This window comes from Bos indicus, chromosome 13, assembly GCF_029378745.1.
Source record: "Bos indicus isolate NIAB-ARS_2022 breed Sahiwal x Tharparkar chromosome 13, NIAB-ARS_B.indTharparkar_mat_pri_1.0, whole genome shotgun sequence".
In the NCBI taxonomy this organism is placed as follows: Eukaryota; Metazoa; Chordata; class Mammalia; order Artiodactyla; family Bovidae; genus Bos; species Bos indicus.
Window position 1 is genome coordinate 38,263,059 of NC_091772.1, and position 61,865 is coordinate 38,324,923.

The 61,865-nt window shown below is 47.0% G+C and overlaps 2 protein-coding genes and 1 non-coding gene across 6 annotated transcripts; 1 reads left to right on the plus strand and 2 right to left on the minus strand.

Moving 5' to 3' along the window:
* Window positions 1–5,942: 5,942 nt before the first annotated feature.
* On the minus strand, window positions 5,943–31,000 carry SNX5 (sorting nexin 5). 4 transcript variants are annotated; one of them, XM_070801029.1, is made up of 14 exons: window positions 30,875–31,000; window positions 30,546–30,627; window positions 20,097–20,201; window positions 18,941–19,051; window positions 17,988–18,109; window positions 16,567–16,690; window positions 15,774–15,869; window positions 14,530–14,635; window positions 14,372–14,447; window positions 13,364–13,421; window positions 13,183–13,269; window positions 11,052–11,211; window positions 7,821–7,906; window positions 5,943–6,670 (listed from the first exon to the last, which is right to left on the minus strand). In XM_070801029.1, exons 2-14 carry the CDS (start codon window positions 30,594–30,596, stop codon window positions 6,620–6,622), a joined length of 1,233 nt encoding a protein of 410 aa, XP_070657130.1. In that variant the 5' UTR covers window positions 30,597–30,627; window positions 30,875–31,000; the 3' UTR covers window positions 5,943–6,619. The 4 variants fall into 4 exon arrangements, with proteins under 4 accessions (XP_070657130.1, XP_019828777.2, XP_070657129.1 ...); XM_019973218.2 differs by lacking the exon at window positions 30,875–31,000 and having other exon boundaries at window positions 13,364–13,403; window positions 30,546–30,868; XM_070801028.1 differs by lacking the exon at window positions 30,875–31,000 and having other exon boundaries at window positions 30,546–30,789.
* LOC139186673 (small nucleolar RNA SNORD17) lies at window positions 24,646–24,881 on the minus strand. Its single transcript, XR_011570348.1, has one exon. It is a non-coding gene; the product is annotated as a small nucleolar RNA SNORD17 (small nucleolar RNA).
* Window positions 30,595–41,583, plus strand: MGME1 (mitochondrial genome maintenance exonuclease 1). Its single transcript, XM_070800657.1, has 5 exons — window positions 30,595–30,970; window positions 33,158–33,739; window positions 37,057–37,276; window positions 39,943–40,075; window positions 40,423–41,583. The coding sequence occupies exons 1-5, from the start codon at window positions 30,595–30,597 to the stop codon at window positions 40,582–40,584; spliced, it is 1,473 nt and encodes a 490-aa protein (XP_070656758.1). The 3' UTR covers window positions 40,585–41,583.
* The last annotated feature ends 20,282 nt before the right edge of the window (window positions 41,584–61,865 follow it).

Here is a 61,865-nt window from a genome sequence, read left to right on the forward strand (position 1 = left end):
CTGCCTCACTCCAGAGACTCACTGCCCTGGTCTTTGCCTTTGAACGCTGATGCCTTTAGAGTGTGAATGGGTCTCCACATCGCCTAGTGGTCCTCTTTCCCTCCATCCACCACTGCAGACGCTTTCACCCCTGGGGACACTTCCACTCTTACTTTTCAGATGGGAAATCAAGGGTGAGTGACTTGTCCAAGGAGATGGGGGTAATTGGAGGCATGTCTTGTCCAGTCCTCGGTAAGACCACTGGATAGAGGCGCCTCCTGCTTCCTGGCCCCGGGCCCCACAGGACCCCCAGCCAGGAGACCCCACCAGAACCCTTTCTCCTGCTCAAGGTTGCGCCTGACCTGCCCTTTCTGCAGTAGAAACTCTGGCATCCCTGGAGCCTCAAGACGCTGACGTCAGCTCAGACTTGTTTAGTGTGAAGCCAACAGCAGGGCTCTTGGACCTTGGCCTCGGGGCCCCTCTGCACTGAGACCTTCAGACACTAAGGGAGAGGGGCAAGGAGGGGGTGCCCTGCCACCTCCGGGCAGCTGCCTCCTGCCCCTCAACCTCCCTCTCGCCCCTGTGGGCCCCTTGAAGTAGATACTGGTCATTCAGGAGTGCTTGCATGCTCGGTCCTGTCTGACTCTTTGTGACCCCACAGGCTGTAGCCCGCCAGACTCCTCTGTAATTGAGGAGGAAAACCACCAAGTGCCAGTCTCTGGAGCTCCTGAGAGCGCTGTTTCCTGGGGTTCAGGCTCTTCACACGATCAGGGCAGAGGGTGTGGCTCTGGAAGCCTGGCAGGGGGTATGGAGGCAAGGGGGCCAGGGTCTGGGCCTGTGGACCCCCACCTCCAGCCCACCCCACCACAGCTGAGGACCCCCAGCTCCTGCCCCTTTCTGGGTGGGTCCCTCCCTGGGGGAGCAGCTGGGCCCCGGGACAGAGGGCCCACTGTGTGTGCAGGGGCAGCAATGGGTGGTCTTGGTGGTTAGTGTTGATCCTAGGGTACCTGCAGTGCCCCGGGGGAAAGAGACCAAAGAGTGGCTCCCAGGGGGTGGGGTGTCCACAGAGCAGGGCAGGGGGAGCGGAAGCCTCATGTGGTTGACTCGCCCCCTTCGGGTGAAGTGCTGGGTTGCCTCCCCCCACCCCCCACCCCACCCCCAGCCAAAGAGCTTCACCCACTAAACGGCCCCTGTGGGTATGCAGCTCCACAGTCCGGGGCTGGGGTCTAGGAGCTGCAGGGGCTGCCTGCCTGGCCAGAGAAAAGTCACAACCTGTCAACCTCTGGCTGCCCTCTGGACGCCTGAGATAGGAACCCAGGCAGAGATGGAATTCCTCAGATGGTATTTTTGTTACTGTTCAGTCGCTAAGTCGTGTTTAACTCTGCAACCCCATGGACTGCAGCACGCCAGGCTTCCCTGTCCTTCACTATCTCACACTCAATGAGGAGATGTAAGACATTCAATCCCTGGGTCAGGAAGATCCCCTGGAGAAGGGAATTGCTTTCCACTCCAGTATCCTTGCCTGGAGAATCCCATGGACAGATGAGCCTGGCGGGCTACAGTCCATGGGGCTGCAGAGAGTTGGGCACAACTGAGTGTCTGAGCACCCTATTAAATGGCTCTAAACCAGTGGAACAAACAGCCCTAACTGGGAGTCTGCTGTGTGCATGGCCCTCAGCCAAGAGCCGGTGGGGACAAATAAGGGGACAACGTCACTTTCAAGAAGCACCTACTATGCACTGAGTACTGTGCTTCCAAAGCCTTTGCCTGGACCACCTCCCTCAGTCCTCACAGCTCCTCCAACTAGTTGGGACTATTACCCAGGACAAGACTGATGTTCCAACGCCCCTTAGGTACACACAGGGGGCCCCAAACCTCCCCATCTTAGCCCTCCTGTTGTGCTCAGAGCAACCCCCCAACCACTAGAGAACACCCCCTCCCCCACCACCGACCCTGCCCTTGTCCCCATGCAAAAGTGCAGAGGTGTGAGCTTTGGGAGTGGCTGGTGGAGGGAGGCAGAAGCAAACCAACTGGGTGATGAGAAAGCATCAGAGTCCTCACCCCCAGGAGACACAGACCAGTCAGAGGAACAAGCCTGGGAAGAAAATGATCAGGAGAATTAAACCCCAACATGAGGCAGGGATACAGGAGAGGGAACCACCCAGAGCCAGATGCTGGGCATCCGACTGCCATGCCCCTGCTCTCTTTGCAGTCCCGTGACGATTCTACAAAGCGTCTGGAAAAGCATCTAGAACAGCACTAGGTGGACCACTGCCTCCCACTCTACTCCAGACCGCTTGCTAACAGGTTCTCCCTCCCCTTGCAGGGCTCTGCACACAGCTGCAGACCACCCCCCCGCCGCCTAGAGAAGTCAGCCAGCTGGAAAAAGCAGCCCCTTCATTAAGGCAAGGAGGGGACTCCCATTGCAGCCCCCAGGTCCTGGGAAACTGCTGAGGAGATACAATAAAATTAGAGGGAAGGGCAGTGAGCAGCTCACAGGGCAGGAGTGGGCGGTTCAGTCTCTCATCAGGCTGATTAGATGCGGTCCCAGCCCAGGCCCTCGGGAGGCGTAACCCACCTCCTAGGGGGTTGAGGGCTTCCTCGCCAAAACCCAGGGGGCCCCAGCCACAGCCTTCTGGACAGAGCCTGGCTTCTCACTCTAGGAGGAGGACCAAGCGTTCCCACAGGCACCCTTTAACCTGTGTGTCCAGCTGAGACTCATGTTCCTCATCTGTAAAATGGGTTTAATGAGCACTTGGCTCATGGTAATAACTGGATTCACCTAAACAAGGGGCTCTGATCCTGCCTCTACATCAGAACCAGGGGTGAGTGCTGTCCACTAACCCCCTACACTGGAATCAGAAACTTGGGGGTCGGCCCAGGCATCAGCAATTCTAACACATTTTGTTGTTTTGTATTTTTTTGGGGGGTGGGGGGTAGGTCGTGTAGGTCTAGGAGTCTAAGCCGCTGGACACCAGGGGAGTCTCCGGGCTTCAGCATTTTAAGTCTCCCACAGTAGCTCTGAGCCAGAGCTACCACCCCTCTGGACCACACTGAACCTTCCCATCCATCATACGTTAAGTCCTATTGGTCACCGGGGGTCTGGAGATACCTTCATTCACCTGCCTGGCTCCCGGGCTGGGAGGGCTTCAAGGCTGGGCTCAGCTGGCCCCTCCTGCACGTGGCTTGGCTTCTCCCAGCATTGCAGCTGGAGAGACAGACACTGGAAGAGACCAGAGGGAGCAGAGAGCAAGGCTTCCTCCTGTCCCTACGGGAAGGTTCCACCCACACCCACCCACAGTGCTGCTCTGTCCCATCCCATGGATTACAAGCATGTCACCAAAGCCAGCCTGGGTACGGGGGGAAGATCAGGCTCCTGGGGTGGGTGGTCCCATTATAGAAGTACACGTGGGGTATGGACGCCTTGGGAGCAAACCACCTCAGGGCAGCATCTGCAAATCAGGTGGGGCTTTGCAGTTGAGGACTGGGCCTTTATGTCGCATCAGAAGGGTCTTTTGTAGACCAAGGTCATGATCAGACGTGGCCAGAGTGAACTCGGGCTGAAACTGCTGGTGACGCACGGCTTCCTGACAACCCTGACCCCCAAGGCCCTCCTCAGCTTGCACACACTGGCCTGTCTGGGGCCCTGACTCTGTCCCAGCCCTGCTCTGTGGGACAAGCGCTCTGCAGGCAGTGCAGACAGGTCCAGAGGACTGAAGACACAAACAAGAAACACTTGTGCAAGCCCCACAGGCTTCACAGCAGTTTCCTTCTGGAAAAATCCACCCAGACTTGCCACTTTCTGGGCCAGGGCAGCTTTCCAGAACAAATGGACTTCATCCATCACCTGCCTGTTCAGTGGCTGCGTCTCCCCTGGTCCTCAGGAGCCTCTTCCTGGGTTCTTCCTCCCACTCTTGCCCTAAAGTCCATGCCTGGCCACTTGCCTGCTAGAGTCTGAAAAGGTTGATGATACAATCAACTGCCCAGAGCAGAGATGAGTGACACCCCCGAGTGACTCACTCAGCTGTCTGCAGGCACCTCCCTTCCCTGGCAGGCCAGGCCAGCGGGGAGCTGAGCATTCCATCACTAGGTCAGGAATTAGCATATTAGGCCTATATCTGGGAAAAACTGGCCCTAGCCTAAACCTAGCAGGGCTTTAACTTGCTGCTCTGGAATCTCGCCTGGTCTTAGGTCTCAGAACAGGGAAGAGTCCCCTCCCGTGACCTTGCAATGTGTTGTTCAGTCGCTGAGTCATATCCAACTCTGCGACCCCAGGGACTGCAGCACACCAAGTTTTAGATACATCGTTCCCACCCCAGTCTTCAAACTCTACCAAAATGACAAGTCTGCAACATGGAGGTTAAAAAAGGCGGCCAGTCTTTCCTGACCCCTCAAAACCTCCACCCCTTTGACTGATGCTAAAAACCCTTGATAGGCTGAGGGTGCACATGAATTAATGCAAGAGCTGAAAGGCAGGTGTAGGATGAAGTGGCTGTAGGCTGGGATTACCGGCTCTCTTTTCCCAAGATTACAGGTCTCACGATTTAACAAGCTTTAAAAAGAGGTTTTGTAAAGCATGAAAGTTAAGACCCAATTAAAATTAAAATCCTCCTAAAATGGCTAGGCTAAATCTTTCTAAGTGAAGCCTTTGCAGAATGGGGAGGAAGGCTGCTGGAATGGGGGTGGGGTGTGTGTGGCCCACCCTCACTGCCTCCACACTTGTCTGCAGGGGGTCCTGCCGTTTCTGGTGGGACTAACAGTCCAGACAAAAAGATGTACAAGTGTTCAGGCTTCAGGACTCCAAGGCTCAAGAGACCAAGCCCTGGATCATTTTCTGTAAAATACCAACAACCACATGCATAGGTAGAGGGGAAATCAGAAACATTCAGTAACTGACTTTCATGGGATGCCGTATGATTGAGGATTTCTTCTAGTAGTCAGAAATAAAGATTATGAACAGAAAGTGAACACCTTTTGAATGGCAACAAGGAATCACCTCGCTCTGCTTGAACAGGCAGGGGTGCCTTCTGTCTGTGCTGAGGGGTGTAGGGACAGGGGAGCCTGTCCTCGGCACCAGTTCATCTGGCCCCTGGGGAAGAGCCCAGGTTTGCAGAAAGGCAGTAATGGCTCCACTGACAGACACGGGGTGAGAGGTGATAGGACTAGAAATGCCCCCACCTACCCAGAACCCCATGGAGTTTCATGACCAGCAAGATGTTAGTGCAGAAGGTAACAAGCCCATTACCGTGAGGGGCACCTAGTTTAAAGCTCTGCTGCACTACAGACCTGGCTGGCTCAGAAGAGGAGCCCCTTAAGCCACTAAGCATGACCAGAACCTAGTCCCCAGCATCCTGGCCACCTTTACCACACCCAGCAATGGCTGTCCAAACCAAGTTCCCCCTATTAAGCCCTGAGGCAAGGTGGGCCGGCAGCCACCAACTCCTAGGTCCAGGTGCAACCCCAGACACACCCGAGTGTTGGTTACCGGGCCGCCAGGTGAGCAGGACGGAGACACGGTTAGGAACCCAGACTGTTTAAATCAACAAGAGAGCAGGAACGACTTGTGTCCAGGCCTGTTTTTAGCTGCTTAACTGGCTGGGAAGACAAGACTTCAACATCAGTTTAACATTTGTTCAAAACCAATGTTTTACAACCCCCACACCAGTTACAACTGATTAAGACTGCTAAAAGCAGTGCGGTGGGTGAACTTTTTTACAGTCTCCAAGTGTATCTTTCAAATAATTATGAAAGATGTAATAAAACTTCAGAGGTGGAAATCTGGCGGACACCACCTCAAGGCTCAGTGACGGACAATGGGGCAGATGGACCCTTATGAACAGGCCTGTCCTGTGAATGAGGATGAGAAGAGAGGCCAGGACAGCGCCAGGCAACTACCCCACCACCCCAAAGCTGGGCTGCAGCCCGGCGCATTGGGCCTGTTTCCCCCAGAATCACTCCACAGACAGGAGAGCATGGATTATTTTATTGGATGCTTTATAAAACGTCCAAGCACACACATACTGTGCCCCCACCAGGAAGGGAGGGGTTCACATTAGTTGTTCTTATACCTTCAGGATAAGCCTCTCCCCACAAATATTTGTATCCCAGCTACAAAAATGGAGTTGCAAAGGGTATATATAAAGATATGATATTTTTCTTGCTCTTGTTATAGTACAAACAACTGAAGGTGACTACCGATCTGTGAGAGTAAGAAAGGGGAAAATCACTTGACAAAGGGATGGAATGTCTGTCACCTGCAACAAGTAGCTGACTCATCTGCTATTAACAGGCACCTACCCTAAATTACAGGGACCCGAGCACATGAAACTGGAGATGACATGTGCAGGGCCCCTGCTGATTACACTCGCTCCAGAACCCCTTCTTCATTACTACAAATTAGAGGAGAACCCAGTACTTAAGATTCTACCCACTGAGGTATTAACTGCATCAAGATTAGTTATGTCCAAGGAGCATGCAATAGAAATATTTTTAAACCAACATGGTTAAGTGTTAAGATCTTTAGAAATCAAAATATGTATTCACATAATTTTAAACTGAAGTCAAGATAAATCAAATCAATCTTCTGTGGTAATGATTTAAGTGCAAGTGATGCGGGCTTTCTTCACATTCAGTCCTTCACTCAGTTGTTCTTGAACAGGTCGATGCAGCTTTGCAGGAGGGACACATTGTTCTGGAAGAAAGGAATCCAGTGAATGCTCCAGACCTCGCACCTCAAGTCAGCTGAGCTCAGGCCTCAGACCCACGGACGTCTGGGCTGGTGCTTGTTTTTCACGCAGTGACACCTGAACCACAAGTCCCCTTGCCTGGTCACTGCTCTCAGCACCCTCAGCCCACGCCCACCCTAGGTCTGCTCCCACTGTAGCCACGCCAATCCCGCTGATGTGGCTGAACCTACACATGATATAAATGAGAGGTCAAAGGCCTTGGAAAGACTGGATAAAAAGTTGCTAAAAATCAGTTGTGGGTGAGATTACAAATAATATTCACATAGGACTTGGCGGGATATGTTTTACAAAGTTCTCACTTTAAAGGAATTCAAATAACTTAGAATACTCAGGACATTATGTATAAATGACACATAGACGATACTTTAAAACTCCAATTTAGAAGGTCAGATACAGTAGGACTTAAAGAACCAAGTGAGGAAACATCTCTGCTGTGATCAAAATAAAGGAATTCAACACACACACAAATGTCCAGTCTCCCTGCTTTAACCAGTGCAGATGAGCAGTGACACTGACCCAACCGCCCTGGACCAGACAGCACCCTAGGGGGTCAGGATCAGCTGCACCCAGGAACCACCCAAAGAGCTTTGGGCGTGGGCACAAAAACCCTGAAGAGCTCGAGTAGGACTCTAACGTGCTCCAGCACTGAGAACCACTGCTCTCCATCTCTTCTGGGCTAAATTATCCTACACACATTACATACATGAGGACGTTTTTCTTCCTTTTTAAACCAAAAAGGAATTAGTATCAGAAGTCTAAGGTTAGTAAATTGGCAAACTTAAGCTTGCAATTGCTATGATGGCTGCTTACAAATTACTAGGACAAGCCCTCCACAGCATGGCCCACAGGGCGTCAGGAGGGAAGCAGGGTAACTGCCACCAAGAATGCTCTTCTCACAAAGCAGCTTTTCATCAAGACTACACTTCAGATTTTTGGTTTGCAGTGGAAAAAAATACTCCATCAAGTGGCTCTCACCCACCCACGGGATTAAGCCACAAAGCCAGCCCCCACTGCATGACGATACTGGAATAGTGAATTGGGAAGTTAATTTGAAAAACACCCTCCAAAGCTGACTCGTGTGAAGATAAGACTTACCCTGGCATGCTTTATTTCCAGTTCAGACATTTCAATTAGATTCTTCCTGAACGCTGCCACTCTCTTCCGTTTGAAATTGATCAGCTCTACAAAAGAAAGATTACCAAGAAAAACTGAGCAATTTCCATCTTTAACTTCCATACCTCATTTTCACAAACAAAATGATCTCCAGAGCTCTGGTTCCCACCACACCTCACCTTTCACTTCTCTGCCATCGGTACACACACCTGACATGGAAACTGTCCCTGAACACCTGGGGTTTCCTGAGCTGAGCTGCTTGGCCTTTTCCCTCCAGGATGCAGTGTGTGTGGGGAGTGGGCGGGGAGAGGGTGGGCCGCACAGACTTGCAGCAAGGGTCTTTTTATGGATTATTTTAAACTTCCTTTGATCAAATCCCCCTCAGCCTCAGGGGATGCTGAAGGTCCGAGAAGCAAACTCACCCTTTCGGACCTTATCTACACAGCACTAAGTAGAAAAGAAATGTCATGTTAAGAGCCACGTAAAAACTCAGAAACATACTGACGTTGACAGTAGTTCAGATATTAATCAGGCTGGTCATGCAGAGTGTCATAATAAGCTCTCCTCCTTCCCTCCAGGACCAGACAGAACTCAATAGACACCCATCCATCTCCCAAGACGCCTGCCCACTGTGCTGTGCTTGTCCAACAGCTCCCATCTAGTCAGCCACAACTTGAGAGCCTCAACCTAGGGCCATGAGGCTAAGAGCCACTCATCTTGGTATCCTAGAGGACACTGCACTTTTACAGGCAGTACATCCAGGCTTATCAAATGCCATCAGCACAAACCTTCCGCAATAGAGTTCGGCCTAAATTGGCACCATTTAAAGAAAAACACAAAAATTATCAAAGCCACTAACTCTGGTCTATATAATTACCTGAGATTTCAATGTGGTAGCTTTGAAGTCTCCTTTTTCCTTATACATTTAAATTAGCTATTTTTTTTAAGCTAGAATTTTACTTTAAGTAGACTGCAAGGAGATCCAACCAGTCCATTCTGAAGGGGATCAGCCCTGGGATTTCTTTGGAAGGAATGATGCTAAAGCTGAAACTCCAGTACTTTGGCCACCTCATGCGAAGAGTTGACTCACTGGAAAAGACTCTGATGCTGAGAGGGATTGGGGGCAGGAGGAGAAGGGGACGACAGAGGATGAGATGGCTGGATGGCATCACCAACTCGATGGACGTTGAGTCTGAGTGAACTCCGGGAGGTGGTGATGGACAGGGAGGCCTGGCGTGCTGTGATTCATGGGGTCGCAGAGTCGGACACGACTGAGTGACTGAATTGAACTGAACTGAACTGAGAGAGGAGGAGGTGACTCTCCAAAAGAAATCCCAAGGGCAGCCACATGGGCGTGTCCACAGGCCATGAGCAGAGATTCTGCACAGAGGAGCCCAGTTCCTCCCAGGGAGGGCCCCATGGTCCTGGCCAGACTCAGCCAAAACAAAGGAGCAGAACCCTCCAGATCCACAGAGGAGGGGAACATTCTGAGAGAACAGTCTTATGATGAGATATGGGTTTCACATGGAAACCTAGAGTTTTGAAGGGAGAGGGTGTCTTGAGGATGAATCAAGTACACAATCCACCATAACGTACATTCACATTCTGTAAGACCACAGTCCTCAACTTTTGCTCTGCTACGTTCCATGGCCCCTAAGAGTTTCACGGTACTGAGATCCCCTATGGAAAAGGCCACCTATTACACTCATATTTAATGGAAATGGTATGCCATCTCCCAATAAAGTTATAAAACTATATTTTATCTTCTTATTTTTGACATGTGGAATCTAAGTTTCCTGACCAGGGATTAAACCTGTTCCCCCCGTATTATAAGTGTGGCGTCTTAACCACTGGATCACCAGGGAAGTCCTAAATTATTTTAAAAAGCCCATTATCCAGGAATGGTAGAGGGCAAGAAAGAACCGTGGAGATGGGACCAGAATTGAGTCACTATCATGGACTCATGATCCCTGGGGAGTAGGTGCGTATGCACACACCCTGACACTTCCTCACCGTCAGTGGAAGGGTCTAGAAGCACCGCCCCAGAAGCAATGTACACAGAGAGTACTCAATATGGGCTCCTGGAAGAGATGGTGATTTTCAGGGCTGGAGTAGAAGTCTAAGACTAAAACAGAGTATCTAAACGCTCAAAAATATGGGGGTGTCATAGGACACGCCAGCTTAAAGGCATGCCCATAGGCTCACTCTGGACAGTAGAAACACCAAAATAGCTTAATACACTGAAAAACTTTAAAACTTCTGGAAAATAGGAATCCAGACATTCTAGTAAAAATGATTTTAAAAAGTAAGGGAGAGAAAGGAAAGCTGGAGTGCAGGAGAGACAACTGCCTCGGCTACATCCGGGAGGAAGGGCGATGCCTGGTCTCATCAGCGGCTCGCAGGAAAAAAAAGTCAAGTACACAGTGGACAAACCCCTGACTGTGTCATCAAAACACACAGATATGAGGGGATGATGGATTCAACATATCCTCAAATGTGATGCCCTCGAAAGGACACAATTACACAGCATCCAGAACCCAATCGTGAGGAGATAGACCAAACAAAAGTAAGGGACATCTATTAATATTTGTAAAAAGAAATTGGTCTTCCAAAAGACAACGTGATTTAAAAACAAACAAACAAACAAACAAACAAAAAAACCAAACTAAACCTGAAATGTGTTCCTTCTAGATTAAGGGAGATTTTAGAGTGAAAACTAAATGCAACCCACATTGGTAACTGTATTGCAGAAACATAGCCAAGTTTTTACAGATAAAACGACTAAGGATATAACTTAATCTCAAACAGTTAAAAAACAAACAAACCACCCAGATATGTTTATAAAATCACACAAGTAGGAACTCATGAACGTGTGCAGGTGACATAGAGGACATGTGCGCATCTTCTGCACCATTTGGACAACTTCTCTCTGTAAACTTTTTAAATTGTTTCCCAATAAAAAGTGAAAGTAGGGACTTTCCTGGAGGTCCAGTGGGTTAAGAATCGGCACTGCAATGGTGGGGCTATGAGTTGGATCCCTGGTCAGGGAACAAGGATCCCATGTGCCAAGGAGCAACGAAGCCAGCCAGCGTGCCACAACTAGAGTCCACGCACAGCAACGAAATTATCTCACATCCTGCAAAGATGATCTGACAAAGCTAATAAAAATATTTTTAAAAAATATAGCAAAAAGAAAGAAGAGGCCTCACTCACCATCTTTTGCAGATTCAGAGAGTTGTTCAAACTTCTGGCAGCATTCCTGCTGGTGTGCCTCGGCCAGCTTGACATCTTTGCTCTTTAACCGGGCCTTATCCAACGCTTTATTTGAATTCTCATAGTCGATGAGGGCTTTGGTGCGTCGGTATAAGAGATCCTAGAAGGCAAATCGACAGACATGATATACGGTAGTTAAACCTATACTGAAAAATCTCTAGAACAGAACAGGAAGACCAGCTAAAGTCTCTAAGAACCAGACAAGTACCTTGGTTTACTGCCTGAAAGGTCAGACTGCAGCCACCTCATGTACTTCCACCCCTTAAGATCTCAACATGAGGCAGGGAAGGGCAATTAATTAATGCAATGTTGAGTCTTCCCAGACTTCTCTACATGCATCAAGAGAAGGAACCAAACAGTGATGACCACAGGGTTACTTCCCAAAAGAAAACATGTCAAAAGACTAATCGCTTAAAATAAAACTAAACTATGGGGAAAAGAATTTCAACTTCCTGATGACCTTTCCCCATTAGCTTAAAATTTTATGCTGCCTAATTTAGTACATTTCATATAAAAATCGTATCAACAACCTCAGATATGCAGATAATAATACCACTCTAATGGCAGAAAGTGAAGAGTAACTAAAGAGTCTCTTGATAAGGGTGAAAGAAAGGGAAAAAGTTAGCTTAAAACTCATTCAAAAAAAAAAAAAGATCCTGGCATCCAGTTCCCAGCACTTCATGGCAAATAGATGGGGAAAAAGTGGAAACACTGACAAATTTTGTTTTCTTGGGCTCCAAAATCACTAGACATGAGTGCAGCCACAAAATTAAAACATACTTGCTCTATGGAAGAAAAGCTATGATGAACTTAGCATATTAAAAAACAGAGACACCACTTTGCCATGGTTTTTCATCTATAGTCATATATAGATTTGAGAGTTGGACCATAAAGAAAGCTGAGAGCCAAAGAATTGATACTAACTGTGGTGCTGGACAAGACTCTTGAGTGTCCCATGGACAGCAAGGAGATCAAACCAGTCAATTCTAAAGGAAGTCAACCCTGAACATTCACTGGAAGGACTGATGCTGAAGCTCCAATACTTTGGCCACCTGAGGTGAACAGCCAACTCAATGGAAAAGACCCCGATGCTGGGAAAGACTGGGGACAGAAGTGGGCCACAGAGGATAGATGGTTGGATGGCATCACAGATTCAATGGACATGAGTTTGAGCAACAGACAAATTTGAGATAGTGAAGGACAGGAAAACCTGGTGTGCAGTTCATGGGGTCGGTCGCAAAGAGTTGGACATGACTTAGTGACTGAAAGATGACATAAATAAAAATAATTTAAACATGTAGTCAGGACAGTGTAGACAGTGGAGATTACGTGTTCCATTCCCAAATGTCACTCTGCTTACATCTTGCTTTTGGTTAAGCAATGCTTCATGACTCAAAGGATGCAGTGACAACTACAATTCAATAAAAGATAACAAACCCCAAAGCCCTTCCTGCCTCACAAAGAGCCCCTTAGGTGTATGTCCACTTATGTCCCCATCCAGCAGCATATTAACTTCCCAAACTCTTATCTGTCTGTATTAACTCCCCAAACACTTATTGGCACCAGCCCTCCTCCTCCAGGGCCCTGAAGAACACACATTAAGGACTTGGTATCACACCTAAGAAGGCACGTCACTGAGAAGATCTGAACCTGGGGGACCCACGCACCCTCAGAGTAGGACGAAGGAACTGAGAGACTAACTTCCACAAACACCTGATGCACAGAAGACCCAGCCTGAGCTCCCCTCCCGAGCAGTGAGCGCCTAGCCAGTGAGCTCCTGCTCAGGACCAGTGCCCTCAGGCCAATGACATGCCTTCCCAAACTCTTTGTCTTTGCACTCCTTGCCCCAAAATACAGCCCACTCCAGACCTTCAATGCAATCTCCTGTGGCTTCCCATGCGGCATGCAATTTCTCTGCTCTTCCTGAATAAACTGGCACTTGCCTCAGTTTACTTCTTTATTTAGGGTGACATCACTTACATGAATGATCCTAACAAATTCCCATCTCCCTTCATTTCTAACCCAGAGAATACACTTGCATCACCAGGCCTTGTTTGGGAGGAGCCCGCACCTTGGCAGCCTCTATGTTGAGCATGTAGTATCGCAGGAGCTCCGTCAGCTTTAAGTCTTCATCTGAGGAGACTCGACTCTCCACTTTCTGTTAAAAAACAAAACAAAAGGCCACCATCATCTAAGAAGAAATCTACAGATTATGAAATGTCTACTATGAAGACCAATGTAAAAATCCTTACCCTAAGTTTTTCAAACAGCTCAGCCACCTTCAACAGGTACCTGCAAATATACACGATTCTGACTTAAGGTCTTAAATATACTACCACCCACTAGACCAGGCCTAGTAGAACAGGCATTCCATGGTAACAGCTGAGCAGTGGCTCTAGGACCCAGCCCCACCCTGAATGGACCCTAGAATCCAGATGCTCAAGCTCCTGATATATATAATACATGTACACCCTCTTATTATATATGTTAAATCATCTTTAGATTACTTCCTGTGCCTGATAAAATGTAAATGGATACAAACAGTTTTAAGTACAATGTAAATGCTATGCAAATAGTGGCTGATGTGCAGCAAATTCAAGTTTCACTTTTTGGAACTTTCTAAAAAATGTTTTTCTATCTGCAGTTTCTTCTAGCTTGCAGATGCAGAACCCATGGATATGGAGGGGGCCAACTGTACCATCTCATACCAGAAATAACCTGAATAGAGACGCTGAAAAACCTCACTCAGTGACAACTCCAAATCAAATTAATCAAACCACCTGGTGGTTCAGGCGATAGAAATCTGCCTGCCCACACAGGAGACAATCCCTGGTCTGGGAGGACTCCACATGCTGTGAAAGGGAAACCAAGCCTGTGTGCCCAACTACTGAGGCTGCATGCCTAGAGCCCTGAGCTCCGCAACAAAAAGTCCACGCACCATAATGAGAACAGCCCCAGAGCAGTCAAAAATTAACTTAAAAAAAAAAACCCCACAAAACAGACACATTTATGTCTGACAGCAATCAAGTCCTTGACAACAGTTGCCACACTTGGTACAGAAGTGCCCTGCATTCCCTATAGACGGCTTAGGAGTAGTCCTGTTTGGAGGGTGTATAAAATGCATGCTGGAGACCATCCACCTTTGATGGGCTTGTACTCAGGACAGAACTGAACTATGCAGCCCTTATCCATTATACTCTTAATTGCACAACAGTTTTCAATTAGGGGATGAAAGAAAATGTCTCCCAACAAAAACTTACTTCTTGATGACTGTAGGCTCCTCTAAAGCCAGGCTATGCAAGCAGGCTGCGGTGTGGATATAATCATCTGCGACATCTGTGGAACAAGGGCAGTCCTTTCATGTGAACAGAGCTGGCACTTAAGCAGAGGTAGGGAGCTAGTGGGTGAGTGCACTCACTTTTATGAGATCTGGTCATCCTGTCAGCCTTTGCACAGGAATCCTTGATCCTGTTGTAATAGTTGATGAGGAAAGTCTTCTCTTGCTCAAAAAAGTCATCTACCTCCTAAAAGGGAAGGCAAAAAAGTTTCAAAAAAGCAAAACTTCTACGTACGAGTATATATTTTATATTTTAAAAATAAGCTTGGGCATAAGAAGCTTAACCTCTAAGGACCAGTGAAATTTAAATTATTTTTTAAATTAACATTTCACACCAGGGATTTAGCCAAAGTGAAAGGCTGGCAAGAAACATCGAGAGAACCATTTTGAAGAGCCATTTAGCACAGCCCAGTAAAGCTTGCTGACCTCCTGAGGCAATTCCACTAAAGTGGTGGTCCAGCTAGATGGGTTGCTACCTTGTCTCAGATACCTGCATTTCTGAAACATGGCCTAGGATGCAATACTGGCATCTGGGGGGCACTGACCAGGGATGCCGAACACCCCTACTATAGACAGGTATCAGCACACCTTCACCGCCACCCGGAGACAGCCCCAGAGCTTCCAAACTTCTGACCAGGCCTGCGTTACCCACATCCTAGTCTCCTTACTCAAGACCACAAGTGGCAAAGTCAGACACCAGACAGTAACTGAGGAGCAAAGAAATAAACCACACCTAGGCTGCTACTGAGAAACCTGGACATCTATTTATGTTCCAGAACAGCACTGTCCAGCAGAAGTAACGTGAGCCAAATGTGCCACTTAGAACTTTCTACTTAGCAGCCACAGTATAAAAAGAAACAGGTAAAATTATTTCTCATGTTTTATGTTTTCTTCATTACTAAAGGCCTACAAATCCAGTGTTGTAAACAAAACAGAAACCTCAGTCCCTTAACTACACCAGGGCACAGCACCAGTCAGGCGCTCAACTCCACACAAGGCTGGGGCTACAGGGACAGTGCAGCTGTGGAGACAGCCAAGACTGGTCACGTAACTTATTTTCTTAAGGATAACTGAGTGTCATTTCCTTACAGAAAAGGAGACAACAAAAACCAAAGAGTGAGGCTCTTATCCCTTCTCCTGGGAAAGAACAGGTATTTTGGGAAAATGAGCCAAAGTTCAGTAAGTTGATAAAAATAACCAAAACTTGAAAATATTTCCATTTTGAGAAGCTAATACCATTTGTTTCACAAATACCTATTCTGAAGAAAGAAAAGGTCACCTATTCACACAAAGAAAATTTTCTTAAACAGCTAAAGGCCACTTACCTTAACTCCTGAAAAAAGAACTTCATCAGCACTTTTCACCACACTTTTAAAAAAGCCACCAAACATCTCTTTAGTATTTTTCCGCCTGACACTTAGCTGAAAAGAAATTCAAAATAATTAATGGTACATATATTTTCTATCAAGTTCTGAACACATCCCAAGTAACGTAAGCACACCCAAGCCACCTTTAACCCCACTGTAACCACATCTAAAAAATCAAACAAAACTAAACCTAAGGACAGGTGATAATTCTGACTCAGGAGGTATTCTGAAAAACTATCTATGTACCAAGTCTTGTGTGTGCGTGCTTAGTCATGTCTGACTCTTTTCGACCCCATGGACTATAGCCCACCAGGTTCCCCTGTCCATGGAATTTTCCAAGCAAGATACTTAAGTGGGCTAGCATCTTCTACTCCAGGGGATCTTCCTGGCCCAGAGTCTCTCGCATATTCTATGACTCTGGAGATACTTTGAAAAACTACCTAGGCATCAAGTCTTAGTGCCCTTAAATTCTGGGTAGAATTGTTGTTATGCTATTATTCACTGGTTAAAGACTATGAGGAAATTTGTAAGTCAGTGCTTGTCTCATATATAATAAAGAAAAAGAATGTATTCTTTTAAGGCAACCATATGTCCCCTTTCGATGAAAAAAACTAGGATCAACTTTCAAATAACCCCAAAATTAACTGAAGGGGAAAAGGGAAATCCAACTTTGAAAGTCAACTTTTCAGAAAATATGTATTTTTTTGTACATTGCAATTAAGATTGTGGAAATGGAATTAAAATGACTTACATCTTGATCATATTCCAAAAACACGTGGAAGTTGCGGTCTTTACTGAGAACAGGGTGGGAGGAGAGCCGCTGGAGAAAGACTTCGTGCGAAGACACCGTCTTCTTGAAGACAGCAAGGTACTCCCTGCAACACAGGGCACACGCGCCGCTCAGCCCCCCGCCCAGCACCACTCCCGGGACGCCAGCGCTGCCCCACAGCTACACACACCACCTGAACCGGCCCCGAGCAGCCTGGCGTAATGCAGTATCCAGTTAGGTGATGAGGCAGCTCTCATTTGGGAATCTGTGGAATAGCCATGGAAGGGGAAGGAGCCGGCAATGGCACCCCACTGCAGGGCTCTTGCCCGGAGAATCCCAGGGACGGGGGAGCCTGGTGGGCTGCAGTCCATGGGGTCGCAGAGTCGGACACGACTGAAGCGACTTAGCAGCAGCAGCATGGAAGGGGAAGTGACATAACCAGAGTTGATGGACACACCTGTCAAACCCAAACCCACGTGCAATTACAGCACACAACAATGGCTTCTTTAAAACCATGGCAGTCCTTTAATTTTGCAGCCATGTACACAGCCATGTGTCTAACAAAGCTGGGAACTACCAGAAATTACAAAGTGGCTTTATCTCAACCTACACACTCTACGCTCAACAGCAGAAGACCAAGTCTGCAAGTTTGGTGCTCTATCCTCAGAGCTGCCCATGCGGGCCTGGCAGGAGTATGAGCCCGGGCCTAGCTCACCTGGGCCTGTGGCAGCATATTGGCAAAAACTGCTGAAATGGACCCCAATGAATAGGAGGAGGGCAAGAGGAAGGAGCAAGAGGATAGTTCGTGCAAGCCTCCAACTATGGCATAAAGAATCCATGTTTGTTGCAAAGAATTACAATCAGATTAAAATAAGCTTCTTGCAGACCTGGACTTCTTTCAAGCCATCAATGTAGCCATTGTGAGAATGCTTCCTTGTTAACAGCATTTGCTACAATCTAATTTCAACTGTATTTCCAGTAAACAAACGTCAGGGAAGAAAGCTTTTGTACATTACAGTCAAAGGTTTAGTTCTTCACTTTGCCAGACCAACATTCCATGACTAGCATTGTTTGCAAAGAGAAAAATTAGTCTATCCAGTATCACCAGGTGGTTCAGTTGCTAAGTCGTCTCCAACTCATGGACTGTACGTAGCCTGTCAGGCCTCCTCTGTCCCTGGGATTCTCCAGGCAAGAATACTGGCATCAGTTGCCATTTCCTTCTCCAAGTATCATCAGGGAATCGTCTACAGACCAGGCCCCCACACCCCCATGCAACTTACTGACAGTAGCCATGCAAGTCATTAACTGCTACACTTGAAAACCTTAGCTGGCAGATTCTCTTTGCTGTACAACAGTCATTTTTCTCCTCAGAAGACAGGGCCCCATCAAGGAAAGTCACTTACGCTTCTAGCTCTTGCTTCATCTTGGCAAATTCTTCTTTTGTCATTGACCCTTCACCCTCTCCCAGCTTCTGCATCTTCTCTCGAGGGCCATCAAAGTCGGGCTTGGTCGGCGCTGGCGGGATCTGCAGGCAAGGCACTGACTTCCTGAGCACCCTCACCCCACAGGAGGCGGGGGAAGGGGGGCTCTCTGAAAGTCAACTATGCTTCTTCTTACCCTCGTTCCTTTTGGCCATTTAAAAAAGAAGGGTCCTTCCTACAACTGGGCACTCACTTTGACATCTGTTCAGTTAACAACTTAATTTATAAGGCAAACTGTATATCCTGCTGCAACTATCTAATTGATATATTACAACCAAGGCTAAAATAAAACCAATGAAGACGCAGCATCCAGGTAATAACCTCTGGACTTACAAGGAATTTTTTTATTCCAGGACAAAAGATTCTAATTTTGCATGAAGATTCTTAAAACATAAGCTTCAGTACTGATTTTGTTCAGTACTGATTCAGTACTATCTGGCCAGATTCTTGGCCTGGCAGGTCAAGCCACATTTCTCTGTCCTTTAAAATCAGCTAAGTCTCTTTCTGTAGCCAGGCATCAACTCTCCACAGCTGAGCACAAAGACAACTGCCTTCTCAGCAGACTACACACACCAACCACCACCACCACCACCAGGAATCAATTCAACCTGACGGCTGAAAGGAAATGCCACACCCAAAAGTAGACAAGACGGTACACCATGGAACTGCTTACCCTCTTAGACTGTAGACTATAAAACTGTGCTTCTAACAGTGTTTTCACTTACTTTAGACTTTACCAGTAACAGCTAACATATACTCTAGTTGACAGATGAACTCAGACTATTTTCACAACCCATGGGTAAATCTCTCAAAATGAATAGCAAAGTATTAGATACTTGCTTCGATAATTATCTGATTATTCAAAATGTACTTACAATAAGCCCAGCATAGTCTGTAGTTTCAATAAGAGTGTCATGTAGCCACACAAAGTCTTCATGTTGCCTTGTAACAGAAAACTCTGGGCTCTGAAACGTGGGCAGTGTGGTCTGTCAAGAAAAAACAAAGTGACAGTTAACTACCATTTTCTGAAAAAGTGGTTTGGGTTTCATGCAGTGCACAATGGGAAAAATGCACAATAAATCATCTGGTTTTTAAGAGATCTAATAAAGAACAAAGTGGCAACACACGACCTCCCTACCACCAGCAAAGTCAGAGCTAAGATTCAATGTGTTCTTCAAGGAATTCTAGTCACACAGCTCCACCTTTCAGGTCAACTCAGACAGATACACGCACACTGCCTCCTGAGGAACAGGTATGCTAATCATGCACCAGGGCAGCAGAGAAACCCACGAGGGAGAGGACCTCAGGGACACACATGTGCTGGGGAGGCACCCGCCAAGGGCTCTCGCTCAAATGTCCTGCCTCACACTGTGCCTACGCCACTTTATCTAGACCTGTACCTCAGACCCTCACCTGTAAGATGGCCATCAGAAAAAATCATAATGGAAATCACGTCCAGAAAATCAGGTCCATGTAACCCCTTTAAAACAGTGCCTGGCGTAAGACAAGCACGGAGTACACTTAACTAGCATGGAAGGAGAAAGGCTAAAAATGTTCCTGAAAGGGCTCTGAGAAGTTAAACTTTCTGTAGTTTTCAGACTGGCATAGTGCTTTTGTCAAATGAGAAACCTGGAGAAGAATTAACACAACATGGTAAATCATTTACACTTGAAAATAAAATTTTTAAAATTTGGAGAAAAAGTCTTGAATCATAATAGGTTGGGTGATGGCCAAGAACTGAGCAAAGATGGGAAAAGCAAGCATTTGCCATGCATGCAAATTAGAAACAAAGGTGGAGCTGTGCAGGACTGGTGTGCTTCCCAGGCGGAGCACAAGCCACACTCACACCAGCAGAGTGGGCCCCAGGCTCCCCCACAGTGCACAGGGCTGTAACAGGAGCCGGTATCTGATGGAGAGGGAGGAGGGGCCTAACCCAGGAGCGCTACCTTCAGCAGCACTTCGGCTCACACCCACTGCAGCACAGATGTGACCTGGCGCTGCTTTCACTGCTGAGGTCATTCTGTCACTTACCTTGGTGTGCACTGTAAATTTGACTTTATCTCTCTCACTGAGTGCGTCAGGTATGTCAATCTGAAGCGAGGGGTCAACATTCAGGTCCACTGACACAGATCTCAGCTGAAATACATTTTTTAGCTATTAGTCTCAAGTCCACTTTAGTCCTAAAAAAGCATCCATCCAAAAATGGGGAGCTAGTAATAACTTGTAGCAATCTATCCATGACCATTTAGAACAAAGTCAGTTGAGGTATCTATTTGCAACTGTGGGGACAACTGCTCTTAAGTGCATGGGTGGGTCCAGTGAATTCCTATAATCTGAAAACAGCAACTATATGATTCTGATATCATGTACATTACATACTTTGTGTGAAAAATACATTTAACCAGATACTTAAAGAACTGTACTAAGAAGGCTTAAAATAGATAAAAATGAAGTTGTGAACTTCCTACATACATGCCCAAATTACAAAAACATTCAAGAGGTGTTAAAAGTTAGAGGCTGGGATAACAGAGACAGAAGGTACAAAGAACAGTTATGTGGTGTGAGGTCTTGGATGGAGAGAAAAATCCACTCCAGCGTGGACCTATGTATATTCAAGGACTGTCTCAAGGATACAAGAGATCTAGAACAGGAGATGAACTGTAAAAACCAACAAAGACATAAACTATCAGAATTCCACTGTGATTACATATAAATAAAGCAGAAGGGTGAGCACTACTATGGAAACAAAAATACCTGATTTTTGAGAGCTGGAAATTCAGGAGGAAAATAATACTCAACTCCAATTTTGCCAGTTTAAAAAGAATTCTTTAAAGAAGTGTATTTTTGGGGGGAAAGTGGCTAAATGGTTTCCCTTAAAAAAAAAATTCCTACTGAATCTAAAATATGGTAAAGTCTTTCATTCTTATGACAGATAGGCTAACAGTGGATCTGAAGGCCTGTCAGATGAGAAATTGCATGGATTAAGCATCTCATCCCTCCCCAGGCCCACAACTGTAAGCTAGAGCTGAAGGGAGGCTGCCAGGACACTCTGGGTTACTGAACACAGGAAGATGGAGTGCCAAGTGGAGACTGGACCTAAGAACTAAGATGAGGGAACAGGGAATCCCAAGTATTTCCCTCTGAATTCTTTTCTTCAAAATAAAACCACCAAAGACAGAAAAATTGGTTCCATCAGGTATAAAAAGATTAAATATATTTTCTAAAAATGTATGGGATTACTTCTTACTTCTTTGTAGTATCTCAGGAAGAGTCAATACGTCCCATTTTCCTTCAGCACTGTAACTAAGAAAAAATTTTGATTGCAATAGCCAGAGTTAGCCTTATAACAACAGCCTTCCTAGCTAGAAGAACTAAGCCTCATGTTCTTGCCACCAGAATTGATTTTAACATCAGGTATTTGTGAGACCACAACATACTTAACAGTTCCTGCCATGTCAACTTAAACATGTATTTCAAATAAATTCTTGATGACACCTATGAAATATTTGCTTGTTTGGCTTAATTTTCACATGTCTATTTATGAAATCTCTGCAAACAAAGATAAAGCTTCAAGGTCAGGGATACTTCATTTCATCAGAGCTGCGACTCTGGCTCTTGACACATTTCTGATAAAGCCTCCCTCCTGATAATTCATGACTGGGCAAATACAGTATTCAGAAAGACCTCAGAACACATACACACCTCACAACAGTCTGACTGCAGAGAGTACTGGCCACCCGCCTGATCTTATGTTTCTATGTATCAGAATTGGTACATGAATAAAGCTGGTCTGGTTAATGGTGGAAAGAAATGGCAGACCCGGGGCCAGGACTAAGGAGCATTTTCCTGAGCTCAGCAACAAGGGCCACGTTTCCTGAGACTCTGCTGCCTTGAGGTCACAAATCCTGGCTTCCTCTCAATTTCTGAACATGCTGACAATTCTGTCTAAGTGCCAAACCCCATAAGCCAGCAAGCACCACCGGCACTGCCTCTGGAATTAGGGCTGGAGCACCCAGGCGGATGTACATGGGCTCATCACAGCAGGAATCAAAGCTGCAATGGGCTTCAAAGGTGAACGCTGAGGTCGGCCCTGTTCCCATACCTCCAACCTCACAGGTAACCCCAGACTTTTCAGTTTTCCTATCTTCCTTTCTGGTCAGCAAAGCTATTTCATTTTTTACTGTGAGATAGTGTGATAAGGACACAAAATTAACAGAGTCCATTCAAGGTTGGAAAGACTGCACCTTAAGAAGACATCAAGCACCCAGCTTCTTCTCCAGCTGTCATCACCACAAAACAGAGTCCGAACAATCTCACCCCTCAACATGATATAACACCCTTCTCCCACAGACAAAACAATCAACAATTAAAAAAAAACTCACAACAGATAACATGAAAGTCTGCGTTTGGGCCTTAAAGAATTGTCTGAAAAGTTAGGTGCAAAACTCTGAGTATGCAAACCCTCACCAACTCAAAAACCACCCCTATTCACAAGTCAAAGGAACTTCCTTGTACTGTAGCTCTCCAGACAAGGAAGAGATAAATCACAAAGGAGTAAAAAGTTGTGAAATGTTTCAAGCTTCTAAGTCAGCACTGTATCCTCACTCCGGAAGTATCCATGTGATTAAAAGCTCAGCACTCCTTCTGATCCGTCAACAGAGTCCACACCCCATAGTCCTATGCCACAGTACCTGCTAAATACATAAACCAACAGGGTGGAGAGTACAGGAGCAGGTGGCACGCCTCCACACAAAGCCCCTACTCACCACCTGTCCCCTAGTTTCAGCAAGCATCCCCAGGCTGCCTCAGCCCCTGGACACTGTGAAAGGAGACTTCAGAACCAAGTCTAACCTTAAGCATGTTAATTTTGGTTTTCATCCCCTTAGGCCACTTGTGAGAACCAAATTTAAAACTTATTTACTCTATGTGGAAGGCAAGTTTAAAAAAAGACTTTCTTTTGCAGATTTCTACAGAAACCACTGCATCACATACCAAGTTTTAGGTGGAATTTCAGTCCCCAAAATACTTATCACATTAACCCTGATAGTAAGGACTACAGTGATCTTTGTGAGAAAAACAGGGAGTAAACAAGCATTTCATTTGGAGAACAAAATTGTAACTGTTTTAAGAAATCTGGGGGGCCTCCCTAATGGTCCAGTGGTTACCAGTTGGTGCTTCCACTATGGGGTATGCAGATTTGCTCCCTGGTCAGGGAATGAAGATCTCACGTGCCTCGTGACCCCCCAGAAAGGGAATCTAAATGCTTGATAAGAGAACTTGAAAAGGAGAAAAAACTAAAACCAAACCCCCGTGCACTCCCCTCATCTGTTCATCAGAGCTGGGGCACCTGACACTGGCCAAAGGATGGTCTGCAGAGTTCTGAGCTGATACACAGGGTCCGGATCTCGCACTTGACTCACTTTGGTACAAGGCCAAGTTAACACCATCTACAAAAACCCCCTCTTCAAAAGGTGAAGAGGTTCAAAGATGGCAAAGAGTACCTCTGCGGCTGGACAACACACAAAGCTCGATTCAGAAATTCAGAACCTTAGGTGGAAGATAAAGTATAATAAACGTTACCACTGGCTACAGACTCCAGTTTACACTACTGCCATAGGGCCAAATGACAAAAAAAAAGTGAACAAGAAACCATCTCCACGGTGACTCTCATCTGCCAGAATGAGGTCTAGCTGAACATTACTTAAATCTAACCAGTTTTGTATACATGCAAGAAACTGAATATGCCAGCCCCGGAATTTCCAGCTTAACGTGAACGTTACACGGAAATTGCCACAGGCAGAGGAAAGCCTGTCTTTCACATTGAAGTGCCTCTCCCTTCTCCAGTCCCAGAGCAGAAAGCACCCGGCAAGCACGGGCTACACCAGGTTCTTCCCATCAAACTGACGCTCTCTGAAGGATGTTCCTTTGCTATACCTTCACCTGACTGCCTAACATACGGAAGACCCCTACTGGGGACAGGACCAAAACAACAGATAACCCATTGTAAGCAACATGGAGCCATTATTTCAGCTGGAAAGTGAGGGATGCCATGCCCAGTCCAATTCGCTTTAGTAAGGAAATAAATCCAAAAACGCTCTGCTGCAGAAAATCCAAATTACTGGATTTGCAGCAATTTCTGAAAGCAGATTCACATGATGCATACTTATGAAACATACATTGCTCTGTTACTGTTTCAGCTCACAGGAAGGAAGTGTTCTGTAAGAAATTCCAGTATCACATCTATCTTTCTCTGAATTTCTCTTTATGGTTCAAGTTCTCCTGCCCTGAAGCTAACTGAAACCTGTCTGTGTTCTATGCCAGCTTACCCCTGGAGAACCAGTACATGAAAAACTGAACTATGAGCAACACAAGAGCTCTGCCCTTCCAGGTAGCACTGTATCTGTGGTTTATTTCCTCCCTCCACTACTGTCTCTCCCCTCCCTGTAATTCCAACCCTGCCAATATCGTACCTCAGTCTTCAAGGAACACAGAACCAAAGACTTCCAGAAGATCTGTCTACTCACAAACATAACAGCTACGGAAAGTCCCTAATTAAAAACTAGGTAAAGAGCTGCAGCAAGTGATCAGATTTCCACCACTCATCTTGGTGAGATGAGCCCACAGGGACCCATCCCTGCTGACACCAGCCATTCTTACCGGTAGTCCACCAACACACAAGCCGTCCACAGTAGAACACAGCAGACTGCAGGGCATTTGGCAACCACGTAACCCAGAGTTCCCAGAACAGGAACCCAGGCTTGGAAGAAGGTCAGTGCAGCGCACTCAGCGAATGGATAAACTGAATCATCATTTCACAAGGCTGCAAGCCCATGAGCTAGTCAGATGCCAAGATGGAACCAAAGAGATTAAGATGAATCCATTGGCTAAGATGAAATTCATTGAGAAATCCATCTAATTACAAGATACCTGGATTATTTTCAAGAGTTCACACGGTGAAAGGCTGAACTACAAGATCTATAAACATCTCCTAGCACAGAAATTCTATTGAGAATCAACATACCACTGCTACAGAGGATGTAGCTGCCACACACGTGCGTATGCGCACACACAGACTAGTTTCTTCCTTTCACAGCTGCTGCCGCTAAGCAGCTTCAGTTGTGTCCAACTCTGTGCGACCCCACAGACAGCAGCCCACCAGGCTCCCCCATCCCTGGGATTCTCTAGGCAAGAACACTGGAGTGGGTTCCATTTCCTCCTCCAATGCATGAAAGTGAAAAGTGAAAGTGAAGTCGCTCAGTCGTGTCCGACCCTCAGTGACCCCATGAACTGTAGCCTACCAGGCTCCTCTGTCCATGGGATTTTCCAGGCAAGAGTACTTGAGTGGCTAAAACTCTTCATCTACTGCTTCCCTGATAGCTCAACTGGTAAAGTATCCGCCTGCAATGCAGGAGAGCCCGGTTCGATTCCTGAGTTGGGAAGATCCACTGCAGAAGGGACAGACTACCTACTCCACTATTCTTGGGCTTCCCTGGTGGCTCAGCTGGTAAAGAATGTGACTGCAATGTGGGAGACCTGGGTTGGATCCCTGGGTTGGGAAGATCCCCTGGAGAAGGGAAAGGCAGAATACTGCAGTATTCTGGCTTGGAGAACAACATGGACTGTACACTCCATGGGGTCACAAAGAGTCTGACACAACTGAATGACCTTCACCTACTATTTGATCTCATGAAGTCTCCCTACCAAAAGTTCCCACTGTATCAAGTCCACAACTCTTTACAAAGCAGTCTTACTTTGTGTTCAACCCAAGATCAAAGAGAAAAATTTGAGAAAAAAAATTTACCTTTACTACCAACAAAGATTACTCAGCAACATGGACAGAGCTGCCTGAGCTTAGGATTGTGTCATCTGAGTTTGAGACACAAAAAAGGCAACAGAGAGAAGAGAAGGCTGCCTGTTCCTGGTGGAATTCTTGTGTTTAGGTAAAGGTACCACACTTCCCAGATCTTTCAGATGTTAAGTATTTTAACCTCATTTTATCACTCACCAGCTACCCGGCACCCCCCAGCACAACATGCGAGCTTTTTATGTCCTGCTCTTGAGGATAAGGCTGGCAACACTTGCATTTGTGCCCCACAGGCACTATAACTAGACCCAAGGGCTTGTGGAGCTACCCCTCGGAAACAAGTAAACCATAAACTCTTCTGACAGAAAACACGTACCACAGGTTAACATAAGCAACTATTGAGAAAACTACAGTTTTCTCTCCAGACCATGTATCAGTCTGAACAACTTACACCAAATGTGTAAAAAGGAAGAGGGGAAGTCAAGCCAAGGACCCAATGTCTGTACTGAAGGTCAGTTGCTCTTGCACCTTCACTCTTACCTATGTATTTACGTTTTGCCTTTGGGGTACGAGACAGTTGAGAAATTTCACTTTCCCCTTTTAGAGGGGGGGAAATTTCTTCTTAAGAGTTACTCCGTGGGGACTTCCCTGATGGTCCAGTGACTGAGACTGCGCTACCCAGTGCGGGGAGGGGGCAGGTTCGATCTCTGGTCAGGGAGCTGGGCAGCTAAAATACATAATCTTTTTTTTTTTTTTTTAAGGAGTAACTCAATGGCTAATCAGAAAATATACAGGTGTTGGGGGTGAAGTATCCTTTCAGGGTGGGGGTTGAAGGAGCAAGTTTCTCACAGTAATGTAAAGATACTTCTCAATTTAGACCCACAGAAAACAAATCTGCTATTCATGCAAGACAAGATGTCCCACCATCCCTTCTCTCTATAAACCTGGGTTCACTGAAAGGTTGTTTCCGTAAATACTACCTAACTTCACTGCATGTGCCTGTCACCACTGGTCAATGGTACTATATCCTAATTTCCTCAAGCAATCAGGACAACAGAGAGCAACATATTTAAAAAGCAGGCTTTTAAACCATGTTCTACCCTGCAGCACAGTCTCAGTCAACTTCAATTCTACCCCACACCACTTTGGCATCAGAGCCTCAGGTTTCCACTGTCCAAAGTGGCCGGTGAACTCCAACACGGTGTTACAAAGCGCAGCAGCCTTTGTAACCCTCCGCTACCCAGAACCCTTCACCATCTTTTGATCAGGTTCCTCAACACTGGGTGAAGGCTAATTCTATTAATGTCAAAGACAGTCAACAATGCTTATGTTTTATGCTATTTCTTTAGAATTTATCAAACATCTGAAAAAAAATAGAAACAAATTGGCACATTAAAGATTAGCCTCTAACATAAGCTGACCTTCCCCACCATACCATCTTAGAAAGTCTAAACTGGTGATTCTCAACCAAGACATTTGACAATATCTGCATTTATTTTTGACGGCCACTAAGGAAGCCCAAAATGTCTGTCAGTAGTGCTCAGATTAAGAAACCCTGGTTCAAGCTAAAGTTCTACATTATTAGATCTTAGTCTCTTACTAGGTCTCAAACCAAAGTAGCACTTAGATCTCAGAATCCAAAAAATTCTCGTATAATCTCCCTGGGCCATTTCTTCCCACAGCACATCAAGTGGGCAGATCGTGATCTGTCACGGTAGCATTCACAAAGGGAGATCTTAAGACACTCTGTGCAAGCTGCTGATCCAGAACTAAGGCGTGGGCAACTCTGAGAAGTCATACTTCTCGAATTTAAAGTCATGCCATAAACACAGTCGGAGAAGGCAATGGCACTCCACTCCAGTACTCTTGCCTGGAAAATCCCATGGACGGAGGGGCCTGGTAGGCTGCAGTCCATGGGGTCGCTAAGACTCGGACACGACTGAGCAACTTCACTTTCACTTTTCACTTTCATGCATTAGAGAAGGAAATGGCAACCCACTCCAGTGTTCTTGCCTGGAGAATCCCAGGGATGGGGGAGTCTGGTGGGCTGCTGTCTATGGGGTCGCAGAGTCGGACACGACTGAAGCGACTTGGCAGCATAAACACAGTGGAAAATTCCAGCCCACAAGAATCAGTTACTCTGGACTTTGCAGTATTGGTGAAAATTCAGGTTGTCCCTGTAATATAAGTTATAGGACACCCCATCTAGGCCGGTAGAGTGGTGTCCCTACAGACAACTTCCACACGTGTCAACTGCCTGCAAACCAGAGCAGTAGCAGGTGAAACACTGATGACTGGCTCTGAAAAGGAAAACACCATCCAAAGCCTAGGTAACCAACTAGTGACAAGTTAAGGGGAAAGTAACAAGGCCAGGCTGCGGTGGGGAGCAGGCTTACAAAGCTTCTGTGTACACTGGCACATTGACTTCAGCTCACTAACGAGAGTCAAAAAATACCCCAGGAGACAATCAGGACCCACACTCCATTTGCCACAGGTTGGCGAGACTCACAGGATCACAACAGACACACACCGAGTCTGTAGGTGGGAATATAAGTGTGATGTTTAAAGGACCTTGAGGTGAACAGGAGACCTGGAGAACATGCAAATGACTGGAGGCCTGAATAAATATCTTAGGGGAACAAGGTTCTGCATAACCCAATTTCCCCCCCTAACCATTAAAAACTACAGATACCTTAGGATGTTGATCCAGCCAGTGTTTGTTGGGCGGGGGGACGGCGCCTCAGTACTGCACTAATTTATCTTGGAGATGAACCTAATGGTATCAAAGTTTTAGTTAACTGTTTCAGGGGCTAGACTTGGCAAAACCTTACTTTTCTAAACTTAAAAACATAACACAATCTTTCCCATCAGTACAGAATTAGTTAAAAACTAAATTAATCATGCAACTGCTTTCTGGGCAAGGGGACAAATCTACACCATCAGCTCAAATGGAAACCACTAAATGGAAGCACCAGGCTACTGGATACAGGCCAATTCTCGTTTTGTGAGCCAAAAGTTCTGTAGACAGATTAAAAATCCTCGAGATCAACTATGCTCCCTGACTTATTTGTGGGGCCAACCTTGAAAAACCCCTATCCTCATGGAAATCCCTAAGCAGACAATCGGAAAATTTGAACTTCTAATATTTTCAGCAAAAAAGCAAAACTTTTCAGTTAACTAACAAAGCTATATTACAGCAATATAACTGCCCAAGATCTGTCCGCCTGTTATTTCACTCTTGTCCCATTTGGAACTCCCTTTTTTGGTGAACATTAAAAACCATTTTAATGTTGGGTTTCTTAAAAACCTCAGAGCTCAGTTGGTAAAGAATCTGCCTGCAATACGGGAGACCTGGGTTCGATCCCTGGGTTGGGAAGAGCCCCTGGAGAATTCCATGAACTATACAGTCCATGGGGTCGAAGAGTCGAACAAGCATGAACTTTCACTTCAAAAACCATCTTAATCCACATCACAGGACCAATATCAGAGATGAGAAAGAAAAACGAAGCTGTGTTAAGAGTAACATTTAAATTTCCTATCTCCTTACTTCTGCAATTAAAAAAAAATCGGGGCAATAATTCTATATAGTCCTTTCCTGCAGTCACTAAAACCAGAAAGAAGTAGCCTTCACAATTCTGTCCTGCTGGAGGGTCAGAGGGTGGTGAAGGTACTTAAAACCAAGCAGGGCTATACAATACTAACAAACAGAAAGGTCCACTTTAGTTTTAAACAGCAGTGTAAAACTAATTATGGGTCGCAAAAGGAGATGCAAGATGGGGGATATCAAAATTTCTATTCGGTCATCTAAACTTCTAGAGAAAACTACCTTTGGAGTCTCAAGTTCCCACTTCCGGCTTTAGGGAGGGAAAACTTTCTTTCAGCTTTCAAAGAAATAAAAACACCCCCAACGAAAACGCTCTCCTTACACCTTCAGTAACTAACCCAGCAGCCGTACAACCGCCACTTACTAGATGAAAAGGTCTGTCCAAAGACCTGTGGACCAAAAAACGTGCTTTGGTTTCTAAAGCGATGCCTTCCAGACTAAATCTGAGAGCACCTCGAGTTCCTAGATTACCATTTTTCAATTTTTTTTTAGAAACTTTTTTGTTGACGGTTCTGCACAAACCGCTGTGGCTCACACCAACCCCTGTATTCTCCAAAGTAACTTGTCAAGACAGGACCAATAAAAGCGGAGACCTAATTCGATCTTTACGGTGACACGCATTTATTGCCCTGGTTACCTCCAGATTCGAGTGGCAGGGAAGGATAATTTAACATCCACACACGTCTAAAGGGCGAAAAGTTCAGCTATTTGAGAACCTCATAAAATGACACAAGTACCGCAGCGGCGCACTGAGCGCTTTAGTGAAGTTGCAGGGAACACGGGTCCAACTTCGGCCTGGGCGGAATTTCCCCAAAATTTCTGGAGGGGGTGGGGGCGGTTCGGAGCTTCGTTGCACCGCGCAAAGTGGTTCTCACGTGCACCGCCGGGCTCCCCGGGGGAGAGCTGTGTACCGCATAGGCACAGCGTGCGCCCTCTGCCCGGGTCCCGGGAGCGCCCCGGACCACGCGGAGGGAGGGCGGCGGGGTCCCCTGGGGGCCCGCGAAAGGAGCGTGGGGCCCAGAGGCCCGGTGGGGCCTCCCGGCCCGGAGCCCGAGAGCGACCAGGGCCTCACCTTACTGCGGTCCTCCTCCTGCTGCTGCAACACCTCGGGAACCGCGGCCATGGCGACGCGGATCTCGAGCGGGGCCGCCTGGCTGTGCGAGGAGAGAAGAGGCTGGGCCGCCGCCACCGCCAGGGCGCCTCTCAGGGGAAGGGGCGGCCGCGGCCCCGCCTCCGCCAGCCTCCCTGCCCGACGGCGGCGGGAGGCCTCGAGATTCCGCCACCGTCCCAGCAGCCCCGGGAAAGGCGAGCGGCGCCCCCACGTGCTCCCCCAGGGCGGCCTCCCCCGTCCCCGCTGCCGTCCATCTTGGAGCCGGGCAAAGAAGCGACGCGGGGGCCTACCCTCGCTCCGGGCCACCCGGAAGCCGCCAACCGCAGGGCCGCCCTGGGGACGCGGAAACCCAGAGACTCTAGCAGCGAGGCACGTCTCAAGAAAGGGTGCGCGCGCCTGTGCCGGGGGAATTTATTACTCAGCCAGAGCCCAAGATGGCGACGAGCTCTGACGTCACGAGATCTCGCGAGAGAGAAATGGCGCGATTTGGAGGCGCCCGGGCTCCCGCCGGAGGGAGGGTTTCCCCACAGAATGCTGGAAAATGCACGGAGCTGGGGGGCGACCAGGGATAGGGGCGGGGCATGAACGCCGCAGTGCTTGCTGGGGCCGCCGTGCCTGGGCGGGGCGTAGCCTGAGGGCAAAGCGCGGGACGGACGAAAGAACCGGTCCGCGGAGACGTTCGCGCGCTGAAGCTAGCGGAGGGGCACCGGCTTCTGAGGTACCTCCCTGCCGGCTGTTCCCTACCGTGATTCTCGCGCGAGGAGTCGCCGCCGGCCTGGTCCTGTGGGGCTCCGCCGAAGCGCGTACATGGCGGCGGGGCCCTACTGACCGCCCCTGGCGATTCAGACCGGTCGGGAGCGCGAGTGCCCAGTCTTGAATGGATCCTAGCGGCGCCCACTGTAGGGGGTGTGAGGGGTTAGATGAGAGCTCTCCCTCCATGCTGCTTTTCAGAAAGTCTGGTTTTCAATCTTATGGTTACCTGGGGAGAAGGGGGGAGGAATAAATGGCAGATTTGGGAGTGACATATTGTTGCTCTTGTTCAGTCGTGCCCGACTCTTTGCGACCCATGGACTGCAGCAGCCGGTGGACTGCAGCACGCCAGACTTCTGTCCTCCACCGTCTTCTGGCGTTTGATCAAATCCATGCCCATCAAGTTGGTGACGTGAGCTTCCCTGGTGGCTCAGACGGTGAAGATAGTGATGCTCTCTCACCGTCTTATCTTCTCTTGCCCCCTTCTTCCTTTGCCTTCAATCTGTCCCAGCATCAGGGTCTTATTGGAAAGACCCAATCTTTCCTTATTGGAAAGACCGCTCTTCACATCAGGTGGCCAAACTATTGGAACTTCAGCAGCAGCCCTTCCAGTGACTATTCAAGGTTGATTTCCTTTAGGATTGACTGGGTTTGATCTCTTGGCTGTCCAAGGGACTCTCAAGAGTCTTCTTCAGCACCACAATTTGAAAGGGTTGTGACACATACCCCACTACTTCTGAAGAAGGAAATGGTAACCCACTCCAGTATTCTTGCCTAGAGAGTCCATGGAGTAGCAAAGAGTCGGACACCACAGCACATATGCAAACAAGGACCTGCTGTAAAGCACAGAAAACTCTACTCGATACTCTGCAGTGGCCCATATGGGATAAGAATCTTAAAAGAGAGGGGATATATGTGTATGTATAACTGACTCACTTTGCTCTACACCTGAAACTAATAAAACACTGTAAATCAGCTATACTCCAATAAAAAAAATTTTTTTTCCCCCAGAAATCTGATGTTTAGGCATTAGTGGTTAAACTGCGAAGTGTGACCACCAGGCCTCTCTAGCGTCCTGTCCTGTGTTTCTTTGTATCACACAGAGTTCCCTTCATAGGCGGCAGTTGGCACCATAGTGAGTGTTAGGGACACGTTGTCCCAAGCTGTCTGCTATTTCACATTTAACAAATGCTGGTCCTTCAAAAGTAGTTTTGTACAAATGGTACCAATTCCAAGCTCACCTGCAGTACAAGACAAGAAATTGACTGATAAGCTGTTGGGAGAAGGAATAGCAACTTTATCTGGAAAGCCAGCAGACCCAGAGGATGGTGGACTAGTGCCCCAAAGAGCCATTTTTCCAGAGTTAGAATTTAGACTCCTTTTATCCTAAAAGAGGAGTGGCATGTCACTGGTTGTTGCACACTTCTTGGTGCAGGAATCCTTTGTTCTTGTAGCTGCCCAGGGAGGTCTGGTCACAATGCTCCTAAAAACCTCAAACAAGACAATTATTTTCTGTTCTGTAACTTTTTATGCTTGGAAATGTGTTAATACCTTTAAAGATCAGAACTCTGAGAATGGGCCCTCCTGTATATTCCAGGCTATAGGCATAACATTCTCCTACAAAAGGTGCAAAGCCCACATTAAGCCCCGGCAGGGAACTAAGGTTAGAATTAATAGATCCGATATGGAGTCATTTGTTCTCTGTTTAAAACATGTTGAAAAACTTATTGAATGCAATTTTAAAGAGCAATATCATACCGTTGCAGCTTTCACTTTGATAGTTCAAACATTTAACACATCTAACACCACTTTTTCTTTGATAGGAAAGCAAAAATTAAAAAGGCCTTCAACGTTACAAGTATACCAGAGGGAAGTGAAAAAAAGTCTAAAGATGGAGGTATTTCAGACCATCTGCAGACAGCTTCAGAGTTCAAAGAGGTTTTTTGTAGAAGCAGCCCCCCGTGTTGTTTTCTCCACTTCCTCTTATTTGTGTGGCCGGAAAAAAAGAGTGAACCCTTATGAACAAGTGGACCAGGAAAAATACTCTGATTTGGTCAGGTCTGTCTTGTCGTTCAGAGGCCATGCTCGGACTCCACAGTCTCTGTTCGAGGAAGATGCTTTACTCTACGGACCGGTGAGTAAGAGTAAGGCCCCAAAGCAAGAAGAAGAAGCAGGAGTTCCACAAAACTGGTTTCCTCTGTTCAATCCAGAGAAAAGCATAAAACCAGACCCAGCAAGGGATCCTCCAGTTCCTCTGAAAATCCCTTTGCAAAGGAATGCGATACCAAGCGTGACCCGAGTCCTGCAGCAGACCATGACGTCAGAACAGACTTTCTACCTGGAGAAGTGGAGGCAGCGCATGATTCTGGAACTAGGAGAGGATGGCTTTGCCGAATATACTTCAAGTAATCTTCTCAATCCTGATTCTTAACAGTTATTATGTTTCCCAGAGTAGAAGGCACCCCTATAGCTAAGGAGGAGCTGCTTTCAGATGATAGTATTAACAGCGTTTTTTTATAACTCACTTCATTATCATGACAACCCTATGAAGCACAGATACCATTATCCCCATTTTACAGATAAAGCAGAGATAAATACTTTGACTAAAAGATGTATAAAATTCATTTGTTTTATAAGCTATAGACTTTATTAGAATTTCCTGTTTTATTTTTTTTTTAATGGAATAGTCGATCATCACATAATGGAGTTCTAGTTGTTGCTAGGCTTTCTGTTCAGAATCTAGTAAATGCCCCTTTGGTCTGCTTATCAGCAGTGACTGACTCATAAATTTAAAGACGCAATAAGTCAGAATGTGTGATCTGTATTTAGATCTTAGTAAACTGAGGTAGATGTTCAGAGCCTGCAACTCCTGTCCTAACTCACTAACTTGAACAACCAAGGAGAATAGCTTTTGTAAAACAGATTCCACCCAAAAGCAAGATGAAAGAAGAGAACGTTAGTACAGGTGAATTCGTTGCTCCCCAGCAGGATCACCGTTGTTAAAGCTAAGTTTGCACTGAGCATCCTTTAGTCCGCACTTCCCAGAGTGCAGGACATGCACCCATACTGGTCCAGAAGCACTTTAATTTTTAATACAGGAGTAATACTTATTTTGAGGCATCTTAGAACAAAGATATGTGTATGCATAACACATTAAACTTGTGGTCATATGTGTTTTAAAGGAAAAATGTTAAGTATTTAGGTGGCGTTTGGATATGGCGAAAATGGTCAAGTGCTATATAAATTCCTCAGCTGCCTCAGCCAAGGACTGCATGCTGGGGCTGACTACCTTCTTAACGTGGTTAATTAGTAACAACAACCAAATTTCTCAGCCTGTTAAACAAGCAGCATTTTTAAAAAATATTTTAATGGCATTTTAAGTTTTTTATCTGAAACACTAGAATTTAAAATGGACATTGTTTCCTATGGAAAGTTTTGTTTTGTTTTATTCTCTTTAAACCAGAAACAGCTTGTGGGAATCTAAGAAATCTGCTGGGATGTTTCGTACCTAGGTCTGTAGCTCTTGGCACAAAGGAAGGAAGTACTTTGCTGGCTCTTTGATAAAGGAGACAAGTTGTTTGGTTTGAGCCACCCCGATATCCCAGGCAGAAAGAAAACTGGTTGACTCCATGAAGTCAACTTTATAGATCTAGATTACTATGATATGATTTCTCCATCAATTTAGGATCAACCTTAAACAGGCAGAATTAATTTTTTTTTTTAATAATGGGGCAGTCACATACAGATTCATGTCATGGCCCAAAATAAAGAAGAAAGAAAAAGAGCAGGAAGGGACGTCCCTGGCAGTCTAGTGGCTCCACTGCAGCAGCGCTAGTTCATCCCTGGTCAGGGAACTAAGATGCCACATGCTGTACAGTGTGACCAAAAAAAGACCCAGAACATAGGGCCATTTTCCCAAGCACCAATTTACCTTTTGAAGATTGCAGAGGATAAGAAAGTCTGACTTTGATTTATACTTGTGTTGATCCTAGTGGGAAAGCTGGGGTTTATTTTTTCCGTTTTTTTTGTTTTGTTTTGTTTTGCTACATTGAATATTTGTTAATTCTAAAATACCCATGCTTGTCAGTTAGAATATAGGAGATTCATGATTTTTTTGTTGTTAATATAAGACTTGAAAACACTGCACTTTTATTCCTTCAATTTATTCAAGGAACACTCCAACTTAATTGCTATCTGCAATAATGCTTAAATCTTTTAAAATTTATTTTCACAAGTTGAATCATGTTTAATGTTCTTAGCTTTACCATCCTAAGGGATCCTGTAACCCAGATCCTCATGTTTGTTGCCTTGCACCTTACATGTGAAGAGCTCGCCAGGGGTGAAGACTGCACTGGAGAGTGGGTTGTCTCTTAGCTTGGCTCTTGATAAAGCCGTTTTTCTCCTTCCTGTTTTTAACATGTTTGTGTTCTGCTTCATTAAAGCTAATCTGTAGATGAAAACTACACTTCTTTTCCCTGGGTTTTAATTCCATAAGTCTTAAACATGTGTAGGCCTTTTATGTAATGATAAGTCCAATTAAGCCAGGTAAATTTGGAGTGGAATAACTTAGGTCCTCAGTTGAATTTCACTTCACTTTCTAAGTTGTGTCCCCAGAGCAATTCCATTTTTTGCCAGTAATAGAACTGACCTTTCAAAATCTTTGTAAAAACAACTTGGCAAAGGTACTATGGTTCGACATTGCCTCATTAGCTGAGATGACTCCCCATTTTCTGTGGGTGTGTCTCCAAGCACGTCTGTTTCCTCCTCTGTTTCTGTGTGTCACGCTACCTGATGGCCCCTGAGTTTTCTTCTTGCTCTACTGGGTGATGGGCTGGAGTGAGCATGGACTCTGAGGCCAGGCCCATGCAGCTTTTTGCTTTGGGAAGTTTAATAGCCACTGCCTGGGCCTCATTAAAATGGGGGTGAAGAGCCTTACCTTGCCAGGTTGCTGTGTTTGAAAGTTAAGTTTGAAAGTGCCAAACTTAGTGCTTAGCGTAGCAACACCCTTAATCAAGAGTCTTTCCTCCCTTAATCAAGAGTCAAGTGAATATATATCTCGCACTTGTTGAATATGTTTGTGTCCTCTTTTCTTAACTTAAAAGTGTATGAGGAAAAAAAAACGAGGACAGAGCCACTATCTCAGGCTGCTCTCGTCCTAAAAGCAAGCGCAGGTGCAGAATGTCATGTTTTCCTCCCCTCCCCCAAGCCCCACAACGTTAATCCCTGCATGCCTTGATTTTCATGCCTTTCCTGTCACTAAGCCTATTGGTAAAGGACGCTTCCACCAGTGTTCATAAGTCAGATTTGGTTGTAAAAAGAACCATAAACAAGTGCAGTTCTCTAAATGTCTAACAACTGTCACAGCTGGTTAACTTACTGGTTACCTACATTAAATGAATTCTAAAATTCACAGTGCTTTGTGAATTCACTAGGTATGGTCCTGCAGCCCCCAAATCTTCAATTCTAGCTTTGGCCTAATTCTACTAGAAATGCTTCATTTTAATCCATTGTATTATCTAAGCTCTTCTAGTCCCTTTTGTTCTCAAAGTGCGTTCTTAGGTTTCACAGGAGGCCGAAATACGGTTTCTTAGAGGTTATCACTTAAAGGAAATTCATGTGATTTTTAATTTCACTCTTCAGAGTCTTATAGAGTATTTGTTCTTTAGTACTAGCTTTGTTTGGGGTATTTTTTGTTGTCCCTTTCTTCTGATTTTCTTTTCAGACATGTTTTTACAAGGGAAGCAGTTTCATGAAGCCTTGGAAAGCATACTTTCACCCCAGGGGAACTTAAAAGAAAGAGATGAAAGTCTCCTTGAATCTGGCTACATCCAAAGTGTGCAGCATGTTTTGAAAGACATCAGTGGAGTGCGGGCCCTGGAAAGTGCGGTTAAACATGAGACCTTACAGTATGTGGGTCTGCTGGACTGTGTGGCTGATTATCAGTAAGTATATTTGATTTTTCACGTCAAGTGTGGAGGTGAGTTAATTCTGGGTGGACGCATGGTTCCCATCCAGCACTAGTTTTTCCTCTCAACTCCTGCTTCAAGGTAGAGCCTGTGCTAAGTCACATCAGGTGAGAGCCACATCATCCTTGTCAATCTAAGTGCCCAAGTCAGGGTGTTTGGCAGAGGAAAGATGTAACTGTCCAGTATGGCTAGGATGGCCTGTTTTCCAGCATGTCCGCCCGCCCCCCACCCTCAGGCAAGGTACCAGCCATAAGATCCAATCTGATTCCTGCATTGTTTTTCCTGTTTCTCTAAAAATGACACCTTGGTCTATTGGCCCTGAAAATCAACTTTCTTCAAGGCTTCCATGCAGTGTTTGACATGCATAGGAACACTGAGCTCACTAAAACTTCCTGTGATCTTTAAATTGCTGCTGTTACTGTTTTCCCCACTTACTCCAGATTTCAAGGGTAGATATAATCTGCAGATATCCATATTCCCCAAAAAAGCATGTGAGCAATAAAGACGGTGGGGGCAAAATCTGTTAGTGTAACCTTTGGAACTCTGGTTAAAAGATACTGGGCTCTGGAGACATGCTGCCTGAGTTTGGTTTCTGGGTTTTCTTCTTAACTTTGGGCTACTTACTTAGCTTCTCTGTACCTCCATTTGTTCATCTGTAAAATAGGACAAATAATAGTACCTACCTCACAGGTTTGTTACAGAGGTTAAATGAGACATTCCTGGTACAGTACTTAAAATGTATACTATCTGTTCAGAAAGTGTTAGCCTTGTTATTTTGACCCTCTTCTGTATTTTTAACTGCTGTTTAGTATGAATGAACTGTATCCACTTCCATATTGGGAGCTCTCAGGTTATTTCTAGAGTTTCACAGTTACAAACTGTAGCAGTAACCAGGTCTCCTTGTGTTCTGTCTGGACAGTTTTTTTCAGCAGGTGCACAGGTTCATTGGTTTGTTTTGGTGAGCAACCTATGAGATATGAGTAAATCCAGTCGATCTGAAGTAGGCCTGGGCACGAATAGTTCTTAAATTCTCCAGGCACTTGTCACTTGCACCCGGGATATCAAACCATTGCTCTGTGGTACAGACCTGAAAGGGAAATTGCGGGGTCACAGGGAACGGGTGTTTTAACACTGTGTCTCATCATTCCAGTCTGCGTTTCAAAATAAATTAGGCTAAGCACCTTTTCATTTGTTAAAGAGCTATTTGTGGACTGTCCTACTGCAATTTTAATTTGGGTTTATACTATTAAGATTTTTTTTCCATAATATTAAGTTCTATAAGTTATAGTACATTTCTGGAAACTGGTACATGGCAGAAGTCGATACTGTAGGATATTTTGATTTTATCGAGAGAACTGGGAATGGCGGCCCCCTGGGGATGCTAGGGCCTCTCTTCGTTTGCAGAGATTGTCAAGCTTTACAGAATGGAAAACAGTTCCAAAGATGATGTGTTACCTCTACATCTGCACCATCCAGTAGGGCAGCAGTGGGCCCTATGGGCCACTAAGCACTTGACTGGGGCTGGTCCAAACCGACGTGCGCTGTAAATACACAAACTAGATTTCAGGGAGTTTGCACAAAAAACAATGTAAAATATCTCACTAACAACTTTTTAATGTTAATTATATACTGAAATGATCATATTTTGGATATATTGGGTTAAATAAAATGTTAAGATTTTACCTGTTTCTTTTTGGATGTAACTACTGGAAAATTTTAAATGGTGTGTATAGCTCACATTTTCTTTCTTTTAGATAGCGCTCCTCTAGCCTGGTTTTATAAATACCTTGCATAGGTTCTAACTCCAGGGCTATGTTAACAGGAGGATCTCCCTCTGAACAGCTGGTTTTGAACCTGAAGTCAAGGCAGAGCAGTAAGAGTGCTTGAGGGTCACTGGTTCTCAACCCATCCGCCTTGCAGTCCTTTTGACACGTGCGGTTGGCAAGTGTAAAACCCTACCAGGATAGGGGAGAGGAAGGAATGTACTAGTTATTTTACTAAAAAAAATGTGGCAGGACTTTTTCTTTTCCCTAAGATCCCTAATAGAAAGTAATATATCCCTGCCCTGTGTGTAAACTTCTAGGACAGGAACCAGGTCTTCTCATTTGAATTTCTACATATTACTGGTACCTTTTAAGTGTTGATGGACTTGAGCTCCAGGTTTGCTTTCTGAGGCGCCATGATGCTTGGTCCCTTACAATGGGGACTTTGCTGCTGGTCTGTTGTGGTTCATTCTGATAGACATTTGAAGCAAAATCAACTAAGATAATAGCAGATGTAGTTTCAATTCCCTTGTCAACTATTAAACTGTGGAGGTCCAAAGAGAAGCCTAGAAAGTTTAGAGGCTTTCTCTGGGGAGACTTTCCCAGTCCTGGCCCTGGGCCCTCACTGCAGCCCTGTGGTCAACCCCTTCACACCTCGTCACTGACCTGAATGAGGGGCTCAATACCTCTTCAGTTCCAAGGAAAGCTCAAGAGGGCTGTCTGCTTGGAACTGGGGGCAATGGAAGCCATAGTCATTGCGTGACAAGCAGCAAACTATAGTAAGAACAGGGTTAACCTAACAGAGTCTCAGTTTGAGCTGTCACCTTCAAGGGCAGTTTGAGCTGTCACCTTCAAGGGCTTCCTTTGGTTTCTCTCTAGGGGCAAGCTTTGTGTGATTGATTGGAAGACATCAGAGAAGCCAAAGCCTTTCATCCGAAACACATTTGACAACCCACTACAAGTCGTGGCGTATGTCGGTGCCGTGAACCATGACGCCAACTACAGCTTTCAGGTCAGGATGCAGAGCCTGGCTTGCTTCAGGCTTTGCCCATGCCAGGCCATAGCGCCTTCAAGTTCTGTCCTGTGTGTATCTGACCTCTTCCTCTGTTCTGTCCTTCTGCACTTCACAGAGCACTTTCCCCACTTCCTGGGCTTTTTGTTGTTAATAGTTCTTCAATGATCACAGTGGGTTCTTTATGTTCATCTTTCTGTTCTTGTGTATCATCAGCCCATCTTAGAAACTGAGGCGGGAGCTCTCACTGCTGATTGTTTTGTTCTGGGCTTGCCCTGGAGTGAGAAGGGAGCGAGCCTCAGTCCTGGTGCCGCTGCAAACTCTGGAATCGCCCTGCTCTTTCCTAGGTTCAGTGTGGCTTGATCGTGGTGGCCTACAAAAACGGGTCCCCTGCCCACCCACATTTCATGGACGCCGAGCTCTGCTCCCAGTACTGGGCAAAGTGGCTTCTTCGACTGGAAGAATATACAAAGAAGGAAAAGAACCAGAATATCCAGAAACTAGATTAGGGGCAGGAAGCCTCATGGGAACAGGAAGCGCTTGTTCACAGTCGGGAAGTTGGGTCGCTGTTTGCTGTGATCTGAGATCAGGTGCCATAGGGTCTGAGAGCTGCATCAACACAGGCGCAACCAGTAACTTGGTGGAATTACTGCAACCAAAAAGGTGAAGCCAGAAAAGTTAAATTCAAAGAATCGGACTCGTGCCCATAAAAGACCAGCTCCGCTACCTCTGGCTGGCATTTCCCTGGATAAGGGGCAGGCAGCACTGGACTGGCACAGTGTTGGTGACTCTCAGACCTTCTGTGTCCAGGGCAGGACGTTCAGTCTTCACACTGAGACATTCAGGGCGGTGAGGTTTAGTGTGCCAAGTGCTTCCCTGGGGCACACCGCGGGGATGGGGCCACACACCCCCGGGGTGTGTATGCAGTGAGAATTCCTATCAGCTAACTGCTTCTGCCAGTGGAGGTTCCTAAATCATGCCTTAGGTTTTGGGGTTCCCTGTATTTCATACGAGGAAGAAAGGATCCATTTACCATTTTTAAAGAATAAACGTGATCTCTTAGCCTCCAGTAAACATTGCTCTCTGGAAAGATGGTGCACACTCCCCATATCGTTGCATTGCCCCTTGGCCTTCCTCCAGGTAATTCTTAGAAGCGGCTGGGCCCTCTCTGACAACCGTACTTCTGGGTATTTTGGTAGCTATCTTCTGGTTTGAGTCAAGGAACTGTGTACATGGACAAAATTGTTTATGGAATTTTCCAGCTACAGGGAATAATAATGACATGTTTTGGTTTTTTTTTTTCCCCCTGTAATCAGTGATAAAATTGATTAGTAGTCACTGGGTTTGGGAAACCTAAATAAACACCCACTACCACCCTGAGGGATGGCTCCCTGTTTCATAGAGTAGGTTAGCACTTAAGTTACAGTTGCTATCTTAAAATAGTAGGTGCTACAGTCATTTTTTGCTTTCATTAGCCATTAATTATAAGAAATAAAAGATGAAGTAAAGGCTTTTGGTTTTGCTTTTTATTTAAATGTGTGCATTTACAGGGTGATTTCACAAACCTGGAATTGTTTAGATTTTGTTTGTAAATTCAGAATCTTAACCCATCTTAATCTTGACCCGGTAGCTTTGGGGTGTGTTACACGCATATGCACACACGGTCACCTCACAGGGAAAGTGAGCTTTGAGTGGGGCGGAGGATTGAGGGAGACTTTGTGATGACTCCCCACACCTCTCATGCTTTTCAAACAGCCTAGTGAGTGAGTGAGTGAAACTCGCTCAGTCGTGTCCAACTCTGCGACCCCATGGACTATAGAATCCATGGAATTCTCCAGGCCAGAATACTGGAGTGGATAGCCTTTCCCTTCACCAGGGGATCTTCCCAACGCAGGGATCAAACCCAGGTCTCCCACATTGCAGACAGATTCTTTACCAGCTGAGCCACAAAGGAAGCCTCTTAAGCAGCCTGTATTCCTGTAATTTCTGAAGTCAGGAATCATGTGAGACTATTTGGAGTGTCCCAGATGGTGTGGCCCCAGCCCCACCAAGCACCACCTTGGAGTTCAGAAGCCCAGACCCAGCAAGTTCTCTCTGGTGAAGATAGTCACACCCTTGACCTGTCATTCTGCACCCTGAGCTAGTTCAGTTCAGTCCCAAGCTAGTTCAGTTCAATCACTCAGCCATGTCTGAATCTTTGTGACCCCATGGACTGTAGCACGCCAGGCCTCCCTGTCCATCACCAACTCCCAGAGTTTACTCAAACTCATGTCCATTGGGACATGATGCCATCCAACCATGTCATCCTCTCTTGTCCCCTTCTCCCGCCTTCAATCTTTCCCAGCATCAGGGTCTTTTCCACTAAATCAGCTCTTCACCTCAGGTGGCCCAAGTACTGGAGTTTCAGTTTCAGCATCAGTCCTTCCAATGAATATTCAGGACTGATTTCCTTTTGGATGGACTGGTTTGATCTCCTTGCTATCTAAGGGACCCTCAAGAGTCTTCTCCAACACCACAGTTCAAAAGCATCAGTTCTGTAGCGCTCAGCTTTCTTTATGGTCCAACTCTCACATCCATACATGACTACTGGAAAAACCATAGATTTGACTATATGGAACTTTGTTGGTAAAGTAATGTCTCTGCTTTTTAATACGCTGTCTAGGTTGACCGTAGCTTTTCTTCCAGGGAGCAAGTGTCTTAATTTCATGGCTGCAGTCACTGTTTGGAGTGATTTTGGAGCCCAAGAAAATAAAAGTCTGTCACCGTTTCCATTGTTTCCCCATCTATTTGCCATGAAGTGATGGAACCAGATGCCATGGTCTTAGTGTTTTGAATGTTGAGTTTTAAGCCAGCTTTTTTACTCTTCTCTTTCATCAGGAGGCTCTTTAGTTCCTCTTTGCTTTCTGCCATAAGAGTGGTGTCATCTGCATATCTGGGGTTACTGATACTCCCCCTGCAATCCTGATTCCAGCTTGTGCTACATCCAGTCCAGCATTTCACATGATGTACTCTGCATATAAGTTAAATAAGCAGGGTGATAACATACAGCCTTGACGTATTCCTTTCTCAATTTGGAACCAGTTCGTTGTTCCATGTCCGGTTCTACCTGTTGCTTCTCGATCTGCATACAGATTTCTCAGGAGGCAGGTAAGGTGGTTTGGTAGCCCCATCTCTTGAAGAATTCTCCACAGTTTGTTGAGATCCATACAGTCAAAGGCTTTAGCATAGTCAATGAAGCAGAAGTAGATGTTTTTCTGGAGCTCTCTTGCTTTTTCTATGATCCAGTGGATGTTGGCAATTTGCTCCCAAGCTAAGGCGGTGCCAATTGTGCCATGAAGGACCCTCAATCTGCCCAGGAAGCCCTGCTGGGAGCGAGGACAATTACAGCCTCCCTGCAGCCCCCACCCCTCAGCCTCCCCAGTGATGGATGCTCAGCCCTGGGGGTGCAGGGGGGTCAAGCGAAAAGCAGTTTCACTGCTGAGGCTCAGAAGAGCACATCTAAAGGAGCCACAGCTTTTCAAGAGTCGCCGTGGCTGTTACCGGTGTCTGGATTCCTCCTGCTCCCGTATGTGATGCGGTGTATTAACCTCCAGTGAAGTGAAACAGGACTTGCAGCAAGGAGAGAGTCTAATTGAGGATAATTCAAACATTTTGAAAAGGAGGTACAGATGCCTCTCCTGAGACTTCCTCACAAAAGTGCGGAACAGCCAAACTGCCCTGAGCTTTGAGAGCATCCGGTAGATGCAAAGCTATCTGCTCAAAAACTATTCCCCTTTTTCATCTGCAATCTTACACTTTTTTTTTTTTTTTGGCGTGTGGCTTGTGGAATCTTAGTTCCCTGACCAGGGATTGAACCCGAGCCCCGGCACTGAAAGTGCAGAATCCTAACCACTGGACTGCTGGGAAACTCCCTACACCTTATTATTATTAATGCATTTAGCAGCTAGCAAAAGCTCCATGGTGGCACTGAAAGCCAAATTTCAATTTTTTCCCCCTCAGACTTGGATTCTTGCTCAGAGCCATTAGCCCCCATTAATCTGGGACCATTAACCTCTATAAACCTCTTCCAGTTCTAGGAAAGCTTGTCAACAAAATCCAACATAACGATTTTCGTAAGCATTCACCCTAGTGAATACAGGAAGCAAGTTAGTCCTAAGTCATTGTGTTTCTAGGTAACCCATTTGCATGGAGAATCCCACGGACAGAGGAGCCTGGCGGGCTATACTCCATGGGGTCACAAAGAGTCGGACACGACTGAGAGCACATAAAGTCATTCTTACTTAATTTGCCTACAGGCTTTAGAAGGAGTTGGAGGGGATAATTTGTTTTAATCACTGATCTTTCCACCTGAGCAATTATACATTTGATTATAACCTACCCTACCCTCCTCCTACACACAAAAACCAAAGCAAGGTAGGTTGGACCTTTTATGTTTAAAGAAACACCTTAGTCGTTTGGAGTTGGTGCCTAGGGAGAAACACTGTCTTAAACCAATCAGTTACTAAGTAAAAGACAGAAGTGACTCTCCTGGGTTCCCACCACCTCCTTCCTTTCCTTCCAGGTTAACAAGATGTCCTGGCTGGCATCTAACCGCTCAACTTGAAAACTATTTACACTAAAGAGAATTTCTAGGGAGACCACCTTATGTGAGCAAAGGCTTCCCTGGTGCCTTGACAATCACAGCTGTCAGGTTTAAGAAATGCATTTGTGAAGATCAATCATAAAACGCTATTCGGAGTTAGAGTGGGATTTGAGATTTTCCTTTTTGCTCAAGAGGTTTAGGGAGGGAGATGGGGAGATGGAGAGAAAAAAATAATAGGCATTACACATAAAAGCTCTTCTCCCTAATCCTGTTTCCCTCTCCCTTGAGGTGTGTGTGTGCCTGTTAAGTCACTTTAGTTGTGTCTGACTCTTTGCAACCCCATGGACTGTAGCCTACCAGGCTCCTCTGTCCAAGGGACTCTTCAGGCAAGAATATCGGAATGGGTAGTCATTCCCTTCTCCAGGGGATCTTCCTGACCCAGGGATAGAACTCGGGTCTCTGGCATTGCAGGTAGATTCTTTAACCATCTGAGCCACCAGGGAAGCCTCCCTTGAAATAAACACCACTATAAATTTGGTGCATTCTCTTTCTAGCATGTCCTTTTACAGTCTTTAAACTTAACACCTGTGCTGGTCTCCATGCATAACAGACAGTTCTGCTTTCTGTGTTGGTTTCTACCTCTGTCTCAACACGAGTCTCAAGACCATCCAGGTTGATGCCCCTAAATCCAGCGCAGGGCCCCCAGCCACTCTGCATGTCCCCTCCTACTTGACAGTCTCACCCGTGAGCTGTTAGACTGTTCTTTCCCACCAACAGCGCTGCAGTGAGCACACCCACGTGTGCCTGTTCACAGGACACGCAAGGCACATGCAGTGCAGTGGAAGCAGATGTGGATCTTGGCCCTGCCACTTACCAGCTCTGTGACCTTGGGCAAGTTACCTGACCTCTCTGTGGCTGACTTCCTCATTTGTAAGTTGACGGGAAATGAGAGCATTTCTTTGAGCTGTGCAGATTAAATGTGGCTGCGTACCTGGCACACGACAGGAACCAGTACCTGTTGGCCATCCTCATCTTCATCAAAATGAGGCCTGCCGTGTCCACCAGGTCCCCATCGTGCCCGGCGTGAGCGTCACTGCCCAGTCCCCCCACCACTGTGACTTCACCTCCTGCTTCCACCATGCTAAGTCTTTTCAGTCGTATCCAACTCATGGCGACCCCATGGACTGTAGCCCTCCAGGCTCCTCTGTCCATGGGATTCTCCAGGCAAGAATACTGGAGTGGGTTGCCATTTCCTGCTCCAGGGATCTGCCCAACCCAAGGATCAAACCCTCGGCTCTTAATGTCTCCTGCATTGGCAGGCAGATTCTTTACCACTAGCGCCACCTGTGAAGCCCTTCCCGCTCCCACCAGTGCTGCTGAAATATCCTGCTTTCCTGCATCTTCACTATTAAGAGCGTGTAACATGCCAACATGATGGGGTGAAATTGTTTACTTTATAGCTTCAAAAGCATTATTGCTTGAATTGTTGTTTGTGTCGCTAAGTCGTGTCCGACTGCAACCCCAATAAATGTAGCCCTCCAGCTCCTCTAAAATCTGTGTTAAAACAGGCCTGCCACCTAGTGGTGGGAGAAGATGGCCTGCAGTTAGGGCAAGAAGCCCACTTACGGGTGGACCCATGTGTACCTCATTGGGCATTTCAGTCATTCACACACATCTGAACTGAAGCAAACCACATGAGAGTTCTCTTCTCTTCTTCCCATTTGAGGCAGCTTGTGATTCCTCATTTTTTCTGATACGACAGCGTGGAGACCTGGCTGCCCAGTTGTGGGCAGCCTCTTCCAGCCAATGACTGGGTCCCTGGCTCACAAGAGCAGTGGGGTAGATAGGAACAAAGCTGTTTACAGAACGCCGGTTTCTGAGGCTCCAGCCGGGGAGGCTTTCCCTGAGCAAACATCGTCCCATGCGGGGAGGTTCAGGAGCAGGTAGTCATCAGGGCTGTGCTGAAAAACTGCCTCCTGGGGCTGATCTGAGCCCAACATCCTTCTAAACCAAGGCCTTGGACAGTCTGCTGTGAAGACTTCTAAGATCACAGCTGAGAAAGATGAGTGCACGAAAATGTTCAGTCGCTAAGTCAGGTCCAGCTTTTTGCGACCCCATGGGCTGCAGCATGCCAGGCTTCTCTGTCCATCACTGACTCCCTGAGTTTCCTCAAACTCATGTCCGTTAAGTTGATGAAGCCATCCAACCATCTCATCCTCTCTCACCCCCTTCTCTTGCCCTCAGTTTTCCCCAGCATCAGGATCTTTGCCAATGAGTAAGTTCTTCGCATCAGGTGGCCAAAGTATTGGAGCTTCAGCTTTAGCATCAGTCTTTCCAATGAATAATCAGGGTTGATTTCCTTTAGGATTAACTAGTTGGATCTTCTTGCAGTCCAAGGGACTCTCAAGAGTCTTTTCTGACACCACAGTTCAAAAGCATCAATTTTTAGATGCTCAGCTTTCTTTATGTTCCAACTCTCACATCCACACATGACTACTGGAAAAACCATAGCTTTGACTAGATGGACCTTTGTCATCAAAGTGATGTCTCTGCTTTTTAAAACACTGTCCAGGTTTGACATAGCTATTCTTCCAAGGAGCAAGCGTCTTTTAATTTTGTGGCTGCAGTCACTGTCTGCACTGATTTTGGAGCCCAAGAAAATGAAATCTGACACTTTGCAACATGAAAATATTAATCCATACTAATCAAGGTTAGCAATACATATTAAAAGATCTCTCAAAAAATGTTCCATGAACGATAGGGTGTTAAAAAGCAATGAGTGGGACTTCTCTGGTGGCACAGTGGATAAGAATCCACCTGCCAATGCAGGGGACGTGAGTTCAATCCCTGGTCCCAGAAGATTCCACATGCCACAGAGCAGCTAAGCCTGTGCGCCACAACTATTGAGCCTGTGCTCTGAAACCTGGGAGCCCCAACAACTGAAGCCCATGTGCCCTAGAGCCCATGCTCAGCAACACGCAAAGCCACCGCAATGAGAAGCCCTCTCAGCGCAACTAGAGAAAGACCGCACAAAGCATTGAAGACCCAGCACAGCCAAAAATAAATAAAAATATTTTTTGTTAAAACAGTGATTAACATAACACTGTAAAGAAACTGTACTCCAATAAAATTTTTTAATTAATTAAATGATTTCCACACAAAAAAAAGCAATGATGCTGAGATGTCATATAACATGTCTGTAAGTCAGGACTGTCACTAAATGAATGGGATAGGAAACAATAAGAAAACAGTCTAAACAACAAGCAAAGGTCAATTGTGATTGGAAACATCCATTCAGGCCAGTCCCGTCTATGGCATGGGCTCCCGCATCTCTGAGCTGTTGTTTGCACCAAAGCCTTTGCCGAAAACAACTTCCCTTCATCCCTTTGTTTGACCGAGCCTTAGCTCTTTAAGTGCTTGGACCTGAGCCCCAGCCTGCCCTGATTAGTACAGAGCGGAGACAGGGAGCCTCAGCATCGGGCGGGCTGGACCCAAGTCCAGCCTTGCAGTGTCAGGCAAGTCACTCCCTGCCCCTGTGTTTCTCTCCTCATCAGGTAACTTGGACAGTTCTGACCCCAGTGCTGTCGCGAAAATTATTTCAAGGAAACGTGTGATGATGCTGGAGATGGAAGGGGTACTGGACAAGCATCCGTTCCATCCTCCTTGGAGCTGGCACCGATCAGCACGTGACGGGTCCACCCTCCTCTGGCCTCCTCTGGAGCCACTGTTTTCACCGCCCGTTTGCATTCTTAGTCATGTCCTACCGTTTCTCTCGCTTCACCCTTCCAGATGTTTGTGTCGCCTCCCCACTCACAGGACACATCAACAGTGCCTGACAGATGCGGGGTCTTCAGTACATCCGCGTATGTGCTCATTAAACTGCCCCACGTGTGAATGCTTCTTTATCCATCACCAGGATCAGCAGTTACACACAAGGTGGGGAATTTTTTAAAAATCCAAGACCTGGTGACCAGCACAGAACATGACACGAGGGCCAGGTGGGCACAAGTTGTAAGCCTGTGTGCATCCTGAATGCAAGACCGAGAAAGTGAAAGAGGCTGATAAAAGTCACATGGAACAATTTTAAGAGAGATGAGTGGAAGGACAAATAACGAAAGGGAACTAGCCTGCCCGAGAAGAGCAGGAAAAGACCTGGGGGGTCAGGGTGGCCCCCAGAGACATTCTGGTTAGTTCTGGTCAGCTCTTTGCTGAGAGGCTGTGGCTTCACTCGTGAGCTTGGCAATTTGAAAGGTATTATATGTAGATCTGAGCTCTTCCCTGGTGGCTCAGAGGTTAAAGTGTTTGCCTGCAATGCGGGAGACCTGGCTTCAATCCCTGGGTCGGGAAGATCCCCTGGAGAAGGAAATGGCAACCCACTCCAGTATTCTTGCCTGGAGAATCCCATAGAGAGAGGAGCCTGGTGGACTACAGTCCAGGGGGTCTCGAAGAGTCGGACACGACTGAGCGACTTCACTTTCACTTTTCACTCTCATGCACTGGAGAAGGAAATGGCAACCCACTCCAGTGTTCTTGCCTGGAGAATCCCAGGGACGGGGGAGCCTGGTGGGCTGCTGTCTGTGGGATCGCACAGAGTCGGACACGACTGAAGCGACTTAGCAGCAGCAGCAGCAGACTGTAAACTCCATGTCTGTCTTGTGTCCTCGAAATAAACTCTACCTCTTTTCTTGTTGCTGTTTTATTTATTTAACTTTTTAATTTTTAAACTTTTTATTTTGTATTGGCAAATAGCCGATTAATAACACTGTGATAGTTTCAGGTGAACCGCAAAGGGACACAGCCATACATACGCATGTATCCACTTCCTCTCCAAACTCCCCCTCCATCCAAGCTGCTGCATAACATTGAGCAGAGTTCCCAGTGCTGTACAGTAGGTCATTTTTGGTATCCATTTTAAATATACCAGTGTTAAACTCGACCTTTTGAAAAGAAAAGCCAAAAAGTTACCTTGCAAAGGTGTGTGAATCCAGAGAAGGGAAGAAATGGGGCTATTTTTACAATTCACCATGCTAATGGCATGACCCAGACAAGTTATACAAAGTCTTTGAGCCTCAGTTTGTAAATGGGCAAGATCATAACTACTTTGTAGGGTTTTTATAGAGATTAGAAATAACAAATGTAAAGTCCCTTGCACATAACTGATACTCAGTAGTAGCTGTGTTATTGTTGCGAGTAATGAAGACATTTCTTCTCTATTGGGCACGAGTGTTTCCTAAACTTCTGTCAATCCTGTACCACCACCAGGACGTTCACCATACCCAAGGACCACTTAGACAATTATTTACACAATGTTTTTCTTTCAACACTCTCTTATTTGAGGAAATGTATTTCAAAAGCAAACTGTATCTTACCACCACTCTGAAAAAGAGCTATGACCTGCTGTAAACAGGAGGCAATGTAAAATAAAGACAACAGAAATAAAACAGTGCTCTTCATTCTAACTCAGTTCGCTTGCTTTCTGAAGGTCAAATCTGAGGCCCACTTTCTCTTGGTTAAAGAAGCGCCAAAAGCTACGGCTACAGAGGTTTTCTTCTTAGTGTAATTGGAGAGATAAGAGGCCTTTTTCATAGTGCGCTCAGGTTATTTGGAGCAGCACACAGAATGGTCTCGAGTTACCAGGAAAACACTGAGTCCAGACTAGAGACCAAAGGGAGAGAATGGCCTGTCTGGCCCCCTCCCACCCTCATGACGGCCGTGGGCCTCTGAGGGGCTCTAAGACGGGAGATATACCTTGGGACAAGGTCTCAGGTGTGCCTCCTGGACCTGTCACTTCCTAGCCACATAACCTTGGGCCCATCCATTGGTAAGTAGGAAACCTTTGTTTTCTCAATGGCAGAACGCAGCTGGTAACTTCTCACGTGCCTCATGGAGTGGCCATAAGACCCAGTTGTGAACGAACTTGTATGTCGTTTTCCTTCTTAATCTGTAAACTACTGTATAAACAGAGCCAGTTGTGTGGATAGTCCCTGAGGCCAGGCATGAAGAAGTGGGGGCAAAGGGGTGAAGTCAGAGGAAGGGAGAGCCTGCCTGCTAGCCGCTGGTATAGCTAGATGACCAAGTGCAGGCACACTGGTGATGGAATCAGTGCCCTTACAGGAAGAAGCCAGAGAGCTGGCTTGCTCTCCTTCCGCCTCCTGGGGACACAATGAGAATTTGGTGGCCATCTGCAACTGGAAAAGGACCTTCACTAGAACATGCTGACCACTGATCTTGGACTTGTGGCCTCCAGAACTGGGAGAAATACATTTCTGTTGTTTCTAAGCCACCCCATTTATGGTACTTTGTTATAGCAGCCTGAGCTAAGGCTTCTTAGTAAAAAGCTGAGAACTTCAGCCTGCAGGTTTCATGGTGTTGCAGGTGGACCAAAGCTCTATGGGGCTAAATGCCCCTAGGGCCACCCTCAGCCAACAGATCACACGCAGTGGATGAAGAGCCAGCTCCCCACCCCTCGGGGTGCCCTGAGCCCCCAGCAATAACCTGCTTCTGGTTAACCCTGGGCTGTCTTCTCTTTCCCTTTAACTTCCCTGGGACCACATCACAGCCCTGTCTGCTGCCCGGACAGTCATGATCTGGTCAACTGGATGAATGGACAAGATGCTTGGCAGCAAAGGACAGGGGCACAGCTTGCCCACCGCCCCACACAGGCTGCTGCTCCCAGCACGTCCAGACCACATAGGGCACGTGCGCAGCCTACAGCTCCTGCACAGGAAAAGTGCTTCTCAGCTGTCCCCACCAGCCTGCTATTTGTCATCCCATCCATCTGCTGTCCCCACGAAACACTCCCCCACGTCAGCTAAAATGGTGCACTGGGCTTGGAACCGGTTGAGAAAACGTCAGGCGGATGGAACTGAGGAAAAACCTGAAATAGCAACCCTGTGGACTGTTGTGGCGGCCGCAGGACTCGAGCCTCGGCACAGAAGGCCAGACTCCGGGGCCCAGGAGGCCTCTCCAGGGGGATTGTTCTGTGGTGTGGGGTGCAGGGAAGGCCCTGGGAGGTGTGAACAGCTGGGCCATCTCCCTCCACTCATCTACCTGAGGCCTGGTGCCTCTGCCCCTTCTTCCAACTTCCTTTCCCTCCTGCTTCTTGTCCCCTCTCTGGGAACAGAGGCAATTCCCCAGACATAAAACAGGATATGTTTAAAGCTGCTATTAAATATGTTTATCTATTAGTTTTCCAATCAATCTTCCATGTGGCAGGAGTACAATAAGAATGTGTGGATTCTTGGAACTTCCCTGGTGGTCCAGTGCTTAGGACTCCATGCTTCCACTGCAGTGGGCTGCAGGTGGACCAAACTAAGATCTCTGTGTTCTTGCAAGCTGGAGATTGGATGTTTTTTTCCTCAGAGGAAAGGGGTCATTCTCACCAAGGCTGTTTTGATCTCAGAAGAGTGGGTCCTTACACATTCATCCATTCAACAAGTATGTACTGAGAGCCTACCATGAACCAGGCAGTGTCCTCAGCCCCAGGGATAACACGATGAGCAGAACAAACAAAATGCCCACCTCGTGGAGATTGCAGGGCAGTGGGAGAGACAGATAGTAAACAAATGCATGTATAAATGTCATGTTTTAAGTGCTGTGAAGAAAAACAACACAGGGGAAAGGAAACAGAGATAGAGGCTACCTCTTGAGTGGTAATCAGGCAGTGTTCCAGCCCCACAGGGCAGCATGACAAACCTCCTCAAATCTGAGTGATGGAAGCAACAATCACTTTGTTATCATTCCAGATTCTGTGGACTGACTGGGTTCAGCTGGGTGGTTCTTCTGCTCCCTGCAGAGTTTTCCTGGTGCTGCTGTCGTATGAGGCTTCGCTGGGTGGGAACATTCGGGGTAATTCATTTACACACCTGTATCTCGGCTGGATGGTGAGAAGCCCAGGCTCTGCTGGGATGTCAAAAGAGCTGAGCCCCCTCTGCGTGCAGTCTCAGGGCTGTTCCCTCTTCGCTTGGCCTGTCCATATAGCCTTTCCCACAGCCTTTCCAGCAGGGTGGTCAGACTTCTTATGTGGCAGCTCAAGGCTCCCCAAATTCCAAAGTGTAAGGTGCCAGGACTTCCCTGATGGTTCAGGGGTTAAGAATCGCCTGCCAGTGTAGGGGACACAGGTTCAGTCTCTGGTCTGAGAAGATCCCACATGCCATGGAGCAACTAAGCCTGTGTGCCACAACTACTGAAGCCAGCTCCCTAGAGTCCATGCTCCATCACAAGAGAAGCCACTGCAATGAAAAGCCTTCACACTGCCACTAGAGAGGAGACCCCACTCACCACAACTAGAGCAAGCCCTCACAGCAATGAAGACCCAGCACGGCCGAAAAATAACAAAATAAAATTTTAAAATAAACAAAATTTTATTTAAAAGACAAAAAGCAGAAGCTACCAGGCCACGTTAAGGCATAGGTCCAGAGTTGGCACAGCATCACCTCTGACACATCATGTCGGTTAAAGTAAGTCACAGGACCAACTCAGATTCCACTTAGGAGGGGGGCTGCATGGGACAGAGCACTGAGGGACATGGTTCACTGGGCGCTGGTCACCCAGAGGCCTTGATGATGGTGTGACATTTGGGCAGAGACCAGAATAAAGTGAAGAGGTGAGCATGCAGCTATCCAGGGCGTGTAAAGGCCCTGAGGCAGGGATGTGCTTGGGCTATGAGTGGAAAGCAGAGTCCACTGTGGCTGGAGCTAAGCTCTGGGCCGTGAGGTCAGGGTCAGCCTGCAGGCCAGGGAAGGGGATCAGGGAGTTGTGACCTCCAGGACCCACAGCAGTCACCTGGTCTCAGTGCTGCTGGATCCTGGGCTTTTGGGTCCAGACTCCCCATCACGCTCACCAAGGCCCCAGGACCACCCTGTTTCACCTGCAGCCTCCCCTCCGCAGCTCCTCTGCTGGCTGATGTCTCCACAGCTCTGAGCACCCCCTACATGCTTCCAAGTTTTACTCATTTTTCCTACCTCTGTCCTGTGTGCATGTGCACTCAGTCATGTCTGACTCTTTGCGACCCAATGGACTATAGCCCACCAGGCTCCTCTGTCCATTGGGATTCTCCAAGCAAGAATACTGGAGTGGGTTGCCATGCTCTCCTCCAGGGGATCTTCCTGACCTTCTGTAAATCAAAATGTACTGTGAACAGACAGGCAGGGATTTGGGTTGGCTTTGTGTGCAGGCCCACGAATAATACTTGTGTGAGCAAACTAGTCGGTCACTCCCTGCAGCACCCCCACCCCCGTCCTGATCTAACAACGTTTGGGACATATGGGGCGGGACTGCCTAGTAAATAATGAACAACTAAATTAACTTGGCAACAGAATAGCTCTTATATTAATAGTTCCCTCTGTTTATCTCAGTCACCTTCCAGTAAGCAATTATCCAGGGAGAATGAGGAAGTAAAGAAAATAGCCTTGGAAGTAGCCTCAATGGAGACTGCAGGTCACAGGACAGCCTCCACTTCACCTGTGACCCCAGTGTGCCCTGCAAGCCAGTCCTCAGACCAACTATCACAACCTAGAGAGTCCTGGCTTAAAGGCGGAGGGGTGGTGAGAGGACATGGAGAAAGTAAGGCCAGGGCAGGTGTGGCCTCCTGGGCTGCAGGGCGTGGAGACAAGCAGCCCGTGGGCCATGGTGGCTCGGGAAGCCTTGACCATAAATGGTGTGACAGCAGGTGACGTTTATAAAGTGACCAGGTCACTCATAACAGATCAGATTGTGTTCACCGTCTTCTATTTAAGATGAGGAAGTACACACATCTGGGAAAGATTTTCATTCGAAGGGACAGAAAATGTGATATAAAATACCTGTGAAGTTGTGCCCACCCCACCACATCCCTCCTTTCCAATGGCAGCTCCTTCGTAGTCCCTGTCGCTGGGCCCTCCTTCACTCCCTACCACCACGCTTGCCTGCCCACATGCCCATGACGAACCTACAGCATTTCTCTTCCCTGGAACACTGGCATCTAGCCTCATGTCTTCATGCTCTCTCTGCTCTAGCAAGGCTCAGGCTCTCGTATCCAACTCCAATCTCGAGGCAGAGCTCTCACCTTCCCAGACTCCTGGACATCTCATCAACTTGAAAAGATCCAAACCAGAACTCCTGACTCCAGACCTCCCCGGACCTAACTCCTCACGCTTGGTCATCCTCAGATCAGTAAATGGCACTTCTACTCTTGCACAAAAGCTCTGGAGTCATCCTTGACTCGAGGGTGACGATCGTGTCATTCATATTTAAACTGGAACTGCCCCAGGCAAAGAAAGATGTATGGTCTGACGATAACCCACATCCAATTCATCAACAAACCCAGTTAGCTCCACTCTGAAAAATATAACCCGGCATCTAGACATTCTCACCACCTCCTCCACTATCACCCTGGTCCAAACATACCTCATGTCCTGCCTTTATTTCTGCAGTGGCCTCCGAGCTGGTCTCCCCACCTCCACCCAATCCTCCCACCTCCAAATCTGTTCCCATGGCAGCCACAACCACCCTGCTCCAACCTTGGAGTGATCACTTTTCTCTTCAGCTCAGAACTCTCAATGGTCTCCCAATTCATTCAGGAGAAAAGCTGCTGTCTTTGCAACAGCCTGCAGCGGCCGCCTGCTGCCCCACCTCTCTGACCTGTCTACACTTGTCCAGCTCTCCTCAGCCCCTGCTCTCAGACATGCTGAGCTGAGCGCATGCTTGTCCCAGCCTCGGCCTTGGCTCTCCTCTCTGCCCTCACTTTCTCCAGGCCACATGTCCCCTCCCACCTCCCCAACACAAAACACCTAAACTCCCCATCTTTTCTGTCTTCCCTTGTCCCACCGTCCTTGCTGTAGATGGCAGATTTTGTTTCCTAAAAAGGGCCACAGAGACATGGACGGTTCTCATTAGCTCATCTAGAACCATCCTCCCACCAAAGGGGAAGACTCATTTCCCTCCCCTCAATGTGGACTGGCCTTAGGGACTTGCCTCTGACAGAAAATGTGGCAGAAGTGACCCAGCAGGACTCTGGAGGCAGCCTCCTTGCAGGAGACAGCAGCCTGATGCTCCCTGCACAACATTTCCTAGGAACCCACCACGTCAGAGGAAACCCACAGAGAGACAATGAGAGACACACAGGGAGGGGAATCCAGGCCCAGGCGACAGCCAGCATCAGGTACCAGATGCTCAAGAGAAGCAGCCTTCAGATGGGCCCGAGGCCCGGACTCCACACAGCAGAGGGCGGCTGTCCCCGCCGCCCCGTGCTGTGCCCTGCCCCCGTCCCTGCCCACCCCCTCCCTGAGCCAAGTTTGGCACAGTGCTTATGGTCATAGTAATGGAGCACCAATTCTGATCTTCTCCATACTATGTAACATGGGAGACTTCCCTGGCGGTCCAGTGATTAGGGCTTGGCATTTTCACTGCCATAGGCCTGGGTTCAATCCCTGGTCCAGGAACTAGGATCCCACAAGCCACACAGCGTGGCCCCCCAAAAAGTATATGTTTATTGCTTATTTCTCATCTGTCTTCCCCCAAGAGAGACAGTACTCCTGGAGGGCAAGGACTTGAGTCCATTTCTTCCAGCCTCGGTATTTAGTACCGCACGCACAGTGGGCACTCAGTCAATATTCGTTGAACACACGAATCTCTGCTAATTAAAGAAAACTGCTCCTCACTATAATTCGCAATACCTTCTGCCGAGGCATAAGACCTTTTCCTGAAGACAGCGTTCTCTGGTGTGTTTTGGACCAGCTCCCTGTTAAAAAATATCTCTTGTCAGCCATCTGGAAAATGATAAAGTTGGATCCATACCTCCCACTATACGCCAGGAAACAGTCCAAACGGATCAAAGATTTATACGCAATAAAATGAAACCATTAAAGTCCTAGAAAAAAGCATGACAGAATTCCGATACAACCTTAGAGTAGAAAGGCCTTTCTAACTACGATTCACACTCCAGCAGCCATAAAAGAAAAAGATGGATCAATTCAAACTACAGAAACATCACAAAACTTCTGCTTGGCCAGGAAAAGCCAGCATGAGCAAAATTGAAAGATGAATGATGATCTGGGAGAAAACCAGCAAACAAACAAATTTCTACTGGTTGGACAGAAAAAAAGGCCAACATCCCAACAGAAAAATGGGCATTCAGGCAGTTCATGGGGAAAGGAACTACAAACAGGCCTTAATCAAATGAAAAGCATGCAACCTCTTTCTCTCACACAGAATAAGAAAAATGTGAAACAAAACATGTGAGAATTGCACCATAAAGAAGGCTGAGCACCAAAGAATTGATACTTTCAAATTGTGGTGCTAGACTCTTGAGAGTCCCTTAGATAGCAAGATCAAACCAGTCAATCCTAAAGGAAATCAGCCCTGAATATTCACTGGAAGGACTGATGCTGAAGCTCTGATACTTCGTCCACCTGATGGGAAGAACCAACTCACTGGAAAAGATCCTGATAGTGGGAAACATTGAAGTCAAAAGGAAAAGGGGGCAGCAGAGGATGAGATGGTTAGATAGCAGCACTGACTCAGTGGACTTGAACTTGGGCAAACTCCAGGAGACAGCGAGGGACAGGGAGGCCTGGCGTGCTGTAGTCCATGTGGCTACAAATAGTTGGACAAGATTTAGTGACTGAACAATAACAACAAAACAAAATTACACTGAGAAACTATTTGTCCCCTATCAGCTTGGTCCAAATCCCAAACCATGGCAAAACAAGGTCGGTAGGGTGTGAGGAGAGGGCAATCTCACACTTTGTGAGACTGCTAATCAAACTGGTATATCTCTGTGTTGGGGAATTGGGCCATATTGGTCAATGCTATGGAGGGTCTATCCTTAGCCCTAACAACTGCATTTCTGGGAATTTATCCTACAGGTATGTATACACATATGTGAAATGACAAATGTACAAAGTTACTCACTGTAGCATTCTTCATAGTAGCAAAATGTTGGAAACAACATAAATGCCCATCAGTAGAAGTTAGTAGTGTATCCACAGGATACAATAGCAGGGACCTATAAAGGAGAATTCGGAGCAGGCAATGGCAACCCACTCCAGTACTCTTGCCTGGAAAATCCCATGGATGGAGGAGCCTGGTAGGCTGCCATCTATGGAGTCCCTAGGAGTTGGACACAACCGAGTGACTTCACTTTCATACATTGGAGAAGGAAATGGCAACCCACTCCAGTATTCTTGCCTGGAGAATCCCAGTGACGGAGGAGCCTGGTGGGCTGCCATCTATGGGGTCACACAGAGTCAGACACGACTGAAGCGACTTAGCAGCAGCAGCGGCATAAAGGAGAATGAGGTTTCTTTTTTGTACTATTATGGTAAGAACTATGAGATGTATTATTAGAAGAAAAGTATAGGGGTGGGGAGAGGGATAAATTAGGAGTTTGAGATTAGCAGATACAAACTATTATATATAAAACAGAAACAACAAGTTCCTATTATATAGCACGGGTTATTATATTCAATCTTTTAATAAACTGTAATGGAAAAGAATACGAAAAAGAATATGTATATGTGTAAGTAAATCACTTTGCTGTACACCAGAAACTAACACAACACTGTAATTTAACTATACTTCAATAAAAAATAAAGAAAAAAAGAAAAACGCAGGGTTCCAAAGAGTATGCATGATGCTATATGTTAATTTTAAAAAACAACGGTAGAGAACAAGGACACATATGTTCATATTTGCTTCTATAGGAGTAAAGAAACTCCAGAAGGTTCCCAAGAAGCTAACAGTGGTTGATCATGATGGATGGTAGAGGAGAGGCTTGGCAGATGAGAGACACGTATGGAGGAAGGACTTGTCTTTGCATACATTTAAAACTATTTTTTATTTCTCTCCCAAACACAAGATAATTTGCAATAAGTGATTCACTCCTTTAGCTCCAAAAGAGGTCCCTTATCAAATGTAAATATTGGACCTCAATCGGTTTCACAGCTAAGAATCCATTCCTATGATCTCTCCCTCCCTCACCTTGGAAACTGCCACGTGAACCACCCCTGGATGCCAAGAGTGTGGGCTGCTTAACAGCCCGATGGTCCTGCCTCCCCACCACCTCCCAGAGACAAGCCACGGCCAACAGCCTCCCTCGGCCTCAAGATGAGACTCCGTCTGTGGCTCCTGAGATCAGGCTGCGGTTAGACTCCAGCTGCACCCACATCCTCGCCTGGTTTCTCTCCGTTGTACCCGGCGCCCCTCACCTCCTTCCCGGTTTATCTTGAGAGCCTCCCCCAGTAAACCACATGTCCTCGATTCCCGGTCTCAGGCTCTGCTTCAAGGAACCCAACCTAGGACATCAAGCACATACAGCACACGGGTGATAACAGATCCCTCTTTCCAAAACAAACCACCAGGAGGCACTTCTGACGAGCACAAGAATTCGTTTCCATTCTCCGTGCTGACCAAAGATCAACCAACAGAAGAGAACTTCCTGACCTAGCCTGACTTCGTACAGGCTAACGGATGGATTCCGATGAGGGCAGAAGATAACAAAAGTTCATCCATATCCATCCTCACCACTCTGGACTTAAGTTTCCAGGGCTGCCAACCTGAGAACCAGGGCCCTAAATCCTGATCCTGGATGCTGTAGCGGGATTTCCTGACAATTGGCTGAGAGGAGGACAAGCAAACCGGTGGGAGGAGGGGACAGAGGCTTGGGTGGTCGTCAGCTGGTTTTGCCTGCGGAGGCAGAATCTACAAGCTGCTCCTGTGATCTGTCCCCTCTGCCCTGGCCTACGAGAGCCCGTGGCTGAGAACCTGTGTTCCCTCCCCCGCCCCCACCCCAACATGGCAAAGTCCTCACCCTGAAATATGACTGAAAGGGCTATGTGCCATTTCTGGCCAGCCGATTCAGAGGGTGGGTGGGACCTGTCCACACCTGAACCAGACCCAGTGCCGCCCCATCCATGTCCCCTCAGCATTTGCTGTACTTGGTGTATTAACATTGCTCACGGCCAAGCCCTCGGGCTCTGCCTGAGGGGTTTTCTTGGCACTTGAGGCATGCCTGGTCAGTGCACAGGGCAAGATGGAAAGGCCCAGAAATGAATGCTCCCATGCCAGCATCCTCAACCAAACCCCAGGCATGCAGAGCCAGTGGACAATGGCTTGCTGTGCCCCTCCTGTGGGCAACTGCCTCCCAGGGACCCCCCGCTGGGATTGACTGCCCACCAGTAACTTTCCTGGTTGTATTTGTTTGTGTATGCTCAGTCGCTAAGTCATGTCCCCCTCGTTGCGACCCCATGGACTGTAGCCCATCAGGCTTCTCTGTCCAGGGGATTCCCCAGGCAAGAATATTGGAGTGGGTTGCCATTTCCTTCTCCAGGGAATCTTAAACTCAGGGATCAAACCCGCATCCCCTGCATTGGCAGGCGGATTCTTTGTCACTGTGCCACCTGGGGAAGCCCAACTTTCCTAGTTATGGTCCCTGTATTGTCTTCCTTCTCCTGTCCCACTCCCCCACACCCTACATCTGTTCTTTTCTGGGATCACCTCCTAAGCCAGCAACTTGACCTTGAACTCTTACCTCAGAAGCAGCTTCTGGAGGAAACCAAACTGCGACAATTCTCTTACTGGCCGAAACCCAGACACTCAGCTCCTATGAAGCACATATTGACAAGGAACCAGAGCGGCAGGCACGGGAAGTCCGGGTGCCTAAGTAATGGCATGGAGGTGAGCTACCTGCCAACCCAGAGCCACCAGGTGAGGAGGAAACATCCTGCTTTAAGCCACATCACGTGCTGGGAATCTTTGTTCCCACAGCTGTGCCCTGTCTTAGCTGGTACACCTGCCCAATATCCATGTCCTCTCTGGTCAAAGAACCCTGCTTTCCTGCTGGGGACGCACTCAGACCTCTCCTAGGCCAGAGGTGTAGTCAGCCTGCCCTCTCAGCCCTGCTTCAGAGGAGGCAGGAGCCCCAGGTCAGGCCTGGGCACAGAGCATAGTAATTGGCTGGGGTCAAGGGGAGGCAGTGATGAGAGAGAAACTGGGCCAATCAGAGACAAGAAGCATCAGCCCAGGATAAAGCCCCGTCCGGAACAGTGAATGGTCATCCAGCCCCCATTCGAACCTGCCTGAGAAAGAAGCCACCTGGAGGAAAACTGGATAAAAGAAAAAAAGATACAGGATCAAATGATTTAAGCACCCAGGCCCAGCCACCCCTGAAGCTGGAAAAACCCCAGACGTTACAGCTAATACATTCTTTTTCTCCATTAAAGTCATTTTAAATTGACTTTTTGTCACTTGCAACCAGAAGAGTTCTGTTTAATAAAAATCTGACCCTAAAGAGAACACCACATCAGCTAGTTCACAATTCCTTGTGCAAAACCGACCACAGGGCAGCTGGTCCAGAGTCACTTAGGTATTCCTTTACAGGAATGTCAGATAACCGAGGAAAAAGAACCAGCCGCCTCCTGGCTTCTCTCTCCTGGGTCAAGTGCTGAGACCCAACGTCACTCACCCATTGGAGCCAGGGTTGAGCCCTCAGCACTGGCTCTGTCCCAGGAGGCTGCACCTGGCAATCACCCCACCCCACCCCACACGCCGCCGTAGGTCCCAGGACCCACGTGGCCCCGCAGTGCCGTCTACCCTTCACCACTGCCCCGGGGCGGTGACACAGGTGGTGAGGATCCCCCAAAGCCTGCCTTCGTCTCACGCCAGCCTCAGGTGCAGCCAACGTTGAACCTGAGGCCTTGTCTTTCCTTTCTGAAGGGAGGGTGGGGTGAGGCGGGGAGAGGAGTTCTAACCAGATTTAGGATCCCTGGACCCTTCCTCCAGCAGCCAGTTCCAACCGCAGCTCCAGGCACAGAGATGCTGACCCTATAGGAGCGACCAGAGAACGTCATGCTTGGCTTGGTGCCTGGTGCATCATAGGTGTGAAAAGAGAATTTATTTCCTCCTTCCTTCTGAAGAAAAGTGCTGCTGACTCTACAGAGAAGTGTTGAGTTATAGGATGTACCACTTAAACCAGACTGTAACCTGAAGCCTGACCACAGTGTTGGGGGCGGGGGGAGGAAGTGGGGGAGAGAAGGTGGAAGCGATGAGGGAGGGAAGAAGGGGAGGATGATGTGGGCAGGGAGGAAAGAAGAAAACAACCATGCCATCAGAACGTTCCCAGACCAGCCCCAAAGCCAAGGTTTTCTGAACTTTCCAGAGGGGGAATGAACCAGTGCACTCACCCAGCGCCTAGGGGTCAAGGGGCAGCGAGGTGCTGTGGATCAGCCCTCC

What these genes read in the sequence shown, in the direction of transcription:
- MGME1 (XM_070800657.1), top strand. Translation starts at nt 30,595, where the DNA reads ATGGCGACGCGGATCTCGAGCGGGGCCGCCTGGCTGTGCGAGGAGAGA. An exon ending in CTTTGCCGAATATACTTCAA is followed by an intron (nt 33,740 to 37,056) that starts GTAATCTTCTCA and finishes TTTTCTTTTCAG; the next exon opens with ACATGTTTTTACAAGGGAAG. An exon ending in GACTGTGTGGCTGATTATCA is followed by an intron (nt 37,277 to 39,942) that starts GTAAGTATATTT and finishes GTTTCTCTCTAG; the next exon opens with GGGCAAGCTTTGTGTGATTG.
- SNX5 (XM_070801029.1), bottom strand. Translation starts at nt 30,596, where the DNA reads ATGGCCGCGGTTCCCGAGGTGTTGCAGCAGCAGGAGGAGGACCGCAGT. An exon ending in AGGAGGAGGACCGCAGTAAG is followed by an intron (nt 20,202 to 30,545) that starts GTGAGGCCCTGG and finishes AATGTATTTCAG; the next exon opens with CTGAGATCTGTGTCAGTGGA. An exon ending in TTTTGGAATATGATCAAGAT is followed by an intron (nt 15,870 to 16,566) that starts GTAAGTCATTTT and finishes ATTTCTTTTCAG; the next exon opens with CTAAGTGTCAGGCGGAAAAA.